Source organism: Eucyclogobius newberryi, unplaced genomic scaffold (assembly GCF_026437365.1).
Source record: "Eucyclogobius newberryi isolate DKJ021-1_F unplaced genomic scaffold, fEucNew1.0.hap1 SCAF_18, whole genome shotgun sequence".
Classification (NCBI taxonomy): domain Eukaryota; kingdom Metazoa; phylum Chordata; class Actinopteri; order Gobiiformes; family Gobiidae; genus Eucyclogobius; species Eucyclogobius newberryi.
Window position 1 is genome coordinate 19113187 of NW_027315812.1, and position 65476 is coordinate 19178662.

A 65476-nucleotide genomic window follows, 5' to 3' on the forward strand; every position below is an offset into this window, starting at 1 on the left:
ACAAGTCACGTTTAACATTACAATACCGCGGCTGTCAAAAGCTGGCACTGTTGTCTTTAAATAGCTTTAATAGGAAACTTAAATATAGCTTTACTCAATCCATGCACAATTTGTTTAATATATTGCAATAAGAAAAAAAAATCAAATATAGCACCAATATGATTGTTCTAAGCCCTGTGTGTCCTCGTGTCTCAGTACATCAGACGTGTCTTTTTGAACAGACTAGTCACTAATCACCAGTTAAAATGGAAATAGAAGAGCAATAAAGTAGAATGTGTTTGCGCAATCACCATAAAACACAGTTATTGGCAGTTCAGTGTCTGCGGAATCAAACCCTGGCTGAACCTGGGCGACACTTGCTGCTGTTTCCTGTGTGTGTTTCTCAACAGGAGTGAGCCGTGTCTGCCCGACTGACCAGCTGTCAAAGATAAGATCTGGACGCCGCTCGCTGCTCCGCGGTGCCGAGCGGCGCCTCCCGTCCCTCTAAAGACCTCTCTGCTTCTTCTGCCCGTGGCCGCCTGCCAAGTCACCTCATAGCAGGCGGCGGGAAAACAAAACAGGCCCTCTTTTTTTCCACGCCATTTTAAGATCTTTTTGAAGTTTCCATCAGCATCAGCAAAAAAAAGAAAGAAAGGGACACGGGAACGAGCGCTGGACGGGAAACCCCACCTTCCTCTCCGTCGCCCAGTTCTCACTGATTTCTTGATTTGGTTTGGCCTTTTCCAGCCCTCGGTTCGAACGCACTGACGTCATGCATTCCATTTGGGAACTGCAGCAGACGCACTCGAGCAGTGTGAGCGTGATGTCAACCCGGGTAATTATCTGCTATCGACATTAAGCCTCACACACTGTTCCTGGTTGAAATGTGGAAAATCATCGCACACGTAAAAGAAAAGGCAAATCTAATCTTGAAATACTTGGAGAAGGTCAGTTCTATATCTATCTCTGGTGCATTTCTTCAGTAAATATGAGTGTTTTGTCTAAGGAAACAGTAGATTTAACCCACAACCTGAACCAACATACTCCAACTGACATGCTGCGCTTTTCAGGGACTAAAGTCTGTATCTCTTTGACTTAAAACACTTCATAATCATTGTTCCATTTCGCACACTCGTAACAACATACATGTAAACGCAAAACATATTTTTCGTGAAATATTCCCCGCTTTTCTTCATGCATCTTGAGCGCTCGCAGTCCCACGACTTTGAAATCGCAGCTGAAATAGCCAGACTAATGCCGGCAATAACTTGGGGAAGATTTAAAGGATAACGGTGGGAAAGCGTCTGCTGCCAGAGGGAGAGCGCCTCACAATAACAGAGCTCGGATCGAGGAGGAAATATGTGGCGCGCTCACTCATTGTCAGTTCAGCTCACGGAAAGTAATCAAAATATTTCACGACGAGGAAGTTATAACAGAAAACTGAAGGAGGAGCTTTAATTTTGTTTATTCCACAGGGACGACGGTGTTATTATTACTTTTATTAGGGAACATGTTGTATTTTTGACATGAAACCAATCCCCAGCTTACTTTTGAAATACTATGTTCTGCTGTGACATATTAAAGAAGAAAGAAAATGAAATCCGTTAGTCATTATGTATTACTTCATTTAACACCATTGAATGTACAAAGTGTTATAAAATGACTCCTTTGTGTCTTTCCCCTTTTCAATAATCTCATAATTACAAGAGGTTTCGTTTTCTATTTTACTTAAAAACTATAAAAGGTTTACAACTAAAGCAATAAAACAAGCAGCAACAATAACTTTATTATTATTTGTAAGAGATTGGCTCCACAAACTTGCAATAAAATCTTTAAAAGTCCTTTTAACTGAAGATAATCCTGTCCTTTGGGTGGAATAATGGCACCACTTTCTGCAGCTATTGTAAATTTGTATTGTATTTACTGTATGATAACAAAGAAGATGTTGAACTTTGTGCCTGTTTTGTTTCATGTGGAAACAGTAATTACAGAGATATGAACCATAAACCAAAGTCTGCCACGCGACACATGGATGCTAACTACCGCTATTTGCATTACAATATGTCGCTGAAGGTAATGAAGCATTTTAAAGTGGGTAAAAACAACAACATGAACAGTATTTGTGTTCAAACTGAGCCGCTCTGTTGTGAACTGACCTGTTGTGTGTGTGAGGAAACACCATGATTCACATTTGAAATTCAAATGAACCACAGAGAAACTCCGTCACTCTCTGGGGCTTTTCCTCCAGCCGGTTGTTTCAAATGTAAATCTTTCTTCTACTTCCTGGTTTCAGAGTTTACTTTCTGCCCCGTCACTTAATGTGGGTTTGGTGTGTTTGAGTATAACCCTCGTGTGCTTCTGCTCAGCACAGGGGGATTTCTGCCACTCTCAACCTGCAGCTGGAACACGTTATGTCAAGTCAAGAGCCAGGTGCTTTTTACAGGGAAATGTACGACAGGATCTGATGAAACACATGAGAATAAAGCACCGAAACGTCCAACAAATCACATGGAATAGGAACATTTTATAAAAGCAATGGAGCATAGACTTTGGCAGTGTTTAGGGTAAATGTATGTTATAATCAACCACCAAAATAAAGCAACAAATAGTTATTTTCAAATGTTAAACTTGACCAAACCACAGAACTGTAATGTTACTGCTGCTCACTACCTGCTTCTTTCCATCGCTTTGCCTGGAATGTTCTGCAAAAAGGCATTAAACGTGACACCACTCACAGCAAAGAACGAGTTTTTTTTATGGTATTTTGTCTTTCAATAAATCATCTTTATTCATGAATAAATGCACTTGTTTAATGACGTACTGTGACACATTCTAAAGCAAATGGCATCTCCATGGAAACAAGAAGGAGGTTAAAGGTCACACAGGGCACCTTTAACTGTATTACTATCTTTCTTTTGCATTACGTCAAAACATCTTCGTTGTTACTGAAATTGAGCAAATATGAACAGACTTCTTTCCATATTTTTACTAAAACTTGATTAAAATTGTCACAAAATTGTAAATCTATTTATTTCTTTTGCATCATCTACAGTAAAACTCGAATTCTTTTGTTCGGAGGAGTTTATTTGTTTCTTCTTGCGCACAGCGGTTTGTTGCCAGCAGCGTCTGTGGGAGTGGAGCTCGTGTCACTTGTGCCATTAATCGTTAATAAGCCAGTTTAAAATAACATCCAGCGCTGAAAAGCCCAATTAAAATGCACAGGGCTGTTGTAAATCGATCAGGCTAATCACAGACGCGCTCTTACACTCCTCCTGCCATGACGACCAGCTCTGTGCCTCCTCCACTGGCACCTGTGGGAGCCAGATTATCGCCCGAACCACAGACCGGAACCACGGACCGGAACTACGGACCGGAACTACAGACCGGAACCACGGACCGGAACCACTGACCGGAACCACAGACTGGAACCACGGACCGGAACCTCGGACCGGAACCACAGACTGGAACCACGGACCGGAACCTCGGACCGGAACTACAGACCGGAACTACAGACCGGAACCACAGACCGGAACCACAGACCGGAACCACGGACCGGAACCTCGGACCGGAACTACAGACCGGAACTACAGACCGGAACCACAGACCGGAACCACGGACCGGAACCACGGACCGGAACTACAGACCGGAACCACGGACCGGAACCACGGACCGGAACTACAGACCGGAACCACAGACTAGAACCACGGACCGGAACCACTGACCGGAACCACAGACTGGAACCACGGACCGGAACCTCGGACCGGAACTACAGACCGGAACTACAGACCGGAACCACAGACCGGAACCACGGACCGGAACCACGGACCGGAACCTCGGACCGGAACTACAGACCGGAACTACAGACCGGAACCACAGACCGGAACCACGGACCGGAACCACGGACCGGAACTACAGACCGGAACCACGGACCGGAACCACGGACCGGAACTACAGACCGGAACCACGGACCGGAACCACGGACCGGAACCACGGACCGGAACCTCGGACCGGAACTACAGACCGGAATTACAGACCGGAACCACGGACCGGAACCACAGACCGGAACCACGGACCGGAACTACAGACCGGAACCACGGACCGGAACCACGGACCGGAACTACAGACCGGAACCACAGACCGGAACCACAGACTAGAACCACGGACCGGAACCACGGACCGGAACTACAGACCGGAACTACAGACCGGAACCACGGACCGGAACCACGGACCGGAACCACGGACCGGAACCTCGGACCGGAACTACAGACCGGAACTACAGACCGGAACCACAGACCGGAACCACGGACCGGAACCACGGACCGGAACCACGGACCGGAACTACGGACCAAAACCACGGACCGGAACCACGGACCGGAACTACAGACCGGAACTACAGACCGGAACCACGGACCGGAACCACAGACCGGAACCACGGACCGGAACTACAGACCGGAACCACGGACCGGAACCACGGACCGGAACTACAGACCGGAACCACAGACCGGAACCACAGACTAGAACCACGGACCGGAACCACGGACCGGAACTACAGACCGGAACTACAGACCGGAACCACGGACCGGAACCACGGACCGGAACCACGGACCGGAACCACGGACCGGAACTACAGACCGGAACCACGGACCGGAACCACGGACCGGAACTACAGACCGGAACCACAGACCGGAACCACAGACTAGAACCACGGACCGGAACCACGGACCGGAACTACAGAGCGGAACTACAGACCGGAACCACGGACCGGAACCACGGACCGGAACCACGGACCGGAACCACAGACCGGAACCACGGACCGGAACCACAGACTGGAACCACGGACCGGAACCACAGACCGGAACCACAGACCGGAACCACAGACCGGAACCAAAGACTGGAACCACAGACTGGAACTACGGCCCAGAACCAAAGACTGGAACCACAGACTTGAACCACAGACTGGAACTACGGACCAGAACCACAGACCGGAACTACTGACTGGAACCACAGACTAAAACCACTGACTGGAATCACAGACTGGAACCACTTCCCTCTCCCCCTCCTCTCTCCCTCCTCTCTCCCTCCTCTCCCTCCTCTCCTCTCTCTCCCTCCTCTCTCTCGCCTCTCCCTCCTCTCCTCTCTCTCCCTCCTCTCCCCCTCTCTCTCGCCTCTCCCTCCTCTCCCTCCTCTCCCCTCCCTCCCTCCTCTCCCTCCTCTCTCTCCCTCTCTCTCCCCTCTCTCCCTCCTCTCCCCTCTCTCCCTCCTCTCTCCCCTCTCTCCTCCTCTCCCTCCTCTCCCTCCTCTCCCCTCTCTCTCCCCTCTCTCCCTCCTCTCTCCCTCCTCTCTCCCTCCTCTCCCTCCCCTCTCCCTCCTCTCTCCCCTCTCTCTCCCCTCTCTCCCCTCTCTCTCCCCTCTCCCTCCTCTCTCCCTCCTCTCTCCCCTCTCTCCCCCTCTCCCTCCTCTCCCCCTCTCTCCCCTCTCCCCTCCCTCCCTCCTCTCCCCCCTCTCTCTCGCCTCTCCCTCCCCTCCCTCCCTCCTCTCTCCCCTCTCTCTCCCCTCTCTCCCTCCTCTCCCCTCTCTCCCTCTCTCCCTCCTCTCTCCCCTCTCTCTCCCCTCTCTCCTCCTCTCCCTCCTCTCTCCCTCCTCTCTCCCCCTCTCTCCCTCCTCTCCCTCCTCTCCCTCCTCTCTCTCCTCTCCTCTCTCTCCCTCCTCTCCCCCTCTCTCTCGCCTCTCCCTCCTCTCCCCTCTCTCCCTCCTCTCTCCCTCCTCTCCCTCCTCTCCTCTCTCTCCCTCCTCTCCCCCTCTCTCTCGCCTCTCCCTCCTCTCCCCTCCCTCCCTCCTCTCTCCCCTCTCTCTCCCTCTCTCTCCCCTCTCTCCCTCCTCTCCCCTCTCTCCCTCCTCTCCCCTCTCTCCCTCTCTCTCCCCTCTCTCCCTCCTCTCTCCCCTCTCTCTCCCCTCTCTCCTCCTCTCCCTCCTCTCTCTCCTCTCTCTCTCCTCTCTCCCTCCTCTCTCCCCTCTCTCCCTCCTCTCTCTCCCCTCTCTCCCCTCTCTCCCCCTCTCCCTCCTCTCTCTCCTCTCTCCCCCTCTCTCCCTCCTCTCCCCTCTCTCTCCCCTCTCCCTCCTCTCTCCCCTCTCTCCCTCCTCTCTCTCCCCCCTCTCCCCTCTCTCTCCCCTCTCTCCCCCTCTCCCTCCTCTCCCCCCTCTCTCCCCCTCTCCCTCCTCTCCCCCTCTCCCTCCTCTCCCCTCCCTCCTCTCCCCCTCTCTCTCGCCTCTCCCTCCCCTCCCTCCCTCCTCTCTCCCCTCTCTCTCCCTTCTCTCCCCTCTCTCCCTCTCTCCCCTCTCTCTCCCCTCTCTCCTCCTCTCCCTCCTCTCTCCCTCCTCTCTCCCCTCTCTCTCCCTCCTCTCTCCCTCCTCTCCCCTCTCTCTCCCCTCTCTCCATCCTCTCTCCCCCTCTCTCCCTCCTCTCCCTCCTCTCTCTCCTCCCTCCTCTCTCCCTCCTCTCCCCTCTCTCTCCTCCCTCCCTCCTCTCCCTCCTCTCTCCCCTCTCTCCCTCCTCTCTCTCCTCTCCCCCTCCTCTCCCTCCTCTCTCCCCTCTCTCCCCTCTCTCTCCCCTCTCTCCCCCTCTCCCTCCTCTCTCCCCTCTCTCTCTCTCCCTCCTCTCCCCTCTCTCCCCTCTCTTTCCCCTCTCTCCCTCCTCTCTCCCCTCTCTCCCTCCTCTCTCCCCCTCTCTCCCTCCTCTCCCTCCTCTCTCTCCTCTCCCCTCTCTCTCTCCTCTCTCCCCCTCTCTCCCTCCTCTCCCTCCTCTCTCTCCTCTCCCCTCTCTCCCTCCTCTCCCCTCTCTCTCCCTCCTCTCTCCCTCCTCTCCCCTCTCTCTCTCCTCTCTCCCTCCTCTCTCCCTCCTCTCCCTCCTCTCTCTCCTCTCTCTCTCCTCTCTCCCTCCTCTCTCTCCTCTCTCTCTCCTCTCTCCCTCCTCTCTCCCCTCTCTCCCTCCTCTCTCTCCCCTCTCTCCCCTCTCTCCCCCTCTCCCTCCTCTCTCCCTCCTCTCTCCCCTCTCTCTCTCTCCTCTCTCCCCCTCTCTCCCTCCTCTCCCCTCTCTCTCCCCTCACCCTCCTCTCTCCCCTCTCTCCCTCCTCTCTCTCCCCCCTCTCCCCTCTCTCTCCCCTCTCTCCCCCTCTCCCTCCTCTCTCCCCTCTCTCCCCCTCTCCCTCCTCTCCCCCTCTCTCCCCTCTCCCTCCTCTCCCCTCCCTCCCTCCTCTCCCCCTCTCTCTCGCCTCTCCCTCCCCTCCCTCCCTCCTCTCTCCCCTCTCTCTCCCCTCTCTCCCTCCTCTCCCCTCTCTCCCTCTCTCCCTCCTCTCTCCCCTCTCTCCTCCTCTCCCTCCTCTCTCCCCTCTCTCTCCCTCCTCTCCCCTCTCTCTCCCCTCTCTCCCTCCTCTCTCCCCCTCTCCCCCTCCTCTCCCTCCTCTCTCTCCTCTCTCCTCTCTCCCTCCTCTCTCCCTCCTCTCCCCTCTCTCTCTCCTCTCTCCCTCCTCCCTCCCTCCTCTCTCCCCTCTCTCTCCCCTCTCTCCCCCTCTCCCTCCTCTCTCCCCTCTCTATCTCTCCTCTCTCCCTCCTCTCCCCTCTCTCCCTCCTCTCTCCCCTCTCTTTCCCCTCTCTCCTCCTCTCTCCCTCCTCTCTCCCCTCTCTCTCCCCTCTCTCCCTCCTCTCCCCTCTCTCCCTCCTCTCTCCCCCTCTCTCCCTCCTCTCCCTCCTCTCTCTCCTCTCCCCTCTCTCCCTCCTCTCCCCTCTCTCTCCCTCCTCTCCCCTCTCTCTCTCCTCTCCCTCCTCTCTCCCCTCTCTCCTCTCCCCTCTCTCCCTCCTCTCCCCTCTCTCTCCCTCCTCTCCCCTCTCTCTCTCCTCTCCCTCCTCTCTCCCCTCTCTCCCTCCTCTCTCCCTCCTCTCTCCCCCTCTCTCTCCCCTCTCTCCCTCCTCTCTCCCCCTCTCTCTCCCCTCTCTCTCCCTCCTCTCTCCCTCCTCTCTCCCCCTCTCTCCCCCCTCTCTCTCCCTCCTCTCTGTCTGATGCAGACCACATGCTGAGAGCCTCTTGTACGACGGCGTTGGTTTTACATTCAGTCTGTTCACACTTCCAGACCTTCAGTGATGATCAAATGTGTCTGGAAACATTCCTGCACTGCTTCAAATGGAGGGACGTCTGGTTTTGTCCTGGTTTTGCAATGTCCACGTGTAGATTATGTGTATATATATGTTATCACTCAAGGAGAATACAGTGTAGTGTATAAGTGTATAAAATAAGGCGAGTACTCTTCAACGTAATATATTCACGGTCGATGTTGTCTTTGTGTTGGCCCCCGAGCCAAATGGAGACGTTTGCATAAAAAAAGAGAAAAACGTATCTTGCACTATGTGTATGCTGGAACAAAGAAGTAGCAATTACTATTTCAATGTAAAGAGGTATTGTCGTTATAAGTTAGTCTACTTCGATTGTGTTGTTAAGAGAGATTAAGGCGATTCTGTTGAAAAGGTCGAATGGCAAAAGGAGGGATGAAAAACATTTTTACAGTGGCTTTTTAAACAAATTGTAAAACCCCCTCGAACCTATATTTTAGATTTCCCGTGACACATTAATCAGCAGTGGCGGCAGTGTTGTCCGGCACTGCCTCAAAGTAATAATGTCAGTGTGTGTGACGATCTGAGAGAGAGAATATAAAAGCAGCGGACGCCAAAACAAGCCCATCGTGTCTATAGAAGCCGGGAGCATTAGCATAGCGGCTAGACAGGTCCACATTCAATCCCCCTTCAGAGGATCCGTCATGTGCACACGGCCGCCCCGCGACGCCCGCCTCGCAAGGACTGGCAAAAAAAATAATATTCAAAGTGATGGCGCTGCTCAATAAAGATATTTACCCTGCAGAGCTCGTGGCGCCGTAGCCTGTAATTGGGGTGTGACCTAAATATGTGACGCGCGGTGCTCTTGAGCGAGTCGGCAGCCTTATTGACCTACATATGAGGAACATCGCAGAGGCTTTGTCGCGATCAATACGAGCGCCGCCGCGTCCCCGTTCCAGGCCGATAACTCAGGTTTCTTTCCCCCCGTTACGATATCATCAGGCCGCTCGTAACTGCCAGATGTTCAAAAGTTGTCACAATGTGTAAAATGTCAAAGATAATGACTATATTTCATTTCCGATAGATGCGAGACCAGCTATTTTACTGTTATTTCAGCGATCGCTCGATTAGAACCAATGCACCCGTTATGTAATCTAATATTTTACACACAGAAAGGAAGAATTATGCAAGCGTCATAAATTGATTGACATTTTGCTGCCAGTTTCGACAGTTCACTCTGTAACGTGTGATTAAAAAGTCGTTTTACTCCCAATATTTTCAGCAATCGTACAAACTCATTTCTTTTTCTCAGAATCAGAAAGGGTCTATTGCCTTTGTCAATGAACAGAATTCACAAACTCGTCTTGGTGATTCGGTGAAACAATGAACAATGAACAAGTCAAAAGAGAAACAATTTAAAATGAGGTGTTTTACTCTATTTTCCTCGACGCGAAGACAAGTCTTTTGATGTCAGAGAAATCCAGCTCGCAGCCACCTTTCCCCACACTCTCCTCCCTCCGACACTTGAGTTACCGCATGCTCATTGTCCTCCAGGTGCGTAGGCCACACTATCATTCAAAAAAAGAAGAGGAGCAGCGCGTTTGAGATCGGCTTCAACAAACCTCTCAAGTTCAAGTTTGACCTACTTCAGCCGGCGCAGCGGACACCTGTTTTCTCACTAAACTCTTTCACGTTTCCCGCCTTGGGGAGTTTTTACAGCGAGACGAGCCTTCGCAAAAGAGGCCGCGAAGATGAGATATGAGATAACATCTAACACGTCTTTACGCAGATGGCAACTGACAACAAAACGCTGAGTGAGCGGCTAATGGGGCGGCGGCGGCGGCCTAGCGGAATGCTAATTTGGTTTTATGTGAGGTTTTTAATTCGTTTTGACAGAATTTGACAAAACAGGAAAAGCCTTTAATGGTTCGACTTTGCATGATGTCGCAGTTTATCACTATTGCTCAATAACTCGTGCTTAAATTAAAATGCGTCATTGCGTGGCCTGGAATGTTCCGCAGTATGGCATTCAAGTTGTATATCTTTGCAAAGGTGACGCCACAATATACCAAGTTACAGTTATAGTATAGGGTATTTTTTAATTGTGAAACTACATAATGATATAAACTTTTTCCCACATTGCACTTGCTAAGTAGCTAATCTTCCAGGCTAAACGTTTGCTAGCATCTCCACATCTAAACGTTGTATTTTTGTCTTGTCAAATGCAGTAGTAAAACTCTTTATTGGCTCAAACGTAATGAAATGAAAACAGTGCGATACAAAAGCTGCTGTGGAAATTCATTAGGCCAATTCCCCGCGGTTTTATAATTGATCCAGACAGATCCATCTCCTGTTGATGACAACCTCTTCCCCCGCAGCGAGGCCTCCGCCAGTGGGATTGATTTAGGACTTCCTCCCCGCTCCGCTCCTCGGCTCATCCGCACAGCCTTGGCAACAACAATAAACGCAGATCTGATGCTCCGCCGGCCCCCGGGGGTAAAGCCAGGGCCAGCTTTGCGTTACACGAGCCCTGTAATTAGCAGCTTCCTCTCGGCCCGTGACTGTCCGAACGCTCGGCGGAGACGGGCAGCGACACTCGGAGACGCCGGAGGAAGACACGCCGGTTTTACAGTGCGCGCTGGACTCTCAGGTTGTTAATTAAAGAGCTCCGAACTTGCGTTGTATTATGTATGACAATGAATGTGGATGGCTAATTGTGGATGCGGCACCTCCCGGGTCTAAGGTTAGCTCTGTGTTTGGTGTAAACGCTGTAAACATGGGTCACAAAGGCCGTTCATGTCAGCGGGAACAGACACATGTAACCTGCAGCTTTACATCTACGTTAAATGCACCTTTTGATATATTTTTCACTACATGTTTTCCGTGGGATCAAAGTGCTCTCATCACAAACCCTCTGTGTGGTAACTGTATTTATAGATATAAAGCTAGTGTATGCTTCTGCTTGTATCTTGCATAATTAAGTTAGTTCACATAGTTCTTTTCCCTTAAGTGAGCTTTTAACCTTGTTACAACAGTGTTTCCTCATCACTAGTTTACTCAGAATGTATTTTGATTGAGTTATTGATTGGAGTGCTCAGAAAGTTCCTGTATTCATCTACCCCGTATCCCCGCCCACATCGATGTACTTAGTTTTGCTATTATTTGAAAAAACAAGATTCTGAGTGATACGTGTAGGTTCTAAAATGTCACAAAAGCACTTTTCAAAAATATGAACATCTAAATGAAAATCTGTTGCTTGTTACAGTGAAATGTCACTATGAAGAACTTTACTTCTGCAGGTTTAAACAGGAAGTCAGTGGACTCATTTTTATTGCTAAGCTGTTTTAGAATACACACATCTTAATTTTTTTTTATCTATTTATGTAAAATAAAACAAAAATAACAAAACAAAAAGCATAATATGTCTTCAAATTTAGTCTAAGATACTTATTTATTTGTACCTATTTTGGCTGGATTCTGTTTAATCCTGATGTAGACTAGAACTGATGTAGCACAGTTCTAGTCCTGGTCTAGTCCTGGTCTAGTCCTGGTCTAGTCCTGGTCTAGTCCTGGTCTGGTCCTGGTCTAGTCCTGGTCTGGTCCTGGTCTAGTCCTGGTCTAGTCCTGGTCTAGTCCTGGTCTAGTCCTGGTCTGGTCCTGGTCTAGTCCTGGTCTAGTCCTGGTCTAGTCTTGGTCTAGTCCTGGTCTAGTCCTGGTCTAGTCTTGGTTTAGTTCTGGTCTAGTCCTGGTCTAGTCCTGGTCTAGTCCTGGTCTGGTCCTGGTCTAGTCCTGGTCTGGTCCTGGTCTGGTCCTGGTCTAGTCCTGGTCTAGTCTTGGTCTAGTCCTGGTCTGGTCCTGGTCTAGTCTTGGTCTAGTCCTGGTCTAGTCCTGGTCTAGTCTTGGTCTAGTCCTGGTCTGGTCCTGGTCTAGTCTTGGTCTAGTCCTGGTCTAGTCCTGGTCTAGTCCTGATCTAGTCCTGGTCTGGTCCTGGTCTAGTCTTGGTCTAGTCCTGGTCTAGTCTTGGTCTAGTCCTGGTCTGGTCCTGGTCTAGTCTTGGTTTAGTTCTGGTCTGGTCCTGGTCTAGTCTTGGTCTATTCCTGGTCTAATCCTGGTCTAGTCCTGGTCTAGTTCAAGTTTAGTTCAAGTTTAGTTCTGGATTTATCCCCAGTTCCCAGTTCCCAGCACCCATAATGACTTCTTTGCACTATCTCCACTTTATATTTTAATTTCATCGAAAATTGTCCTCCATTTGATTTCAATCTTCTAGTTTTATGTTCCCCTGCTGCAGATCTGAACCAAACATGTTTAATGTTTCATCTGTATCACAGTTGTAGTAATGCTGGAACTGTTTTTACGGCACTTATTCATATATTTATAGAGCTTGTAAAATATTAACCGGGAGGCCATTTATGTTGTACATGAACCTGTTCATCTAATTGGCAAAAACTCCCTCAGTCTTTTCCGTTCAGCTCTGATAGATCCTCTCTTTAACGTCTCTGTGTTGCTTTTGGGAATTCTTGTTATTGATTGCGTATGGATCATATAATGCAGTGTAGATCAATAACTGACTTAAGGCTTTTTTCTCATTTCTAAGCCACATGTAACGCTATTAGCAACAATACGCAGTCATTTGTTTGCAATGGACAGTAGCACGTCTCATTTGGTGTAATTGAAATTAATCAGCCAGTGTTGCTAATTGTTTCATTGCCTTTTCCGGCTCATCCCTCGCTCTCTCTCTCCCTTTTTCCCTCCACTCTTGCGTAACACATCCTCTCCCTCATGTAGGCGGCGCGATTGTTTACACGTGATTGTCCGGAGCCCATTCACCGTTCGGAAGTGGCTCGTTCCCTGAGCCGCAGCCAGCGTCCCGGGCAGGAAATTGAGAGCAGAGCGGCTGCCAGAGGGTGTGTGCGTTTGGGGTGTTTTGTGGACTTGGATTTTTGTGGATTTGTCCCCTGCCCGGCGCCATCAAGGGGCCCACGCACAGGAAGCTCCCCCCCCCCCCCCCCCCCCCCCCCCCCCCCCCCCCCGCCAAATACACACACACACACACACACACACACCCTCATGTCAGTCCCGTTCTCCTGCCTCGAGCTGCTGCACAGAAAAAACTTGGGAGAAGAACTTTTACTGTAAATGTATATATTTGAATAGATGTGTTCCAAAGTACAGTATGTTACGTTGGCATGTTAATTGGATCTTTTAATAGAAGTCGTTGTAGGAGTTGGAGTAAGAGTACTGATAAAAACGCAAACACTTTTAATTAGTATAATGAAGTAGTAGCTGTGCCAATCTATGTAAATAAAGATACTGCATTGTTTTACCTGACTTACTTTCTTATCCATGTATTTATTTATGTTTATCTATACATACAGTATATAATACCTGGGTCATTGGAATGACTTTAAGGACTTTAAGTTAATTGTACTTAAACATGTAGTATTAGTACCTCATTTCCTAAGACTACTTTCAAATAGGTTTGTCAAAAGTATCGACAATCAGATACTAATCGATACTAAAACTAGTATAGAAATGAGATTCATTTGAACCAGTATCGATACAATGAATAAATACCACATAAACAGGACATTCTTACATTTCCTTCGTAGTTTTAGAAGGATCTTGAGCTTCATCAGATGTATTTACAAAACCACACAAAGAAACTAAATTGTGTTGAAAATTACATGATATTGTCTAAAAAAAAAGTCATTATTGTCTTAAAATTAGCATTAGTATTGAACCTATTTCTATCCTTATTGTTAAAATCAAGATCGAAACGTTATTATTGGGACAACACTACTTTCAAATGCATTTTTTAACATTTATACTTTTTTTAAATCATATTTTTGTCTGCTTTAGTAATACCAGTACACCGTTTTATAGTGCCACAACACTCCACCTGTGACGAGCGGTGAAAGTGTTGCAGTGCTAATCCACAGCACTAATATGTTGATTAGAGCGGGCCGCCCTCCCTGTAATGAGCGTCCCTCTGTGTGCAAGGGCCGCTTATAAACGTCATGACCGGGGCCTGACCTCCCCCTCACTGTTCAATAATCACACAGACACGTCCCAGGACCCTCTGACCCTCTGTGGCATTAACCCTGTAAAGACCTCCACTCTCTTTATAGGTGCCCTCCCCTCTCATGCGCCGCCGCACAGCTTTCCCCTGCCTGTCCAGATCACTAGCACGACCGGCTAATCAGCTCTTAGCGGCGCCGGGATCAAGACTGCATGGAGGAGGTGAAATGAATCCCCGGGCATATTTCCTCAGCAACACCTTGGTTAATAATATCAGATCACAGTTGGTGATTCTTTTCATTTTAGCAGCAGAGCAGACTGGGGAAGTATGGTAATCTCCACACGCTGCTGTCGAACTGGCTGCATGTCAATCTCCCTTTGCCTTTGGATCGATGAGAAAACGGAGCGTCAGCAGCGAGCAGCCACCGAGTCGTTTGGTGCTGTGAAATCCTGGATTAAGTGCTGGACAAATTCTCACAAATATGTGCCATACTTAATTACAGATAATGAATATCCAGCTGTAACCAAAGTGATTGATTGGTTTTTGATTAATTTATTCTGTGTTATATCAAATGTAGGACTAATATTTACAAAGATGCCGTGTTGACTTCCAAAATCATTTATTATTTTGGAGTTTGAAAAAAAAGTCCATTTTAGGTCCATTGCCCTGTGTTGTGAGATTGTATGAGTCTGTTAGCCAAAATGCCATCATAGCTTTCATTTCCAGCATTCAAACAAATATCAAAATAGCCACATTAAGGCATCAGTGTTGAGCAAACGAGCCGGCACTGGAGACACACTTGACCTCTCTTTTAAGGTGCAGCACATTACACCGGCCCAACAGGAAGTGTGGGATGCAAATTAGAGGGAGATCGATGCCTGAGGGGAGAGAAGAGAGAAAGGAAATGGTAAAATGTGATGACAAAGCACTGCAAACTGAGAGAAGAGAGGACTATCTGATTGATGGTCCACTTGGTTATCCATACGTCTCGAGCTAATGGGAAATAAGTTAGCGATGCACTGGTCTGAGACGAGGCGCTCAGGGAGAGTTTGCTCATTGAACTCAGCCACAAGGAGTTTGTTTTAATGTGATTAGTGCTGTTCTGAGCCGGGGGACGGAGACGCACGGCACTTGTGAAGCCTCCTCGACAACGGGACCAGGTGGTATTAGAACAAGCATGTTTAGAAGTAAGGTTCAAATTCTAGGATTGATTAATGACAAGGGATTACACAGCTATAATCCACAGATGTTTCACTTATAAGTATGTCTGTATGTTTGAATGATGCCGCTTTTATTACAGTGAAAATAAAATGTCACCTTAGTTCATTGATGCTTGCTGTGCATAGATGTTTTACTCAGTTTTTGTTTCATGTGGATAATGTACAGAGATATTATACATAACTAGGTCAAAACATAAGCATTTTGTCTGATGAATTCCCACAAATTTGACCAAATAATCTACCGCTCTGTTTTAAACCATGGGCTGTTTAGAATGTTGTGATGTCGAATTTTTTGTTAGTAGTAGTTTTGTTATAAAAATGCCTTTCTGTCTGAGTAAAATACATACATTTTATAGGTGACCTTCTAGTCTTTATGGCCAAACCTCATGTGGACAGACCCCCACTGACATGCTTTATTTCATACACACAATAACGTGTTCAGATGTAAGAACTCTAATGTGATAGAAGTCCTAATACAATATCGATTTGGCCTATTACATACAATTTGATCCCGTAAAGTACGATATATTTAATCATAAGCTGCTGCTCAGAGCTGAAAGACGTCCTCAGTAATTGGTGCATTGAGTGAATTTCCCAGTGGGCTTTGGGCGTAATTGACCAGTTCACCGCAGCCGAGCATTGATAACCAAACAGGGCCAGCGCGGGCTCAGCTGGTTGTTAAGGTGCAGCAGTGTGTATTAATGGGGCTTTGGAGTGCTCCTGAGCTGTGCAGACTCCTTATCCTCATCACTGTTGTGTAAAGAGAGGAGGTCTAATCCTATCTGGCCAACAAATCCTCCTCTGGGGCCCGGGCGGTGAGGAGACAGCCGAGCGCTGAGCTGGTTCCTGTGTGTCTCCTGTACACACTCGGCACAGTCACAGGTGAGCGCCTCGGTTTACACGCAACAAAGGGAGGGCGCGGAGAAGAGTTTCCTGGTCATGATCGCAGTTGTTCTAGAAAGAGTTTATCAGTCACAGCAGATGGAAGTAAGGAAATGAACGATGGGTTTTAATGTCAGCTTGTAGGAGCCATTGTGATGTCCTGCCACAAAACATTTACAATGAGCTTCAAAGTATGTAAAGGACTATTTCAAAGTCCAAAGTTCCCCTGAAGTTATTCTAAATTCCCTGGTTAAAGAAAGGCTAGTAAATGAAAGTAATCGAACACTAAATATCTCACAAATTAGGTCCACAAACTTAAAGTGCCTATGTCAGGTTTTTACGATTTGCAAATTTTGACATTATTTGGTGTATTTATACCTGTTGTACAGATAATGTATTGTTTTACACCATTCGAGTTGGTATTTGTGGAGAAAAGTCAAAAAATCTGTAGAAAAAGACAGGAAGTGACATCACACTAGGACCACTCACTCAAGTCAAAGTTTATGCATAATTTACACAAAGAAACACGTTTTTTTACCCTCTAAACATTAATTCAACAAAATTTAGTTGCTCTCATTTATATATGAGTTTATGAGTTTTTGCCCAGTGTTTGCTGGGTAATTTCCTAGTGTGATGACATCAATCCTGAACAGGAAGTGCAATTATAAGCCTCCAAAATGTGCTATTTTGTGATAACATTTTTATGATTCTTAGCCAAATTATATGATCATATGTATAATCACTGACAATTGTATAGATGTATTTTTCTAGTTTATTTATGCTAGCAGGATCATAAAATGTTTTACAATCCATTGGTTTTACTGGTTAATGTCCACAAACTCGTCACATTAAAGTTTTGGTTTATTGTAATTTCAACTGGCAACCATCAAGCCTTTAATAATTGAATGTCACTGCGTTTTGAAGTTAAGAAGACAAAAAACTGACAGAGAATACATAGAACTTTGTGGCAGTTGTTATTTCACATGGATAGCCCCAGGAATACAGAGATAAGACCATAAACCAGGTCAAAACGTTCCTTATAAACTGTTGTGACGTCCTGTGAACACAAACACATCCTTTGTACTGTATAAAGTTGGAGATAACGTCTGTCAATGCTTTGGCTCTAAAACTGCTGGGATTATTGCTGAGCGGTCTGAGAAAAACTTGACCAAAGGAAAACAGTCACCTCCCCTCGCATCGCACTCCCCGACCACAGAGAACAGCTCTTTTATTGTTGCCGTGCCTCTTGCCTCTGCTCCCCCCTCTGCCATATACAGCTACATTATCCCTCAACGACAAGCACTCTGTTATTTTGAGCCATCCAGCCGCCATCATGAGACTGTGCATGAAAACAGACACAAATGATAGTCTGCCATGTCAGATACACAAATCACTCACTAGAAATAAGCACTCTGTGTCCATGTGTTGAGTCTAAATTGTCCCCACATTTAACAAATAGAAGGTGAAATTTGATGGAAAATCGCAGGCTGTAATGCGGGGACTGTGTATTCAGCTGGTTCCTCTTTTTAAAGGTGACTCATGGACTTGGAGCATGATTTCTTTGGTAGCAGATGTTCCTGGTTACTTCAAATAGCCGAGCTCAAATAGAGCATGTAACTGTATAATCCACCGTTTATTAATAAAAGTTGTTACATTTCTGTACTGATGGTCCTGTTGACTTTTAGATAAGATAAGATAAGATAAGATATGCCTTTATTGTCCACACATGGGGAAATTTTGGTGTTACAACGCAGTAGATACAGGGGGAAGGACAGATAACTTATAGGACGTTTAAAAAAACACTCTTAATAGAAGAACTCTTATAAACAAAACAAAAACTCTTATCAACAAAACTTCTGAAAACAGGTACTCTCATATCTTAATAGGGAATGGAGGGAAGAAAATAAAATAAATAAAATAAATAAAATAAATAAAATAAATAAAATAAATAAAATAAATAAAATAAATAAAATAAATAAAATAAATAAAATAAATAAAATAAATAAAATAAATAAAATAAATAAAATAAATAAAATAAATAAAATAAATAAAATAAATAAAATAATAATAATAAAAATAGCTGGCATAAGACAAATAATAATAATAATAATAATGGTAAAGTAAACACTCTTATTACATCAGTTATATGCACATGAATATGACATTAATTGTGTGTGAGTACGACAGTAATTTTTTGAAAGGGCTTCTTCAGTGTGAAGCTTGACCCAAAGTTATGTGTATGCCTTTCTGGAGCTAGCATCATGTCAGTTTACTTACAGTGAGAATGCTACACAATGTTTTAGCTGGAAAAAGAACCAAGAGACAGTGTCAGCGTCGGAGGGAACGCCCACTTACAGACCTCCTTGGGGAAGCAATCCACTCATTTTAATGTAGAACAGCAGCTCTATCACCCACTGTTCAACAACTACAAGAGCAAACGTCAAGTTGAGGAGTTATATCGTGCCAAATACAAACACAAAGACAAGGAGAAGCATTAAATGGTCAAACAGCCCAAATTTGTACAGTTCATCAAGAATGCTGCGGGCTAAATGCTATGGTGATGCCAGCGCCGTCTGCTGTATTTTAGATCAATAATGTTCAATACAGATGGAGGGGCAACTGCAAATACTGACCCTTGTATTATAGTGAGTTCTATGGTTCAGTCACTAATGGAAATGATCTGGTTAAAAATGTGTCAATCACTTTATGGCAAAGTACAATGCAATCAATAGGAAAATATGGGAGTATGACATCTCTACATTCTAGACTCTGAAAGCAATCAATGGGTTTCAGAATGTTAAAAATGAGCATTGTTACCGTAGCAATTAACAATTTTAACAATATATAACAATATATTCATTGTAAATCACAATATTCTTCTAAAATGGGTAGTAATAGAAACAGCTGCATTGTCTTCATATTCAAAAAACTGATTCTGTGACTTCATAGTGACGTTTCACCCCAACAAGCAGTGGATTGTCATCTACATGTTTTTATTTTTGACATTTTAGAACTTTACATGTATTTTCAAATAATCATGTTTGGGTCGTTCAACCCAATACATGTTATCCAAATTCAGATTTACTGTTGGATTTGAATCAGCCAATCACAGCGCAGCATTCAGTCACATGCCATCAGCCACGCTGATCATTCCTTCACGTCTTCATACATTTGCATTTCTATCGTTGACCTGATTTCAGTGCGATTAGCTGCTTTCTTCTTCCCCAGTCGATCTATCTCAGCTTCACAGAGCACATAAATTGCGGCTAAGAGGTTAGACAAATAAAGTGGTGTGGGAATCAGCCATTTTAATCCTTTTTGTCATTATCAGGATGGGCCCACTACCAGACTTTGTCAATGCCGTTTCAGTGAATTCTTTGGTTAATGGGTAAGCAACACACGGGAGCCCGTCATTCAGGCCCTAAACTTCATTAGAGTTTGGGGTTACGCTTAACAACAGTGGCCAGGCCCAGTCGCTGGTACAGTTTAATCTCTGGGCGGTTAAACAACAGTAGACCATCCGACTCCTGCAAAACGAACAGAGAATATGACTTCCTGTGCCCCGTCTCGGTCGCTGTGCTAGACTGATGAGTCAGGGAACATTACTCACGCAACAAAAATAAATAAATGAAGGAATAAATAGACGAAAAACAGACAAAATCGATTGAAAATATGGCAAAGAAACTGAAGGAAACCGTAAAAACACTAAATAACACTAAATATCCGCACAATTTTAATCTCACAAATTATGTCCACAAACTTAAAGTGCCTATGACAGGTTTTTACGATTTGCAAATTTTGACATTATTTGGTGTATTTATACCTGCTGTACAGATAAATTATTGTTTTACACCAATCGAGTTGGTAATTGCGGAGAAAAGTCGAAAATTCAGTTGTAAATGACAGGAAGTGACATCACAATCACTCCAGTCAAAGTTTATGCATAATTTACACAAAGAAACACATTTTTTGACCCTCTAAAACATTAACTTAACAAATTTAAGTCGCTCTCATATATATAAAAAAAACTCATCGTCGGTGTTTAACGGAGCAGGATTAGCCGGGAAATACAGTTGTTGTCGAGATATACACCAAAGCAAACCGCAAAAACAAAAGTGGAAAAACATTGCGTGTTTCTTCAAAAGGACCACTGGAAAGGCAATGTGGCAAACGGAGAAAAACAGAGCCAGTGGAAAGGATACTAATCTAGACCTAATCCCCGCAGCATCTGTCACCAATGCATTAATCAGACAGAAGGGAAACATGTTATTGGGACCGTCCCTCTCTTATCTGCCGCCCTGGTGATGAATTCTGCACCGGACATAGGTCACCGGTGTCGCAGCTTGGCCCCCTTTTTTTTTGACAAACAGCTTGCAAATGCTTTCAGAGCACGACAGAAGAGTGGACATTTTCACGGATTAAAGTTGCCGAGATCTGGTTAGCGACTCGCACAAATGAAGAGCTAAATGTAAAAGTGGATTTCTGAAATTCTGAAAATTAATGTTAAAGGTTTATGTGTTTATAATCCCGGTGTTAGACTTGTGCTTCAATTTGCAAAGTGTGCAGACAGAGCGCTGCGTTTAGATTTAAGTGTGGTCTCGAACGAAAAATGGATGATCTCGGCAAATATTAGTGAGGGATTTTCGTGTGATCCCGTAACAGCATCTGGATTAAGGAAGGTTTAAGACAGAAAGGCAAATAACATGTTTGGTTTGGAATATTGGGCTTGTTTCTATGAAGTAATGCACCGTTTTTGCATTTTGAAGCTAAATAATAGAATCTGTTACTTCACATAAAAAAGACAAGGCCGCTGCCTTGTTGAGGGTCTGTGTTCGTAATTTGATTAACGTTTATTAAATATTGGTGCCTTGAGACCAGACGCTTTGTCACCAAACACATCCTCGTCAATACAGTTTATTCAGGCTGACTGGCTGTGGACTGACATGGAGCATTGTTTAAAAGATTAACAACACGTGACGGTGTTTTGCCATTTTTATTACCATCAGCCACCCGCTGTCCAGCACCAGTGAAAGAGGCTCATGTTCAGCTTTGCCACGCAACAAAAGGTGCTGTGTCTTATTTTTAACTTGACTAAAAAACAAGAAAAACAGAACTAGTTTAAACGGTTTGTTGCAGCGTTTAACCAGTTTAAAAAGAACATTTAGATCTAAACCTCTTTTACAAGAGCGACCTGGGCCAAGTGGTAAACTTGCAGCACACAGTTTAAGAAAGGAGTGTCCAAACTAAGGCCCGGGGGCCCAATGCGGCCCCCCAGAACATTTGTTTTGGCCCTCAAGCCTCTTGCTAAATTTGCCCAAACAACAAAAAGTTGCACTTTTTACTATAAAATTGGGAATAATTCAGATAAGATGAGATAAGATATGCCTTTATTTGTCCACACAATGGGGAAATGTCGGTGTTGCAACGCAAGTAGATACAGGAGTAAAAGAAAATCAAACATAATTCAAACATATTGGTGTTATACCAAATTAATATTAACTTAAGTCTTATTAAAGGTGTGAAGATGCATCGAAACTATGTCAAATGCAAAATGTTGAATGTTTCACTTCCTTGTCATGTTGTGTGTGGCCCTCTGCTCTGAAGAAAGGCCACGCCCGGTTTAAGACATGAAGCTACATTTAAAAGCACAGAAAATGTTTGTTTTTCAAAATAGAGTGAAAACCCTTCAACAAACCAGCTCACACTCAGTTCAGACTGGAGCATGCCAACAGCGTCCTGTTTTTTGAAGAATTAAATGCTCTATAACTAGATGCAGAACGCACTCAGTGGTCTCATTTTGACCCTAAGAATCTGTTTTACTGGTGCAAATAAAAACTACATGTAAAATACACATATTAACTCCTGCCCACAATCATTGCTGTAGGTTAATTGCTTTTCTATTATCATTAGAAATAGAAAAAAAAATCTTGAAAAATATCTTGATATATTCAGAATGTCGATACATGAAACCATCCCCGACATCGATACCGATACTAGCCTCTACATATGGCACCTCCCGACGCTAAACGTACCAGGCTTCTCTGTGATGCGATGTTAGCACAGCAGCCATGGAATCCTTTGTAATCTCATCATACATCACTATTACCACAGCGTTCAGCCCCGCTCTGCTCTGATTGGCCGCTTGTGTTTGTAATCTATAACACAAAGGATAAGACAAGGTATTTACCATCTTGATTAACTGACAGTGGCTGGCTGTTTGTTTGCATTTATCACGGCGCGCACTGGATTTGAGACAAAAACTAATCTGTTTCATCACAATAAACACATTGATTATGCAATAAGGTATAATTAGGATAATGATTTCGGCCGCTCACATGACGGGCAGCGGCTGCAGAAGAAGGAACAAATGTCCCTTTCAATGCCTGCCACTTTATCTTCATCTCTGCTCATCTATATTAGTCTCATTCGAACAGATCCATCTCATAAAACAGAATGGCTCAATACAATACACACTTTCTTTTTGCTTTGATAACCAGTATTTCATTCATACTGGGAGCTCCCGGTGATATTATTATTATGCAGTATCGACTGAGCGGTGTGATGAGCAGCGCACAATCGTCTGCCTCATATTTGAGTCTTTGTACATTTGGTGAATGTCTGTCGCTGCTCTTTCTATTGAACTGCGCTTACTGAAAATATTTTTTTTGCAATATTCCACCTGAAGAAAACCAGTTCCAAAAGTAGATTCACATCCAGTTTATTGCTTTGGAGCACCAAGTTTAGCATTTACAATATACACTAAACTTGGAGATCAACCAGACTGTCCGTCATAAGTCATATTATTTCAATAAATCTTGAAGCTGTTTTGCATTTGACCTATAGAATTAAAGTGAAAGGTTATGTATGTGTTGCACCAAAGGGCATTTGTGCATGTACCAGTAGTTGTTACTATGGCTGCGCATTAAATCACAATCGAATCGAAAGCTCACTTTGAGTTGTTGCAATTACCAAATGGCGAAGGCTGCTATTATTCTGGTAATAGATTGTTCTCTGCAAGGAACAAAATATCCTGACACGACTTTTAATGGAAAGATCTTGTTGTACCTGTGGTTTAGATTTCTACAAACATGTGCTGAAACTCACTGGAATTATTTTTCTAAATCATTCAGGTGTAATTTTTACTTAATAATTAGAACCAACAAAGCGCGAGGGAGGTCACAATGTCACATTTTAGTGTTACAAGAAACATCTCAATGATTATTCATGATTGTGACACCAAACAATAGCAAAACACTTCATTTAATCTCATTTAAGTTGTCAAACGGATCACAATTCTAATATAGTACGTGACCATCTTTATGAAATCAAACTTTTTTAATGATAAAGTAAAGTTAATCACTTAATAATACACTAAAAATAGTATGTACATTATCAAAAACAGCCAGATCAAGACCTGTTTAGAGTAGATTAAATTGAAATATTGTAATTTTTGCTGTGACCTGAATAATCACTTAACCGTATAACCCTGACATCAATAGTGTAATATCCAAAATCAAGCTGGATGTCATTATCGTACATGAAGCTGGTTTGAATGTGATTTGTTTGCTCTGCGTCCTCAACAACCTCCAGTGTAATTCTATACATACACTTCTGTGCCTTGGCGTCCCCGTTCATCGCACCTCGACGACCTTCACTCGCGTTCACAAATATTGCTCATTACGTGGGGGTTTATTGGCTCCATACGGCCACTGACCCTCCGCCCGCCTCCCGCCTCATGTCTCCCCTCATCTCTTACCCTTCTCTCAGCCTAGTTACTACTGGGGCTGTAAATTACACTCCTCCCGCTCGGGATTAGGCCGTAGAGGGGCTGTCGTCACGCGGCGCTGCAGTCAGATGATTGTCTCTGCATGTACTTCAACACTTTACTGTCCTTCCCCCTGTTTCTCTGGCACATCAATCAAACCCAATTTCCAGTTTTGATGCGTGCAGAGACAGAGAGGAACATGCGACACTTCGGATCGAATCAATCAGGTGCATCAGGTTGCTTTAAAACAACAGACGTATATTTTAATGAGCGGCAAAAGAAAACATTTGTTCTTCCTATCACTGAATGTATTATACCTTCATCGTTTCTATTTTTATCAGATACTGTGTCAATATTTAAAGTGTCTGTTGCTATTATGTGTGCAGCTAAGCATTATTTTAGGAGTGGATTAGTCAGTGATTAATGTTTTGATTAGTCGGCCAGTAAAACGAGTATTTCTTATTTGTATTGTACATCTTTCAACCAAATAAAGGTTGATATTTGGTGACTGAAGGCTTTTAGATAGAGAATATTTACATATTAAGTGTATTATTCGTGACATTCAGAAATAAACTATTCTTTTTTTGACGTTTAGATTTAATAATTCCCCTATCTTTGCCATAAAAGGTCTTTTCACATGTGTTTTATTGACCGATTAGTCCAGATATCGCTAAAAAAATATGATTACGATTATTTGTAATAGTCACAATTGGTTGATTTATTGTTACAGCCCTTCTCCAAAATCATTATTTGACTTCCAGTTCACAATACATTTACGGTGGAGTAATGAGAAGATAAAAGGCTGCGTTGTTTACCCAGCATCGTAGAACTATTCTCTCAGTCATGTAACAATAGTAATGATTTAACAGATTCTCGCTAAAAACACGGTGGTCTCACATGCATCACGTATCAGCATTTGGGGAATTTAAATTGTCCACTTGCCATGGTCAATATTGGCCGTGCATGTTGTGATGTTGGGGGTGAGAGGAGCCCGTGAGTCCTAATATAGTCCATGACCTCAGCGACGTCCTCTCCTCAGCTCCTACTATAGACGGGCTGTGCACACATGGACCCGTGCTCAAGGCGCCCGATAGAAATAGAATTGCTGCAGGGATTTCTCCAGCAAATGACCTGGAAAACATTGCCTGCTTGAATTGTGGGGGTAATATGTGTATCTCCTGCATGTCTTAGCACTGATCTCTAATTGCACTGGACAACAAAGTCCACTTTCACTGTGCGAGGCTCGGCTAATACAGTCTGATCCTTCTTTACAGTCAAGATGAGAAATGCATTGTGTACAAGTGTGTCAAGACTTTTCACAATGGAATCGTTGACTATTTTAGAAGCAAAAATTAAGTGTTTTTCAGTTCAGTTTGTACGCTTTAATGCACAGTGCTTCATTCTGGCTGTTTACATCATAATACATATACTTTTGTGTTTAGATTTAGCTTGATTTCACAAAACTGGTCATAAAACTATTGGAAAAGCAGTGTATTAGAATGAAAGAAAATAAAGGATTTCACTTTGGCTTTGTTATGTGTCAATAGTCGTGAATAATTGTTATATCGGGATGTTTCTTCTCACATCTCTAAAATCCAATATTGTGACGATAACAACTAAATTTCTGTTTTGAAGATATTTGAAATTTAAGCAAATATTATGTCTAAAAATATTGGTTAAAAAAACACAAAGATAAACATAAATCAAAGTGAGATTAGTTCATTACAGTGGTTAAATTCAGTCTTTAGCTTATAAATGTCTTATTGTGTAATGTAGTCTGATTATCATTAGTCGCTATTACAAAATGAACATAAAATCTGATTTATTTTTGTCCACACCACCCGTACAGTCAAGAATGCAACGTTGAATATATTTTTAAGGAATATATAAGGAAGAAAGTTGGCGCGTCTCCAACTGGCATTCCTTTCCCCGCCTCTGCAAACCACTGCCAAAACATTTAAGAAATAATTATGGGTAACTTTTATGAATCCGCTTGGCTGTGCATGTGTTGCGTCGGAGGCGGCGTGTGAGGTCTTTGTGCCGGGCCAGTGCGGGGACCTGCTTCAGTGATTAATGGGGTCCCTGCGAGGCGCCGCACACAAGCGCGGGCCAGACTGCAGCACTGCCAGGCTTGTCCTTCACATGAGAACAAGAGGAAGGCGGGAAGGAGGGCGAGGGCGGGAGGGCGGGAGGGCGGGGGAGGGTCAGAGGGGGAATGTGGTCGGGCTGTCCGCTCTGTAACCATCCCCACTTTCACTCATTTCAACACAAAGTCCCATGACATGCCAAATGTACTTAAAACATGCAGGAGGAATAACAGTGCTCATCTGGACTGCAATTCACAATCAAATTTTAGACAAATGAGAATAGATTAAATGGGTTCTTTTTGCTGCTAGAATGCTCATGCTTTTATCATTTTACCTTCTTGTAACTATATTGTAACCTAAATAATCCTTTCCATTGACGCATCGAATAATCTTGACCTATATAATAATCCTGTATGAAAATAAAGAATACTTCTACTTTACTTAATGCTGTATTGAAGTTGTATATTATTGATCAACTTGATTTTAGACGAATGAGAATAGATTAAATGGGAATTACTTCTTTTTGCTTCTAAAATGCTCATGTTTTTTTGTCATTTTAGCTTCTTGTGACTATATTGTAACCTAAATAATAATTTCCATTGATGCACCGAATAATCTTGGACTATATAAAAATCCTGTATGAAAATAAAGAATACTTCTACTTTACTTAATGCTGTATTGAAGTTATATATTATTGATAATTTTATAAACAGTGAATTTAATTGTATACAGTACAAAGTGATAGTACAAAGTCACATGACATTTGACACAGTGACATGAGTGAATAAGATGGAGTTTTACATTTGAAGACACTTTTTACTACTTTGTTGCGTCCGATCTGATACTTGACAGTTTTGAGACCAGTGCAACTCTTTTCCCCTTTCAGTCATCCAACCAAAGCACAGACGTGTTATTAGTCAACCGAGATGTTCATCATTCAGCTGCAGCCCTGCGAACTCGATGCAATGATACCATTTGATCTGACATTATGTACTGTTCTCAAACTGTGGTACACGGGCTCCTTTCTCTGCATATCAAATATTTGCTGAAGATAAAGTCAATAATCCACATGTTTGTCCTCTTATGAATTTGTCATTGCTAAACACTAGAAAAGTACTTGTTCAGTCCTATGTTGGACCTCTTTTAGCCTCTGTTTATTCACTTATTGTCCTGTTTTAGACCCGTTTTAGATCCGGTGCAACGTGATATTTTTTTAGTTGTTGTACTTGGTGTGAAAAGTTTGAGAATCACTGTACGAGATACTTGTTATGACTTTTACAACTTGACCTATGTAGTGATAATTACTGCTGTAAGGTGAACTACGCAACTTTTCTGGTGAAAGGTCCGCCCCCTGCTTGTCTCCATGGAGATGCTGCTTTTTCTGGAATGTTCCAAATTGCATTCAACCTCTTTTTCCATGTAGACAAGCAGTTGACGCCATCGGGCACCGAGATACTGTAACTGTCCACAAAATGCTTGATAGATTTGATAGATACGTTAAATGCCTATAAAACTGCGGCAAAGGAGTGACATAACCATGAAGACAAGCAGGTGGCGGACCCTGCACCAGCAACATATTCAGCAATACTAACACCAAAAAACTCACAATATTCGCAGAAACATTGACTAAACCTGTGCTTGTGTAACATTCTGACAAAGCCTTTACTCCCTGTCCTCAGTTGAACTCTGTGTTTTGTGTACAGGGAGCGTCAGATAAAACCTGGCGCTCTGTCCACAGATTAGTGAAGTGTATATGCACAACACTCTGCAGCTTTGAAGCCCAAACTGTGGCGGAAGGTAGAGAGCCTGCTGTGCGGCCCCAGCCCCCTCCTCGAGTCCCTGCCGCCGACGTCGTGGCCCCTGTTCGCGGTGTTAAACAGGACTTTTAAAGGGGGTTCTTGTGGAAGCAGATGTGTGGTGCCACATTCAGAGGCCACTCTAACTCTTGGGCTTTTACTTTGGGGGTTTTGTGTGTTTGCAAATTGACATGAGAAAATGTCAGTTTGTGAAATGAGGGTGATTGTGTGCAAAGCTTGGCCAGCACAGCATGTTTTTGTAATAGTCAAATCTCTTAAAGGTACAGTCGCTACGTGATGTTCTATTTGTTCTGGGCAGAGCAGCATTATCTCTGCTTTGTTAAACAGAGCGTGTCAGAATATACTTCCTGCTCTTCAGGCAGTTGGTGAGGCAAGCCATCTAATTCACAAACTATATAATTTCCAATATATTTTTCTTTTTGTGTGTAATTTTCTTTCTTTTTTTTTCAGTTTAAAAAAATAAATGAAACGTAGAACAGATAAATGCAAAAAAGAACATAAGACAACCACAGAGAGCAGGAAAACCAAAGGAAAATAAGGCACATTATAATTTGTGGTCCCATTTGGTCCAAAGTCGTTCATATTTTTCCCGTTTTGAATTAAGTCAGAATGTGATCCTTTCAATTATTTGAATTTCAGTCTCAATGTCAGTCCAGTCCTTGAGTCTCAACCACAGTGTCTCCTGCAGCCAACACTTCCCCGTGCAGAGTGTGCACTTTGACATGGCATCATATTTGCATCTGTTTTTGTGCTTCTCCATTGAGTTATAGTGAGTTATATATATACTTTCCCATTCTTCCTCCGTCAAAACAAAATGACCTGTTCTTTCTCACTTATTTTTTTTTTTTATATATATTTAGTAGACTGACTGTCATAAAGTTTAGATATTTGATATGCCTCAATAAATATTTCCCGTCAGAGTGTTATAGTGGTCAGCATTGCTTTAATTTCTTGGTCGTAGTAACTCCTGATTTGTAAGTACCAATAAAAGTCCTGCCGAGTCTGAGGATTCAGTCAATATATCAAAGCTTTTCATTTGATTTTCTTTTACAATCTGGTCAAAAATCTTTACACCTTTTGTTATCCAGACCTTAAATCTCTGGTCGGGGCCATTTGGAGAATGAATGTGTATTTCTCTCTGTGCCCTGTTTTCACCCTGTCATTATCAAGGCTTGGGACTGGCACAAAGACACTTGAACTCACCTTAAAGTCTGAAAATATTAGTGTCAGCTTTTTGTGCTCAACTTTTCTGGTGGAGGGTTCTGGAATGTTCCACAATTTGACATTAAACGTACATATCCTGCACTTATTTAAAGGCACAGTACATTACTGTTTGGCAATACAAACTGTTGCTGTTGTTTTTTTCATTATAGATCATTTTATTGCACAAAAAAATATAATAATGCTTGTCTTTACTATGAGCAAGTTTGCATCTCCACAAACCTGACTTTTACTTGGCCTGGAGGAGACTTTTGCTTGTTTCTATGGAAATATTGTTTCTTTAGTTCAAATATTCCACAGTATGGCATAAAACTTCATGTTCAGAGGTTTTAACATGGAATTATGCCAGTGACTTTCCACCTCCAGGAAGGTACGTTCTCTTCTGCCTTTAAGTTATTGCTACCAAAAACGCCTCCACCAGAAACGTTGATCGCAGCAGCCAGATCAACATTCAATTAACACCACCTTTTTAAACGTGTGACCGTGTGATTGACCACGAGACTAAAGCAGATGGAATCAGTGTATAAATAACTGCCCTCTCGCCTTCTGACAAGCAGAGGCAACTCATAAGACACACAATTTGACAATCATCTCAAAAGGCTATCAAGAGGTCTCCGCCCGGTCCCACCCAGCCTATCGTGGCCTCTATTAGCCACTATTAGCCACTATTAGCTCTGAGTCCATGTGCTCTTATTTGGTTAACCCGCGTCACTCTCAGGGTGGCTGTCATTATCTCCTCTCTCCCAGGGTTTTCTAATTGGGCCTCACTGTTGTCGGGCCTGGCACCTGCAGTTGGCCTTAGTGTCACTGTAGCCGTGGTAACAGCAGCTCCTCCCCCCCCTCTCCCCCCCCCCCCCCCCCCCCCCCCCCCCCCCCCTGCCGGTCTCTCTGTTTGGCCGCTGCGTATTGTCCCACTTCCCCTCGGTGAAAAATGCCACTCATTATGGCTGTTATGTCGCCGGCCTCTGAGATTTAGTTACGTGAAAGTACTGTTGCTTTGATTGACGGTTTGCTCTCATGACTGGAGCTGATATTTACATAAACAAGCCGACTGCATTACATAAGCCGAATAAGTTAATTTGATGCTTTGACATGGTTCACACAGACCGGCTCTTGTCTCGCAGCCCGACTTCAATGGGGCGTTTGTTAATGTTGTAGTCTACGTTAATTTACATTCATTTGGAACAGGAAGACGCACATTCACAGCTTTTTGAAAAGACACCGAGCACTCCGTATTGAGTTTATTAGCCTCGACCAAAGCAAAAGTGTCCTGTTATGGTGGTGTTGTTAGCAAGAGGGCAAAAACAACAGCGATTACAACAGTATATTCACTCTTATTTGCTATTAGGGAAATTAGGACTGTGTTGCCTTTGTGGGTTGGATCCACAGGTTGACCATAATAACGTGATATTATGTTAGTAGTACATATGCAGTTGCCAGGAGTAACCAAGTGGAAGCCCAAACTGTACATTAAACCCACATTTAGGAGAACAATGAAACGCTTCTGTGTTTCTATTTTTGGTGTTGAGCCTGGATTTGAATCGATGTTCAAGCATGATACAATTTAAGAACAAAGAATGGATATTGATGAATTATGAAAAGAATGACACATGCTAATTCATCTTAAAATATTTATCTTTTAGTTTGTGAGATTAGTTGTTGACATGTCATGAAAAAACAAGAAGAGAAAAGATTATGTTTGTTTCTTCCAAGTCATTTTTTGACTATGTACAGTAACTCTTGTGACTGCGTTTGCAATATTATTATTTCTACATGATTAATACAATGGATTAATGTTAGTGAATAAATTACTTTAACATAGATTTAATTCCAATACAATGGATTTACATTTGACCATGGAAGCACGGTGGCAGAGTGGTTAGCACTAAACCTCTCTGTGTCTGGAGATGGTCCCTGGGCGACCTCTGTTCATGAGGAGATGCATCAGTGGCATTGAAGGATGGGTCAAATGCAGAGGAAAATAAAGTGCACTTTAACTTTGAATTGATAAACTGATATTTATTCAGCTTTATTTTTCACTACACTTGACACATTTCCTTCCTCATTAAGTGGAATGTAACACAAAAAACAACCTGTAATACAAACCTGTAATATGTAACTACATGGTGGTTTGGTTAGCGGCTCATGTATATGTTATGGTGACATATATTTGAAAAAGCTGGTACATTCACGCTTACTTAGATTAGTACAACCAGGCATTTAGATGTCCTACAATGATAAGAATAAAGACATCTGGCTCGTCTTTAGTACGTAACTTCTCTGTGTGACGACTAACTCTTATCTATGATCAGTTTTCCACCAGTTGTAGGCAGAGTCTTGTTTCCTCTCATATCAGCGTTTGTTGACGCCATAATACATTGTACACTTTGAGCTTGTGAAGCAGACAGTAACGACACAAAGGAGGAAGTGCCTGTTCTGGGAGGGGAAACGTGGCTGCATGTGATTTCCGTCTGCTCGTGTCGGTGAGAGCGTGACGTCGGGCCGGGACGTCCATGACATTAGAAGGAGTGGCAATGCTGTTGTTTGGTAACGAGCGGTAAATACCATCACTTTCATTTATCTAGGTCTGGAAGACTTCGAGTAACTTACGTGGAAACAGGGCGAGGCCTTTCTAATAAACAAATGTCTTCAAATGACAACACCTAGAGCTAGTTTGCAATAGAAGAATGATTTATTATCAATGGAAAGCAAATACTCCAGTAAAGAGACACCTTTTGTCTGACTTTCTTGTGTACAATTGTGCTTTTGTTGAATTGATGAAGCTTGGTTTAACTACTGCTACAATTTAAGCACTCTTTGTGGATATCTCTGTTTTATCAGATTTCCGTGGGTGTCAGCGGAGTCCATCGCAGCCGTGTTTCCTGTGCTCTCTTCTTCTATGAAAGCACGTGTATCGCATGTAAACACTCGAGTCAGGAAGTGCTGCAGTCGGGGGGAAAATGAGCTGATCAGGCCTTTTGTCTTTTTGCTGTCTGGCTCTAAAACACGGCTAACATCCCCGTGTTCTCTGCTCCACAACATCGTTTTCCCACTGTTATGTCGCCGTAAAGCACGCCTTCGCCAGGTATTGATTTCCGAGCGATGCGGGGAGCCATCAGTAGCAGTAAATTCCTGGCGGAGCTTTCCCCAGTAGCACCTCTGCCTATGTGCTGACAGGCGCTTCACGGCTATCGAGGGGTGCGACGGCAGCTCAGAGACGCACGGTGGTCCGTCTGGGTGAGCAGCGATGAAGTGACCCGTTCGAGGAGTTATTTGGGTTATTAATATGGGCTTTTACGTTCCCGCGTTGCTCGCCATTAACCCCGCGAGTAACCGATTTCACTTTGGGTCCGATGACGTCCGTGAGCATCACAGAGGCAGACGCACACGGGAGAGAGCGAGAGAGACGGAGCCCAAATCACTCCCGTAAAAGATTCAGCCTATTAATATTCTGAGGTGCCGCTGCCATCTGTCTCCTGTCAGGCGCTCACAACCTGGACTCACTAAATATGTCACACTTTCGCTCGCATTTTTCTACTAAACATACACATTAAAAACTAACAATGGAGTGTTGAGTCATTCTGTCCCATTATTTTGATTGGAGACACAGCAACAGCCCGGCTTTTGCTAAAATGGCTGGAAAAAGGTGCAAGATTTATAAGAAGAGTTCCAATATTACCACCGTGAATACTATGAATACATTTGACTTTGGCTTTGTGTGTCCGCCGATCCCAGAGATAAAGCGATGAACAAGAGATGGAACATAATTTAAAACACAAATGACTTAACGTAAAGGTTCACTATGTAACTTTTAAACATATATGTCACAGTTTGAGACAAGCAGTGAGAGTTGATCCCACTACATCATTTTCAAGGCAATAAAACGCTTGCAATTGAAAAAACAAAAGATAAGTTTACATTACAGGCAAAGCAATAACGTCATTTTATTTTGCTAACTTAAGTTGAGTTAAATGTTTGTTGTATATTGCTATAATGTGCTGCACTTTGGAAACAATCTCGTTCATAAAATGTGCCATATGTATATAAAGTTGAGAAGTTGGATTGAGTGGCGACCCTCCACTGTGTAATTAAATGACCCCGCTGTTACCCAACACTAGTGATATTGGCGCACGCAGGCCTTTTTCTTAAATGTAATGTATCTAAGTCTAATAAGTGAGTAAGAATGCTCAGATTTGACTAAATGAACAAAACTCCCATAGCTATAAAACGGAATGAGTGTCTGGCCGGGCCCGTTATGAGAGCCCCATAAACCATAACGACCCAACTACTGACCGCATATCAATTATATTATCCGGTATAACTTCATCAAATCTCTGCCAAACACACCAATATGCCCATCTTAAAATAATCAAAAAAACTGAATTTGACACGAAATGCTCAAAAACACAACAATAACTAAACCGTATTGATCTCATATTAAAGCGATTGGCTGCCGTTAAAGGACACGATTATACCACGAGCTACAAGGCTATTTTTACATTTAGACTTCTTCTTCTTCTTCTTCTTCTTCTTCTTCTTCTTCTTCTTCTTCTTCTTCTTCTTCTTCTTCTTCTTCAGTGCGCTCCAACCTTCTAATAGTCTATCAAGTAATCAATAATATTATGTCAGAGGGAAGTCTATAACACATCAGACCAATGAATAAAACATAGCACAAAAGTCCTGGGAGAGACGATCCAGAATGCATTACTCAGACAGCTGTGGGACGTTGCCAAGTAAACAAAGCATGAACTGGCAGCTCCTCTTCCCCCCAAAGCCAAAGACACAGAAGCGAGTCGCACAACTGTTTACTGTACAGACACACACCACTGAAGTACAGAGCCTGTGTGTTGCGGCGAATACTTAGCACTGAAGATTCATTGTCAACAAAGAAAACGCAAGTTGTGGCAGTGGCGTGGAAAAAAAAACACGTTTTCATAAAGAATTAACAGAACGTAGCATCGTCTTTTAAAAGCTTAAAGGGGAAATTGTATGGAAAAAAGGGGGGTAAAGGTGACCTCTCCCGCAATGGCCAGCTGATGATGTCATATCACTACACACAGATTCTTTAGTCTCCAAGTAAACCAGCGAGTCTGCGTGCTGATTGGCCGCTGCTCGGATGGGGGAGGTGTGCGTGCCTGTTTTTTCTTCTTCTTCTTTTCCCTCCTGCTTCTCTGGATTAATCCCTGTGCCCAGTGAGCTCATCTCAGCCTTGTCTCTTTCATTTGCTTATTGTCCAAACAGTAATTATACTCCGCGCTGGCAAATGTGCAGTGTTTGGTGGACGCCGTAAACTGTGTTGTTTGAAAAAAGGTGTGAAGCAACGCAAGCTTTTCTTAAGTCATATGTTTGTAGTGTTGAGGGATAATGAGGTGAGGTGATTCACTGTCAACAAGTTCTATGCAGTCTTAAACTGTTGTACCAATCTACAGACTACAGAGAGAAATGACTAAGTGCTGTAAAAATAAATACAGTTTGATCTAGCTCAGATTCCAACAGCAATTAGCTTTTGTGTTCATGATTGTTACGTTTAGTTCTAGTTTAATCCTGATGGGTGTTGGCACGATGCTCAATTATGATACACACTTTTACATTTACCACGTCAAAACTAAAACTAAATTAGAACAACATCCAAAACTAAGCCTGGACTAGACCGAGACTAAACATGGACTAGAACAAGACCAAAACAAGTCCAAGTCTGAACTAAAATGGGCTCAATTTAGGACCGAATAATGAATCTCTGCGTAAAATAATGTAATTTTAAACACAAAATAATGTAATTTTAATCACAAAATAATGTCATTTTAAACACAAAATAAGAGTACTTTTTTATGATACCATGTAGTCTTATACTAGTTCTGAGATCATTCTAAAAGTATTCAGGAAAAGTCAAATATTGCACTGCTTCTGTTTTTTTTTTTTTTTTATTGATACTTTCTGAGATTAGATCCTAGATTCAATATCAGTCAATATCTGATTACTTTACTACTCTGATCCTTTTGAAAAGCCTAGTTCTGGCGCCGTGATTGCAGGAGAATAAACGTCCCTCAAACATTAATGAGTCACAACAGCTTTGAGTGAGTAATTCTGATTAGAACCCACATGTAGTTCTGAAGTACATATCATAGTGTTATAATAATGTCAACTCTCGCTTTACAAACAAAGACATTGCTCCAGTCATTCCTCTGCACTTATGTCCATAAATGATCTCTCGTGACCCATTTCAGGTGGTGTCTGCGCCTCTTGCCCTGTGATGAAGTGTGCATTGCACTGGTTGCCCTCTGCAGTGAAACACAATGCCATGTCTGGGGCTACAGGTGACCAGCTGTCTGCCTGTGTTCCTCTCCTCTGGGACAGCTGCAGCCATCAATCACGCCCCCCCAAAGCCCTGGTGTGTCCGCGCTCCTGTGTCTGCGCTGGTGTGTGCGTCGAGGCCGGCTTTGACCACAACAACTCTCCCCCCGACTCCTCCGGGGGACACTTCCACTTCCAGTAACATGAACATTTCTCTTTGGGACTTTATTTCTGGCCCCCTTGAGAAGCCTATTAAATCTCACGCCGGCGCTTTGACACGGCGAATGCGCCTTTAAATCATGGATGCTTATTTATGGAGTCGTTGGATTTGTCAACACTGGTCACCTTTAGCTGGTTATTCTGAGTTGTAGTTTTTTAGGGCCAAACTATAAAGACTGCAGAATTGTTGCTTCGTTTGGTTTTGGCTAAACTAGCAACAGCGTTTAGATTAGAACTGCTTTTGCATCTTAACCAAATTCAGAGGAAAAACAGTATGTATTTCCTGTACTTTACCAAATACAGCATCTAATTCCATACGCATGCATTCTCAACCGTTTTAGATTTAATGCGATAAAAATACGGTGACGGATTTCGTTTTTGCATGGATGAAACAACAACTACACATAAGAGAAAACCCGATGTTCCTGTTGCTCCTTTAGTCACAGTTGGTTTTATGATATTGATGATGGCTATAAATTGATACATTGTTGGGCCACTCCAGCGCCGCACGTGCAGTCACAGGCCTTTTCTCTCTCGCCGCAGATGGAACGCATTGAAGGCCATTATTGTGCTCTTGGAGGGGCGTCTTCCACCGTGAACTCTTTGGCACACTTTTAAAGAGAGTGGCCCTAATGTATTCAGGCCCGATTCAGCTGTGGCTTGGGTGCCACCATCCCCCCCTCCTCCTCCCGTCCTAAACTCTCACTCCAAACTACAATTCTTAAAAGTCAGATTGAACAAGTGTGGTGGAGCTTGTCTCTTGTTTAGTAGAAAAAGGAACTGACGCCTCAAAATATGGCAATAAAAAGTCGCAAAGCCAAGATATGTCCTGTTTATTTCCAAAAAGAGTTTGTTTAGAGTTCTTCTTGCACCCAATTTCTGTTAAAGAGGAAGTTACTTGCAAACTGTCAACTCATTCCTAACTTCTAATTCCTAAGAACAACTTTCAGCTCGTTTTCAATCAATCAGATGTTCACAGTACATCTGATTCTACAGTATACATTTAGGGGCCAAAACAAACCTTAAAGAGCCCTTAAAGACTCCTTTCACTACCAGATTTCTCCTCTTGCATAATTTCAGAGGGACCTGCACATGGTTTGATGTTCTGTTTGCCAACACATCCACTATAATTAGATTCTGAAGCTCAAACCGCAGCAGCAGCAGCAGCAGCAGAAGTCGGGGCAGCGCTGTCTCCGGGCTCTTGTGGAACTTGTCAAACAGGGGCCTAATTGTTCATGTGGGGGGATTGTTACGTGTGTCGCCGTAGTGAAGAGAAGCAGAATTCCTGTGTAATAGCTGTGACCGGGGCTTGTCATGTGACTTTCAGTGGAGGATGGTTCATTGTTGTTTAAAGAAAAGACAGGAAAGTTGCAGGCAGGCAACAGGGAAGCTGAGCGGGTGGAGTTTGTCTGGACACTGTGGCTCTGCGGAGGCATTAGCACTGCGCACCACTTGTGGATTACACACCTTGTAAACACAAACTATCACCTACGTATGCAGCCGTGTAACGCTGATAAAACTGCTACTGAGCGTGTGTTAAATCTACCTTTAAATACACGTATTCTGTGGCTTCTAAAAGTATTTATTCAGTCATTCAATGTTCATTTTATGTTTAATGTTGCAAAGATGTAAGGTGAATTTGATCAAGGACTTTCATGAATTGCCTTTTTATTTGGTTTCGCAACTTAAATTACTATTTGAAATTGTGCAAATGCTTGTGTCAGTCAGTATTAAACTATATTACAAAGCAGCAGTCTAATCATTTGTTTAAGCGGGGTTAAGAATGTTAAAGGTGCACTGTTCAACTTCTCTGAGGCAACCAGAATCATCGCTGTGCTTGTAATGACATTAAACCTCTCTATCTCTACGGCGACAAGCAGGTAATTCCAAGTTACAGGTCAGCTCTGTGAGGCGACCCCAGTAAAACACCTATCATTGTAATTAAATGCAATGAAAAACGTTTAAAATACATGCTGATTTACCACTGACATTACACTTGAACCCGTCTTACACAACTCTAGTATTTGCTTATGTGGATTATTAGCCCGTTTGTGTTTTGTTGCTTCCTATTTAGAGATTAATTACACTTTTAATACATTTTTGATCCATCTTCCAAGCGATTACAACTACATTGACAGTTGGATGATGTATTGTGGACAGTGAAATGGTTGTTCTGGTCATGAGGCGCTGTAATGAGGCTGAGTGCAGTCATCTATCTCGCTGTGCTTGTATTGGCGCGGTCTTAAATGGGGCCCTCAGGCTTAACAGTGTTGAGAAAGACCCCCACTCTCAGCGCGGGACAATTAGCACGGCAACGCGTACTCAGCTTTGGAGACCCCTCCCCAAATATGCGAGACAAGCACCTGTATTGACGTTAGCGGTGCCGGGGGTCCGGGTCCAGCTGGTAAACACAGGCGAGGGTGTGACTCTGCCATTATGTCACGCACGCATTCCATCAGTAACACGCTTCTGTGTAATGTTACCTTTAAACTGAAGTCCACGCACTGCAGACATGGAAACGTGACTTTGTGCAGCAGACCGTGCACGTTTATCTGGTCGAAAATCTCAGTTTTATTATGAAGCGATGTTACAAGTCATTGACCCCAAATAAGACCAGAATCAGAATAATCATGACTTGTTGAAATAATTGTACTTTAATGATTGTTAAAGTTTGCATGACTTTTTACAATTTTCAAATTTTGACTTTATTCTGTGTATTTATACGTGTTGTACATATCATTTTACACAAAGTGAGAAGGTATTTGTGGAGAAAACATACTGATCTCTTTGTAGAAACTGACAGGAAGTGACATCACACGAGGGACACTCATTCCAGTCAAAGTTAATGCATCATTTAGACAAAGAAAACAACTATATTTACTCTCTAAACATTGATTCAACAAAATAAAGTTGCTCTCATATATTTTTATTTGTCTAATAAAAAAATAAATTGTGATTGAGTTTTTGCCCAGTGTTTTCTGCGTAATTACCCAGTGTGATGTCATCCATTACAAACAGGAAGTGAAATTACAAACCTAAAAAATGTGCCATTCTGTGATAACATTTAACAAATATATTTATCTTAACTACATTTTCGTTTAATGAGTCATCCAACCTGTCAGAGGCACTTTAAGCTTTATTAATATGAAGTAAACAGACAGTTTGAACAGGTATAATCACAGACTGCATCGTTATTATATATATTTCATGATTTTAACAGCATGTTTTAGCTTTGACTGGTTAAATGTGGTTTTGATACCTGGTGTAAAGGTCCTTTAATGCTATTTTGGGTTATGTAGTACAAGTATGTTTAGGTTCTTTAGTACAGTACAGTACAGTATAGTACAGTACAGTACAGTACAGTACAGTATAGTATAGTATAGTATAGTATAGTATAGTATAGTAAAAGTCATTGTATGAAGCACCATCTGAGACAAAACCAAGGTCTTAAACTTGTGAGGAAGATGCATGTCTGAGAATCCTCACAACCTGTTATTAAAACATTTGGCCTCATTATGTTGTTGTTGCACTGATGTCCTTCACCTTAGTAACCACAAGTCTTCCACCACAGAGAAACATCCTGATATCTAGTGAGCACTGGCAGGTTTCAGTCCAGATCTGACTAGACCAGACCGGTCTATTTGCTGAGCTTTCTCTTTGGGGCGAGATAAAGGGATGAGATACCAGATTCTTTTTTTCCCTTTCTCATTGTTGCCAAGAAGAGAAACTGAAAAGGAGCACTTTATAAGACGGCCATTGAATACATCTTATTCTAAATACATCACTTAGATTTAATGGGATTAGATAGCTGCTTGATTAGTGGTAATTTAGCGAGTAGCCTGAATTAACGGGGACAATAGCTGCTTTAACATGAATAATGCCTCATCATTATAGTCTTCAATTAGCACCTTCTCAAAAACAGATTATTATTGTAAATTCATTTTGAAAAGGCAAACCCAGATTAGGAAATTAGACTGTTGGGAAATATCATCACATTTCCGTAAACCTCACTCTCGCCTTTCTAGTGAATTGAAGTCATCTATTTGTCTGCTTATTGCGCCCCCTGAATCCGGTGAAGTGACTCATGAGCGAGCTTTAGTCAGTGTTTTCTTCAACTGGAAATAAGCCTCATGCTGCCTACAGTAGCAGTGTTACATCACAGACACTTGTTGGGCCACACTTATGATATTATCAGAGGCAGAGGTTATAGTACTCACTCACATTGAATCAGGTTTTTTCATTCAAATTGTACTTTTTGAAGCGTACGTTTACCTTTAGTTGAGCAATATTTAGTTTGAAGTAGCGATACTACTTACTTGAGCAAAGGTTTTGGTTACTCCTCCCACTGTCAGTGAGTTGATGTGATTAGTCGATCTTGTTTTGAAGTACCAGATTTTAAGCATTTTTTAATTTAACATTTTGTCCTTCCAATTCACTTCAACCAGATGTTAGTCACCCTCACAGTTACTCTTACTAATAGTTTCTAGTACTTCTACTTGAATGATATTTTTTAAGTAATTACTCTTACTACTCTACACACCTTTGAATATTTGTATTTATTGGACAACTCATTGAACTAAAATCCATAATAAATAATAAATAAATAAATGTATTTCGAATTTTGTTAAAAGTTATGAAAATTACATGACTCAGCAAACATGGGGCAAAAACTCATCTAATTTAACATTTATTTTAATTTGACAAATAAAAAGACATGAAAGCGACTTTATCATGTTAAATTAATGTTTAGAGAGTCAAACAATTTGTTTCTTTGAGTAAATTCTGCATAAACTGACAGGAACGAGTATCGCTAGTGTGATGTCACTTCCTGTCATTTTCTAGTTTCTATTTTTCAACGTTTTCTCCACAAAAACTACTCGATTGGTGTAAAACTATAATTTATATGAGCAACAGATACAAACACACAAAATAAAGTAAACATTTGAAAATCATAGATACGAACTATAACCATTATGAGCTGAATAGATACCATATATTGTTATTAGTGTTTTTAATTCGGGTCTTTTGTTGTCAAAGTGTAAAACTATTCTTTATATGTACAACAGATATAAAAACAGATATAAAAACACAAAATAAAGTAAAGTAAAAAAAAACTGTCATACAAACTATAGCCTTTATGAGCTGAATAGATATTGTTATGAGTGTTTTTTTCAGGGTCTTTTGTCGTTAAAGTATAAAACTATTGTCTACTCGCGTAAAACCAAGCTCCCTCTCTGATTGGCTGAACGTCAGACCAAATTCCAACAGTGACCGCCAGCGCTATAATAAACCCAGATTGCGTCGCGTTATGATAATCACTCCTGTTCATAATAACCCGATAACGCGGCAGGAGGAGGAGGAGGAGGAGCAGGAGGAGGAGGAGGAGGAGGAGGAGGAGGAGGAGGAGGAGGACGGGGGAGGACGGGGCAGGAAGCGGCGTGGGCAGTCTCCGTGTGTCACCGCCTGCGTCAGACACAGACACGGGCGGCGCAGGAGGGACTTTTCCACTGACGATAGAGGCTGCGCTTCTCGGCAGACCCGCTACAGACGAGGGACGCGCTTCAGCCGGCCCGGAGCTCCTGCGCGCCGCACACACACACAGAGACACACAGGGACAGGGAGACAGGGACACAGGGACACAGGGACTCAGACAATAGCGGACGAGTCGTGGATGCGGCCGGGGGGACAAAAACACGCGCTGCAGCCGCTCGATCGTGGATTAGGAGCCCCCCCGTTTTGCGCCCGTCGGACAAGAGTCGGTGACTAAATGGTGAACGGAGACTTCGTTTGGTGGTGAGTACTACAAACACAACCGGGGAGAGAGTTCTTCTGTGTAATGCTGGAGCTTATGAGCAAAGAGTTTGTTTGGGGACATTTAAACGCGCCGGTTGCGTTGGTTTATTGCGTGGGGCATTTAACACTTTACTTTCAGGGGAGAGAGATTCCTGATCACGCGTTTGATTGATTGATCGGTTTCGTGGTTGTCCGTGGGCAATGTGTGTGTGTGTGTGTGTGTGTGTGTGTGTGTGTGTGTGTGTGTGTGTGTGTGTGTGTGTGTGGCGTGTTTTGGGGGGTGAACTTTCTTTCCTCTGAGATTCTAAATGAAAAGTGTTGGTGTCTTTGTGCTGCCGGTGGAGGAGCTCCGTGTGTGGAGTTGTTCACCTCCGCGGAGCTGGTGCGCCTCTTGTAACTCGAGCGACTCCTGAAGGCACTACATCTGAGTACATCTGAGCACAGCTGAGGGCACGAGCTGTCACCGCAATTAGCATTAATCACGAGGAATGATCGGGTCAACGGAGGGACACCTGAGCGCGTGCCGCCGCCGCGAGTTTTACGCCTGATTTATTGTTTACTTGGCGCTCGTGGGGATTTCGCCCGGTGCTTCTGTGAGTTAAAGTGGATTGTTCATTGTCTTGTCTCTCTATCATCTGTTGATCGTGCCCCGTGTGTCCGGTGCCACGCGTGATCACAGAAGTTGCGTCGATAGTGAGCAGAGGCTGTCACTTGTGCGTGTGGCTCGTGCGTGTGGCTCGTGCGTGTCACTTGTGCGCTCCTGTCTGCTGCAGGTGTATTACACAAGCTCAATGAAAGCGTCTCTAGCGCGACCTCATCCGGATCATTTCTGGAACTATGTTTTGTGGAATGAGGCTACAGAGCTGATCCTTTGTTCACGCGCGCGGCTCTTCCAGCTGCAGCCGGTGCACTTCTCAGAAGATGCGCGCGCCTCCGGGCTGCTAATGGGCTTCTCTTTAAGGGGGGATTATTTACAGATTTTTGGGATCAAGTGCAAGATTGTACATTTCTTATCCCGGACTGTCACTACGAGTCCTGACGTACCTTTTGGAACGGAGGCGAATAGAGAGTGGTGTAAATGCCCTTTGAGTCTTTTAGAGCCTGTCACGTGTTTTTGTCCAGAGCTAACCTTGTGGTGCCTTCAGCTGTCACAAGAGGGATCCATAATCTGGATGGCCGCTTCCTGCTCTCTTTCTTTCTCTCTCTCATATGCTCTTTTTCTATCTCACATGTTCTTTCTCTCTCATATGCTCTTTCTCTATCTCACATGTTCTCTCTCTCTCTCATATGCTCTTTCTCTATCTCACATGTTCTTTCTCTCTTATATGCTCTTTCTCTATCTCACATGTTCTTTCTCTCTCATATGCTCTTTCTCTATCTCACATGTTCTTTCTCTCTTATATGCTCTTTCTCTATCTCACATGTTCTTTCTCTCTCATATGCTCTTTCTCTATCTCACATGTTCTCTCTCTCTCTCATATGCTCTTTCTCTATCTCACATGTTCTTTCTCTCTCTCATATGCTCTTTCTCTATCTCACATGTTCTTTCTCTCTCTCATATGCTCTTTCTCTATCTCACATGTTCTTTCTCTCTCATATGCTCTTTCTCTATCTCACATGTTCTTTCTCTCTCTCATATGCTCTTTCTCTATCTCACATGTTCTTTCTCTCTCTCATATGCTCTTTCTCTATCTCACATGTTCTCTCTCTCTCTCATATGCTCTTTCTCTATCTCACATGTTCTTTCTCTCTCATATGCTCTTTCTCTATCTCACATGCACTCTTTTCTCTCTTTCTTTCTCTCATGTGCTCTCTCTCTTTCTCCCTCACATGTTTTCTCTCTCTCCTGCTCTTTCTCTCTCATATGCTCTTTCTCTATCTCACATGTTCTTTCTCTCTCTCATATGCTCTTTCTCTATCTCACATGTTCTCTCTCTCTCTCATATGCTCTTTCTCTATCTCACATGTTCTTTCTCTCTCATATGCTCTTTCTCTATCTCACATGCACTCTTTTCTCTCTTTCTTTCTCTCATGTGCTCTCTCTCTTTCTCCCTCACATGTTTTCTCTCTCTCCTGCTCTTTCTCTCTCATGTGCTCTCTCTCTCTCTCTACCCCCTCTCTCTCTCTCTTGTCTCTCCCTCTTTTCCCTCTCTTTTCCTAAGCTCCTACTCTCTCGCTCTCTCTAGTCTGTGCTCTCTTCCCTTTTTTTTTCTTTCTCTCTCATGTGCTCTCTCTCTCCCTCCTCCTGCTCTCGTCTCTCCCTCTTCCCTCTCTTTCTCTATGCTCCTTCTCTCTCGCTCTTTGTCTGTGCACTCTTCCTTTTTTCTCTCTTCCTCCCTCTCTGTGTCACTCTCTCACACACACATTCTCAAACATGAGTTCGTGTGTCCTCAGCTGGGGCGACCGGATGGGTTCAAGCGAGGTGCTCCCTTATATTTCAGTCACGCAAAAACGGATGGCCCCATCACTTTCGTGCTGGAGGGAAGTAAAGTCCACACAGGCTCGTTTGGAGAGCTATACCACCATCTGTTTTGTCCTCTCCCAGAATGCTGTGCAGCAAGTCTCCCAGACTGGAGCATGACCCTTGAACTTGCTGCAACCTACGCCCTTCCTCCACCGTGGACAGGAGTGCATTTGTGGCTGCAGGAATGAAATTCAAGCCTTAAGATGTTATTCTACAGTCTGTACAAAGATGAACCGACAGCAGTGAGAAAGAGTCTTGATGTCTTAATATGCACATCAGCGTCTATGGACCATTGAGGTTTGTTGTGCATAGTGAGTGACAGCAGAGGGCATCTGGGGTGCTCTCCAGCTAATACTTTGTCAGGTGTGGCTTGGAGAGGCAGCCTTTGCTTGCTTTGGGCAGCCTAATGGGACTAGGACTTTCCAGTGGTTAGCAGCAGAAAACACATCTGGGTTAGATAGAGCCTGTGTTCTTCTCCCACTATTCCAGCCTCGGAGCCGCTGCCAAGAAAAAAATTCCTGCGGCCTGGAGACATGACATTATTTATTTGTTTTGTACGATCATCCTGCTCCTTCCCACTACCTCTGCTTTTTGAAATCAGGAACAGAATGTTTTTGTGGCACAGTGGCAGCGAGCTCCAGTGGTGAGAACAACAGGCAGACACACACAGAGGCACTGGCAGCGTTAGACCAGCAGGTGGAGCTCTACAGGGAACAGCTGACTCCACATTACTCCTCAGCTGGACTTAGGCCCCCTTTGCCCTCTCCCTGATCCGTGACGTTGTGTGGAGGAGATACTTTTGATACCTTTTGGGACTCCGGTGGAGCAGGTCACGCGCACGCTCACTCAGACACGCTTGTGCTCGATCTCAGGAACTCCCAAGCTCGTCATTATCACATTTTATGGGCACTAGACTCCAGTGGCTCTGAGCGTAGGACTTTGTCACCGTGCCATGTAAATGCTCCCAGCCGGCCGAGATTAGTGCAACTTGTGGTTCCCTCGCACGCCCGTTATCAGACGCAAGGGGGGGGGGGGGGGGGGGCTAGACGGAGAGGGCCAAGGGACAAAGTGTAAGTGGTGACTTGGCAGGTCAGAGTGTGGAGCGGTCAGAAGCACTTTGAACTCGCTCTGCCAATCTACATTATGTTAAAGTGAAGTGGCATTTTCACCAGTGTAAAAGCATCAGGTCATGTGGGTTTTATATAGAAAGATCTTGCATTATTCACTTACTCACAAACAACATTCATACTTAAGATGTTGCTATGTCCTTTTTATAACACTTTTGGTCAACTATTTTTAAACCACTTAAAGCTGACACGCCAACTTTGGCAACTTGTCACCTAAGAAGTATAACATGTGTCTATGAATTTGCATAATCCATAGAAGCAAATCTGTCTAGTATCAAAGAACGTGGCTCGCATTACCACTAAACCAAAAGTAATACAAATGGCGCTTCTTGGACTAAATGTGCAGTCAATGATGAGACTTTCCAAACTACAATAAGACTTTATTATAGTTTGAAGCGGTTGCCTCGCTACTTTTGGACGACACTCAATCTGATGGTTTAATGAGGACTTGAAGAGCTGTCTGTGATCAAATACAAATTAATCGAGACAGTGCAGTCACATTAGCGGCCAGTAGCCGCGCGTATCAACTTAATCTGATTCCAATGACATAGTTGCACATCTGACTTGATCCGAGCGGTACTTGTGGTGACAAATCTCCTCGTCAGCGATCCGTCTCCCCCGACTCAGTGACAACTGGCTGGGGAGCACCTCTGTGGATGTGTCCTTTTATCAACCCGCCTGTGTGCGCTTGACGGAATGACAGTGATGCATAATTTAGTGTGCGTTAAAAACATGCCGTGCCTCTCCGACCGGGCTGTCTGCACCCATCCTCCGTGCTGTGCTTCTGTTCTTCTACTCCCACTTTCATCTCCTTGTCCTTCTCCACCCTTTTGTAAATGAGTAATTGTTGAATTGTCTCCGTTCTCCTCGGCCCTTGTTGCTCCGTGCTGCTGCTGCTGCTTCTCCCCGGGCCCCTGTTCTGTGGGGAGGCAGCGACTGAGCACCTCCAGATTGACTACAAGCCGTCCCCATGCCAGGATTAACCTCTCGCCATTATTTCTGCCCGTTGAACAGGATTAACAAATCAATGTGTCAGGTAGACTGCAGTCAGGAGACAATGACCCACTTCTGACACCGCTGCCACCCCCTTCTCTACCCACTGTCCTCTTCCCCCCATTCTCCCTCACTGCAGCTTTTAATTAAAAATACTTTGCTTAGCTGGCTCTATGTATGTACTCCCCGAGGAAGGCTCACCGCTTTGTTTTCAGTTTTACGCTGAATTAAAGGCTGGGGGGGGGGGGATGCATTCTGCTACATGCCACTGCGCTTTAAAACACACATGTTTGCAATACAACAGATGCCGCGCCTGGACCAGGTGTTCCTCAAAAGGCACAACAAGATAATCCGGATGTGTAAAAAGCAATTTGGAGATTATTTGCTGCTCCAGTGACTGCGGAATCTGCTTTGGCTCGATGTAAGGTGGAGGATGCTGGTCTAGCTCTACGCTTGTTGCTATGATGCTGCTTGACCTATTGCAAGGTGATTCATTCATCATACAGTATCTCCACCGGGGGGGACAACAATATCTGAGTGCAGCAGGAACAAGGAACAATAACCTCCTGTATGCTGCCCCTGCCCTTGAATCTTTATCCTTGTCAGTTAGAGAACTTGTTTCTTTGCATAATTGCCCTCTCTTGCATGTAGGAAATGACCCTATCCCACGTCCCCCTGCCCCTCTCGTCCCTCTCTAACTTCTCCTGACTTTGCATAACCTGCTGATAAGACAAAAGCTTGCATATAAATCTTGTAAGTTCCTCGGCCTCCTTCAGTTTGTGTTTGGGTGTCTGTGCTGTGTTTTTACTCCTAACAAGTTCATTTTAGTCAGTACCAAAGCGCTCTCTAATTAGCCAGCCTTAAAAGGGAGAATACAAGATTGTTTCAACTGTTAGCGGCTGCCTTATCATTTCATAGGTGTCGACCAAGCAAATATTTGGACAAACACCGCTAAAAATACTCTGGGAAATATAGCACGCGATGCCCACGCCGCTGCAGCTGCAAGTGATTTTGGAGGCGAATGTGCCGGGCGTAAACAGTCTGATGGTGAAATGATCTCTTTATGGGCAAAGTAAAAGCTGCACTACACATCATTGTAGGGAGTGTCTGAGCTGGACCCGGGCCCAGTAATGCCGTCCATCCTCTCTTTCTCAGACCACCACCTTCTCAAAGGAAAACGCTGTCTGCTTTCTGTTAACGTATTGACAACTTCTCTTTCTCTGCAGTGTTTTGTGCTTTTATTTCCTGAAACACGCCCGTTTGATTGGTTTTGGGGGAATAATTCATGGGCCATAACCAGGTTTAAAGATATGAGCTGGGCTTTAAATGGTGATTGTCTCCTTTCTTCCTGTCTCCTTGTGTCTGCCGCTCAAAGGATTGATTGTTCATATCGCTGAAGCAGCAGCAGCCGGCTCTCGTGGGAGCTCTGGCAGAATGTGTGTACAGAGGCTGCATAGGAAAGCATCTCAGCTATGCACAGCTCTTGAACATATATTTACTACCGGGGTGTTAAAAGGGACACGCACTACGCTAATGGTGCTATAGGTTGAAGCTGGTGTGTTTTCTAATCAATGCCTTTGCTGAGCTGATGGGATTCGCAGAAGGGCGGGTCCGGTAATTGTTGACTTATGCGAATAGGGGTTGATTGATTGCTTCCTGTGCCGTGGTTAGCCGCCTCTGAGTGCAGATGGATGTATGATGCTGGATGTAAATGACTTTTGGTATAAAACGAGGAACGTTGGATTTTGCACATTTTTAACTTATTGACCTTATTCCGCTCCGCCCACTTTTTCCTTTTTTGGCCACGGATCAGCACTTCCGTTTGCACTGGCACTTTTGGTCCAGCAGGAACTCTATTGGTTTAAATGATGAATGTAGAGAAACGTCTCGCAGCTAAAATATGATATAAAGTAGATTGATTTGTGTAAAATGTCCAATGTTGCACCACGTGCACCAACAAGTCAACACTGCACTGATTCCCTGGGCGGCTCGAAAACGGCTTTTTAGTCTGTGTAGAACTTATTAATACAACCAGAAGAAGGATTACGTCGTAGGGCGGCGCTTCCGGAATAAAGTTCTGTCAATGGAATTGTTAAAATAATCCTTTAATATCCACACAAGGGGAGATTTCGTTGTTACAACGCAGTAGAGCAGGAGGAAAGGACAGATTCTAGGAAGTTTAAAAAAAAAACACACTCTTAATAGAACTCTTGGGAAATAAAATAAAATGGATAAATAAAAAATAAAAAGATGAAGATAAAAATAAGAATAATAAAATAATGATAATAGAATAAAATAAAGTAAAAATAGCTAGCACAAGACTAGGTAATACTATTAGCAGGTAAGTACACCGGATAAAAACAAAATGGAAAATTCTTATTTACAGGTATTGCACATTCAGTAAATCAATGGACGTAGCAATACTTGCGTGGCCATATTCTCAGTGTTGTACCTGAACGCGTTCATTGAACTAAAGTTCATGAACGCGTTCATAATTTTGGTGAACGTGAACTGAACGAACGGTATTACTGCTGACGAACGAAACTGTGAACGCGTTCATTCTGGTGTCTGTGAACGGCAAAATTCGTTCTTTTTATTATCGTTCAAGTGTCAGATTTCTAGAGACTTCCAGGCGAAAAACACACCGTTAAGTTGCCCAAAAAGAGCCTGTGTCTGGCAAGTGTGAGCGCTCCAGTTGTAGAGGCGATACATGAATTCTCACTTCCGGCAAATTAACGGTACATCCGGGAACTTGTATCCGCCGCCATTTTGACTGGTTGACGATTGCAACAGCTGGACAGTACGTCATTGTATACGTCATCGCGGAGACAGATTTGAAGTGTCGCACCGCACTGCGCATGCGCATCAAAACAAACCGGCATTCTCAAACACAAACAGAATTGACGCGACAGCAACGTGTGGTCACGAGAACAGCAACGATTCCCCCTGCTACGACCAGTTAGGTGAGTTTTATGATAAGGTCGGCGAGGATGGGAACAATCTAACATTTCTGTGCATACTTTGCTCAGCAAGTTTTCCCTCATGTTTTTGAGAATATACTGTGGGGCTGAAAGCCGTTACTGTTACTAGTGTGGGCTGAATGGACAGCAACACATGAGGGAAGTCTGTCCCTTTTTAATGTGAATGTAAATCCTGGTTGTGTAAGGATTAAAAATTGGATATGAAGATGAAATCTGACACATATTTTCAGCATTAAACTAATACAATAATTGTTGCCTGTGGTTGTATATGGGCTGTGGAAATAATTTGGAACAATTATTGCATAATATTGAAAAAAAAAAACTGAACTAGTTCATTTTTTGGAGCTGTGAACTTAGTTTAAAATTCAGAATTTTGAACTATGAACTGAACTAGTTCATTTTAAAGTATGAACTATGAACTGAACTAGTTCATGTAGAAAGTGAACTTTCCCAACACTGACCTTATTAATACAACCGGAAGAAGGATTACGTTGTAGGGCGGTGCTTAGACTGGCTTCCGGAATAAAGTTATTTCAATGGAATAGTTCAGTAAATCAATGGACGTAGCGATGCTTACGTGGCCATATTCTGTACAGTTGCCATGACAATGTCACTGACGATGACATCACATAGTGCCAACATTCCGCGACATCACAACAGTCCGAGAGGTAGGAAAAATCGAAGAAGCCATAAAACAACAACAACAAAGTCTATAGAAGTATGAAGTCTGAAAAATAAAGTCTGAAAAATAAAGTCTGAAAAATAAAGTCTGACAAATAAAGTCAGACAAATAAAGTCTAAAGTCGATGGCGGTAAATGCACCTTTTTTATTTGGCTGTCAACCGCCATTAAAAGCAACACAACAACAACAACGCAACTTTGACGAGGGATAAAACAACAAAAAACTTTTTGGACAAGGAAATTTGGACTAGCGATGTGACCTCTGAAACTGGCCAAAAATGGGGGAAAACCAAGAAGAAAACACAAGATCTAACAATGACTGTGTATTAAAGCCCAGCGCTTTGAAGCCTCGTGCTTTATTACGCAGTCACTCAATAACACCAAAGAAGAAGAAGATATTAGAGCATGCTAGTTTAACTGTTGTTACATATTTAAGCGAGTCCTTTACCAGCGCTGCGTCAAATCTGAACAAGCTTCTTGTGAGTGATAAACTATTAATTCTAAAAACATTTGTCCAGTTGACCTTTTGACATAAACCTTACCTGGACTACTGAATGATTACACAGACATGATTTTACGTGTAGCAGAAATATCATTGAGCTCACAAACTAACCTTTAATGAGGACTAAAATTTGTAAGAGGTCATATTTGATAAGGATCTGATGTGGGGAAAAGGTTCTGGAGGTCTAACGAGGGCTATAATTTTATTTGCTAATATAATACATTTTGAGCAAAAGATTTGCTGCCCCAATTATTCTGAACAAATGAATGTTTAGTTTAATTGCATGTAATTACGCACATTTCATTTGCCAATTGTCCCTTTGTCACGCAGATTCGCTACACCGTCGCCATGAGTGGGCTTCTCAAGAGGAAGTTCGAGGAGGTGGACGAAGACCCGTGCTACTCGTCTGCGTCGCCCTCCTCTCTCTCCTCCGCCTACTCGGCCTGGGACTCGGAGGGGGAGAGCTGCTACTCAGACACCCTGGATTCCACTCCCAGCAACCCCAGCTCCCCAGCAACCCATTTCAACAGTAAGTCCACCACCCCCCCACCTTCCTGCATCCACAATTGATCACACACAGGGCCTTTTAGCGGGCTTCACCCTCATCACCCCTGTCTTTACTGCTCCGCGGAGGCTTCGATAACAAACTTATAATGAATATGGGAGAGAGATTAAGGAATTTAGGAAGCTGGCAGCTCATCAAGTACTTCACAGAAATGATTTCAGACTACTGCAATGAATACCCCCTTTGATGTCATGCCCCAAAGCTGCTAAGTGGCTAATTGTATTATACAACAGCTGCTCACCTAGCCTCTTGGTTCCTTACTTCCTTCTCAGGCAAACTTCCTATTTCCCAATATCCGGCCGCATTGACTTCCAGTTTGTGTTTCTGTTGGTCTGTAGGGGACAGTCAGGTGAAAGGGTCTGATCATAAGGGAGTAGGGTAAACACTGTGCTGAGTCTTCCAGGACGGCGGGGCTCTCAGCCAGAGGGAGAGGAAGTGTGGCACTGGGCCAAAGCTGGGAACACAACAGCGCCTTGTTTGGAGCCCGGGCTCGCACCCAACACAGGTGCCGAATGAGGCTGAGTAGGACAATCAAGAAAAGGAGGCGTCTCTGATTTTGTGCGCCATTATAATCCGCTGCTTGTGTTGGACAGAGAGCGCTTTGGCATTGTTCGGTAAAGAGGAAAAACAGCCAGTAAATCCTTTCTTATCCCATTTGGAAGCAGCCAGGCAGGTATCATTTGTCTCCTGCGCCTGTCATTAGCCTCACTGGATTTGATTGATGTTTGCTGAAGGTGGCAGTTTGTGAAGTATTAGATTTAGTGCAGACAGGAAAACACAGGCAGGCTTTTGTGTCAGGCTCTCTGCTGTATTAAAACTAAAAGCATGTTGAAATTAATTCAGAAAGGAGACCATTTTGTGTGTGTCTAAACTGATCAAATTAGGAAACACGAATGATAAATGCAATGTCCAACACACGCTAGAGATTAGGCATTATTTCTGTTTTCATAAAAGCCTTGTGGCAAATTAGGTACAGGGAAAAAACGGGCTCATCCGCCGGGGCTAAAGTGCTGATGAATATTCTCGTGCTTGGAAATAGAATTTATATTAAAGTGAGTATTTGCAGGGCTGGTTTCTGCACACGTTCTCTTGTATTCCCACATGCTTTTATTGTGCACTTCTGGGTACAGTGAGATGGATTATTACAGTGAGCTGAATGATTTTTACCAGATAATAGACTTTTTGACTTCCTCGTTGGGACTTTAGAGGGGATTTTCTGCAGCCGTGAGACCAGCGTGGGCACTTTCTCATCCCTGTCCTGGGACACCCCTGCCCTCAGCCTTTCCGTAAGCTCTGACAGTTTACACACTAGTTTGTGATCCTGACAGCTCTACTTCCTTCTCTGGGCCGGCCACTCAGGGGAAATTCCTGGGCTGGGTGCTTTGTGCTGCACAGTAGGCCCAGTAACGAGCTGAAAAGGCTCCTAGGTTGGGTTTCATTTTACAGGATGTAAGTGTGTTGTACTTCTGGTAGCAGTGGTTTTAATTGGGTACATGATAAGGTTTGGACCAGGACTAGGGCAATGAATCAGAGGGGTGTCCATTTACAGTCCGCTCAGCAGGCTTGAACATACCAGACAGAGCACAGCTCACTAGTGGTGCAACAGAAGAACTGCAACTTTCAAGTTTTTGTAAACTGTACCACAACTAATGTGCGCTCTTTCCTCTCCAGCAACATCCATCCTAAAGAAAACAAAGAGAGTGCGACGAGCCAATGTGACCTTTGACCAGGTCACAGTCTTCTTCTTCCCTCGATGCCAAGGCTTCACCAGCGTTCCCAGCCGAGGAGGATGCACTCTGGGAATGACTCCTCGGCACAGTGCACACCGCACGTACACGCTGGCCGAGTTTGCTGTGGAGCAGAAGCTGCTGCGGCGCGAGAAACTTCTCAACAGGCTCAAAGAGGAGAAACTAGAGGTTCTCAAGCAAAAAGTGAGCTATAACCCAATAATTAAAATGTGACATTTATTCAAACACTAAAGTATAATCAATAACAACATGTTTTTGCTCCTTCTAGCTCACTAAAAATGGGACTCAGGAGAGTGAGGAAGCAGAGATGCTAACTGTGGACGATATCCCTGAGCAGGATCTTGACCTGAATGGTGTCAACCTGGAGGAGGGCTCCTTTCTGCAGCCATACACATCCAGACTGCGCTATGCTCTACTTAAAGCAGCTGGAGTAAAGAAGATTGAGAAGGAGGAGAAGAGGCAGCTGCACGAGCTCCGACTCTCCAGGGAAAACTGTGGCTGTGACTGTCAAGGCTTCTGTGAACCAGAGACCTGTGGCTGCAGCTTGGCAGGCATCAAATGTCAGGTGAGGATCCAGGGGGTAATAATGCTTAATGTGTGGAGTGTTACAGTGGGGATATGTGCTGTGTACATGGCATTCAAAACAACCCGACTAAACAACTTGATGTATTTTTAGATGGACCATTCCTCCTTCCCTTGTGGCTGTACTAAAGATGGCTGTGGAAACACAGAGGGGCGCATTGAGTTCAACTCCACCAGGGTCCAGACGCACTACATCCACACAATCATGAAACTGGAGCTGGAAAAGAGGCTGGAGGAGCAGTCCAGCTCCGACGAGGAGAGCAGGCGGCCTCAGTTGACCTCGCTACACAGCAACCCGCCCAGCCTCACACGCAAACCCCTGGCAACTTTATCCATGGCCCCCTCGTTCACGTTTGGGTCGGAGCTGTCCGCGGTGGAGGAGAACAGCTGTAGCAGTGACATGACAGACTTATCAGACGCATCAGGGCAGAGCGAGTACTCTGAGGCGGGGGAGCAGCAGTGTGAACGTTGCTCACAAATGGACACAGATGAGAGGGGCTTGAGTCGAGTCCCGAGTCTCAGTGACACACAGACCTGCTCCAAATGCAAGAGCACAGAGCGAGTGCAGGAGCAGCAGCCCTCCACTGAGGCCTTTGGTAGCTTTAGCATAGCAGACTTTGCAGACGAAAATGACAACATAGACTCTGCTTTGTTGGACTCTGAACAGACTGACAATCGAGCTACAGCCATTTCAGAACTCATAGATGAGAACGCCAACCAGGGAAACGCTCTGTTCCACAACGGCATCATCCCCCGCACCCCCTCGCCCACCGTGGACCGCTCGGCCAGCTACAACATGGACCTGAGCCTGTCCTCCGAGTCTGACCTGGAGTTCTTTGACGGCTTCCCTTGTCTTGGGCCCAGCTCGCTCTACAACTCTCTGAAGGAGTACGAACACATGGACAACTTTTTTCACTTCCAGCTGCCTAGTTACCCCAGCCTCCCAGCGCCCTCTGACCCCGGGACATGCCTCCTCGAGTCGCTCATTGGCCTTTCCGAGTCCGTCCCTGAGCCCCCTGCCACTTTTACAGACAATCAGCTGTTGGAGGAAGCCATGACGTTGTCTGTGATGGAATCTGTGAAAGTTTAAATAAAACAAGCAAGAAAAAATAACTTTTGTAGGGGATGAACTATACATGCACATAGTAGGATTACTGATGTCTAAGAAGTGGTTTGTGGAGGAAGCTGTGATTCCCTTTTGCCTAAAAATGTTCAAATTGCCTCCAAATGTTAGCAAAGCGTGTGGGAGTATTGCTGTGTGAGATGGCAGCTAGTGGTAAAAATGTATAATTTGACATGGTCCTTGAAAACCAATGATGGCTAACAATTCCTAAGAAAGCTCTTTAAACCAAACTATATGCTACAAGAGTCGACCTTTATAGCGGGGCCATGACAGTAATCGGACACAGCTGAATGTGCACCTCAGGGATATTTTTCTAGCTTTCTAGCTTTTGGAGGCAATGTACGGTGAGCATTGGCTGTGTTCAAATGGGCCGTTCTCCTCACACTGTCCAAATCATAGGTTTTGTATGGTACAGAAGTCCCTCAGAAAGCTCCTCAATCAGCACTTTATCTGTGAACAGACTTATGTATCAATAGGCATTGTTTTGGTCGCATGAGGTGGATTCAGCAGTTCACCGCTAAATGATTTGTGAGCTGGGTAACTAGAAATAACACTCATACCATAGAAGCTGTAGCTGTTTTGTCTTTAATACCCTTGAATTAAATTATTTTCTTTATGATTTAATTTTTATTTATTTCAGCTAAAGCCTACTTTCATTCACCAAGCACTGTGGTTTAATATTCACCTCTAAGTGCAATCCTTCTTTCCTTTTCCGCAGTACATCAATGCATTGTTATGGGAAATGGGACCACAAGTCCATCAAAGTATTTAATATCTATTCTCGTATTCATTTAACATTTTTATAACTTATTATTTCATTATTTCAGTAGTTATTTAATTTATACCTTTGGGCAATAAGATAGGCTGTAGTGAAGTTTACTGGACGTGCCTGTATCAGGGAGCCACGCCTGCCACGGGCCTGTGCACAGGGCTTCCACTCAAGCTTTGGGACTGAAAACTGTGGAATCTCCCTAATCACAAACAAAAGTTTGGGTCTGTTGTTAAATGGCTGCCTATATTGTAACCATAGAAAAGACACTAATATTTTGTAACTAATTTTATGTAGATTGACAAAAAATCTAAACACTGACAAATGTAATATTTTATTAAGAGACTAATGAATCATTTTCAATTTGGGACAACCTTTGTAATATATGAATTATAGAGACATTTATGTATGAAGGTTATAGGTCTAGCTTTCTGAAGTATTTTCATAGGCAGACTTGGATATGTTAAAATGCCATTAAAAATGAATCATTTGCAAAGATCAGTTTGATTGTATTCTGAAGTTTTGGAAGTCTGTGACTTGGGTTACAATGTTATAAATTAAAAGTTTTTTGTGGGTAAAAATTGCATATATTATACAATTTTTATCATATACAAAAGCTTGACCATGAAAGCGTTGCCTGATTCTTGAGAGGGCGTGAAGTGTTGAGTAGATGTACATATCTCACTTACAGCTGTTCTACAGCCGGTGGACCCTTTAGACTTATGCATGCAGGTCCTGTTTCTTCAAACTTGTTCTGATTCATTGTATAATTTGAAAAGTGCAGCGTGCACAATGGAAATGTATTATTCGCTTTTTTTTGCCTTTTTGATTACTTTTTAAATCCTTGTGTTTTGCCATAAAATGGGCACAGACTTTTGCAACAATTCATTTATCTTGTACAAAACATAATTTAACATGAAGAACATGGCAACAGTGAGTGTTATCAATGTAATGTATTACAGTTCAGCTGTTTCATTTTCAAACAATGTGTCTTATTTTGATGCCTTTTGTGTTGTACATATTTCTGCTTGAATGGTTCTGCAGAGCAAACAAAGCTGCTTTATTTTTTACATATTCACACATTAACCTGCTGTTCAAAGCAATTTCTTTCATTTAAGCCATTTTGACAGCCTGTCCCTCCAAATAAAAAAAGTTTTTTGTAAAAATACTTGTTGGTTTGTCCATATTTGCACAGACTTTGGAATATAGTATGTCTGTGTAGAAATATTGCCCTTATGTACTGCACATGTAGCCTGGTAATGGTCCTCAGGTCAACATGATTAAAAGTAAAAGCTTGTGGAGAGCAAAAAGTCACACTTTGCCTCTTGAGGCCTGATGACTACAATAAAGAACAGTAAAGAAGTTTGCATTGTAGGTATTTGTCATGTTTTAAAGTTGTCAGGTCAGTTCAGGGTCAAAGTTCATGACAGGAATTGCTCCACGTCTGTGGCGTTCACCTTGTGACCCTCAAAGCAAATCATCTGAACTGACAGCAACCAAACTACCTTAACCTACTTTTGTCAGAAATGAGCTTCAGGATAACTTACTTTGCTTTTTTATTTGACAGTTTTTAAAGGACACTGACGCCATCTGGTGACTGAAATTAGAACTACATTATATATAGTGTACGCCGATGCAAAGAGAGTATAATTCACATAATATTATGCAGCAGTGCTTTTAGAAATGACCCAAACCACATTCAACTAGTTTATTCTACATTCTTTTACATTCTCTAGTTTCTAGAGCTGTGGTGCATAAGAAAGACTCGTAAAAAGCTGATTTAAAGTTTTATTGATGGGTTCAAAATGATTGACTTAACTACGCTTCACCTGAAATACAAAATAAAATGTTAAAAACAAGACACATTTGCATGTTTAATGTGTGATTTTGGCACATACCGCGTCTATCCAGTCAATGAAAGAAGACACTCTGGTGAAGACCGTGGGCTTTCTCAGCTGGTTGCACATGCCGGCTGGACCATAGCTGACCACACCGTGGACCCTCCAGGTCCCGCCAGTGAAACAGCTCAGGGGCCCCCCAGAGTCACCCTGGGACACAGCGGGACGGGCAGAACAATCAACAGTGATGGAAGTGTAACAGAAGTAACAAAGTACTAAGGTATCTGTACTTTATGTATGTTTTATGAATAACACTTATGGGACAGTTCACACCCACCTGACATCCTGAAATGATCCCGTCTCCTCCTGCACACACCATGTTCTCCAGAGCAATGCTGCCCCACCAGTCCGGCTGGGAGCACACAGAGTGCTGCACCACGCGGATGGGCGCCTCCTGCAGGATGGCAGGGACACTGCCATAAACTGAAAACATCCATTATTTAAACATATGATACAGCTCCATAATTTGCATGGTTTTGAACTGATCGACTCACAGTCTATGAGACCCCAGCCAGTGACAAAACACTCAGTGTCATGAGGCAATGTCTCTCCGGGAGAAGCCAGGTTGGCAATAGCAACATAACCATTGTCGTACACCGGTTGAGCCAGTCTCAAAATAGCAATGTCGTTTCTATAATGACACAAAAACGTGTCATTTTTATTACAAACAGATGTGGTTAGTACCAAATTACACTTACTTGAGAAACTTTTTAAAATAAATTTTACTTTTTATTTTGATTATTGTTGAGTAATATGTATGAAGTAACTGTTGTTACTTGAGTACACTGATGGAAAAGTGTTTTACTTAAGTAAAGGAGCAGCTAATGGGGCAAAAAAGGTAAAGGTAAATGTTAAAGGTGTCACTTAACAAAAGTTACCAGTACTAAGTTACCATTTCAAAATATACTTTTAATGTATTTCACACGATTTTAGAACTATTAAAGTGTCAAATATAGTGAGCTTCATAAAGAATTGAGTTGATTTTAAAGAACTGAATTAATATTGTTTTGTTTCCTCAAAACCTCTGGGCAGGATGTGACCATGAAAAAAATAAAATTACTTGGCCATTTCAGGTGGTTTCAAACCTTAAAGAACAATTAAAGCCCATTATTGAAAAATGTCGTGGAGAAAAAAAGTATCTGATGTACCAAAGTAAAGTAAAAGTATGATGATACTGGAACAGAAGTGACTTAGTTCTTCTCATTTTTGTGGTTTGTCTTTTGAAAATTCCAAATTTTGTGCTTCTGAGTTTGTCCTTATGATTAAATTAACTTAAAATGATAAACCAGATGTTATGTCCACAGTTTATCTTTAAGTTACCCTTACTTGAGAAGTAGTTTCCCCAAAAAAGTTTCCCTCTTACTTGAGTAATTGTTTTAAATGTAACGTCTTTTACCCAAGGCCAAGCTGTCCGTTCCAGTACGGATGCACAAAAATCCTTTCCACACTCTGAAACTGCTCACTGCCATCATACTGGTCCAGATTATACTCCCCCACCACGGTTCTGTACTGCTGAGCGTTCGAGCTGGGAAAACCACAACATGTCATCTCAACAAAGGTCATCTGTCGACATGCAACTCTTTAAGTTTTCAGAGCCAACCTGAGGATACAGTGAGCCGCTGTCATAACGTGGAACGAGTCTATGAGGCTTCCACCGCAGATGTGATAGAACGAGCCGTCGTTGTGAGAATCCATCTGCAGAGACACCTGAGGAAACAAAGGGAAGAAGAAAAGCACTGGTATAACTCCAGGTTTAAGATCTGGAGAGCAAGTGTTTGCACAAAACCCCTGCAATGGGAACAATAGATGGATATCTTTGGAATTTTCTTTTGACAACAGCAAAAAAGTCTGTCACGAGAGGAGCCAACTGTCAAAGACTGGGCCAACATAATAAAATACATTTAAAAAGCAAGAAAAACTAAAATAATAATGATACTTTTGCCACCCATCAAATAAAAATTGACCAGTTTGATTTGTATAAATGGGAGGGATATGCCAGACGACATGCCGTATTTATAGCGACACTTGTTTTATTTAATTTCGTTTGAATCTGACATATTTTGTTGTTGTTTATATTTTCTGTTGGATTCAGTAATAAAAAGCCTACCTGCCACTTCCAGTCATTTGGTTTAGCGTCATGGCCCCCGATCACCCTGTCATTGTGCACCCTGTGGTTAAAGGGAGTCTCCGCATGCACCAGCCCTGAAAAAAGACATTTATAAAAGAAAATAATGATGACTTTTTCTTTTTTTCAAATGAGTAATCATTAAAAAAGAAAGCTTAGTCACCCACACAGAATATGAAAGCCACAAGCCAAGTCATTGTGAAGATTGGAGGACAAACTTGTTCTGAACTAGTCCTTTTTATACCAGTTTATACAGAGTGTTCTGTCAACATCAGCTACACGTGGATGAAAGCCAAAGACATGCTACAAAATGAGGACATATGATAAGCCACAAATGTATTACTAATAACACTACTGTATGTAATATGATTAAATGTGTCAGGTGGAGGCGAGTGAAATGCTCACTTTTATATCTAAAAACTCTTCATTTTTTTGTAAATAGAACATATTTTAATTCGATTTTATTTTCTTGTATCAACGATGGGAAAAAGGCAGATGCTCTTACGTCCGTCCAAAGCCAACAAAGCCACATGTGTGCAGGAAAAACCTTCCCTAAACTCACATGAAACACCAGCAAATAATGATCTGTATCTGTGCGTATGAGGACAGGCAATATCACTGTGTTGTTGAGAATATTAAGGTTTTTGTCCATTTTGTCCATTGTTTTTAAAATGTAAATATTTTCAAGTTGAGTCTATAAGTTATTTTTCACATTGTGCATATGTTTGTTGTGAAATGAGTTCAGTCCTAAACGTTGGAGCGGTTTGAGTCGTCCGTTTTCTCTGTGAGGCCCTTCATCAGCTGTCAGGAGTATGTTCCAAAGTATGTTCCAAATATGTCCATCCCCTGTGTCCATGGAGGGGGTTCTGAGGCCCAAACACATTATTCCAGTTTTTCAAGTTTTTAAGGTCCCAGTTAAAAGTTGACAAAAGCTTTATACCTCTGAGGTGATCCCGTCACTCTCTGGATATTTATTGTTTTAAAGTTTTTTGATTGTGCTTTGAATTTCAGTGTCAGTTTTTTCATTTTTTGTTTTGCTCTTCGGCCGTGGCAGGTCATTTGAGAGTCTGTTTCCGGATATTTTGGTGAATTTATTTGGTAAAATGATTCAAGCTATTTGTATTTGGTCTTTTGAGGTTTAAATTACGTGATTCTGGTTGACTGGTATTTTAAAAATTGTTCTTTCTGCATGTTGTTTTTTAAGCTTCCAAGATAGTAATTTAGAGACTTTTGAACCACTTTCTTAATATCTTTGTTATGTGAAGAGTAGTTTTAAAATTATTTCTTGTGAAGCCAGGTCATTGATTTAAACTCTTATCTTTTTAATTTCCTGTAGCGTTTTAGGGTTCCTGTTTTCTGTATGTTTAGCTTACAATACAATTGTTCTGTTAATTGTTTCTTTTGTTTCTTTTTAGCTGAGGCAAAATAAATGACCTTACCCCTCAGAACTGCCTTGGCTGCATCCAATTATTCAGGTCTTAGATCCTGCTTTTGACAGCGACTTTCTCCTTCTGGTGCTGCTTGTAGCCATAAAAACTGCACACTACCAGTGATGGCTGCTGCACAATAGCAGGCCTCACTGGTAGTGTGCAGTGATGCATCCACACTAGTGTGTACTAACAGTGTAGGACCATGGGGCTCTCACAAAGCTCGTTTTTGCTGGACCCAGGGACAAAAAGTGGCTACGATGTCCATGGGGTAAGTAAATGCGGTCAGTGTGTAAGTTTGAAGCAGGTCAAGATAATAATGTCCGCACCAGGATCATGCGTAACATTGATTACACAACATCTATTATAACCCTTTTTTTTTTAAATAAAAACATGTGATTTGAAATGGAATAATGTGTCTATTGTCATGACTATCATATCAAAACCAGTGTGGAAGAGAAGACAAACAAACTTCCAAACAAAGAGTTGGAACATACAGTGAAGAAAGCAATTGTTTGAGCATCCTGCGATTTTGCAAGTTCTCCCACTTAGAAACGATGAAGAAGTCTGAAATGTTCATCGCAGGTGCAGTTCCACTGTGAGAGACAGAATCTAGAAAAAAACAAAAACGGAAATCACATTGTATGATTTTTAATTAATTTATTTCTATGATATTGCTGCAAATAAGTATTTGAACATCTGCCAATAAGCAAGAATTCTGTCTCTAAAAGACCTGTTAGTCTGCCTTGAAAAAGTCCACCTCCTCCACTTCCATCTACATTAGTGGCACCTGTTTGAGCTCATTCGCTGCATGAAGACCCCTGTTCACCCCACAACAGACTCACACTACTGGCATGGGCAAGGAAGACACCAGAGACTACATTGTAGACCTCCACAAGGCTGGAAAGGGCTACAGGCAAGTGGCAAGAAGTTTGGTGGAAAAAGATCAACTGAGGACTCGGACTGGGACAGGTTACTATTTTGTAATACACTGCGTCCTCATAGAAAATCATGCAACACACACTCATGCTTAAAGGTGCCATAACATGCTTTTTTTCACGTTTCGTAGTCTATCCTAAGTGTATATTTGATCATAATAAGGGTTGTGCAACACCCTTAACATAATAGTTAAGAAATATCACCCAGACCTTGGACCCCCTCACCAACCCGGAAATGCAGACGGCTTGGTTTGATATTCGCCCCATGGATGTATTATAAAAAGGCAGTTGCTCTTGTCTGTCCCAAAGCCAACAAAGCCACATGTGTGCAGACAAAACCTTCCCTAAACTCACATAAAACACCAGCAAATAATGATCTGCATCTGTGCGTATAATGACAGACAATATCACTGTATTATTGCCCTGGATCTATTACATTATCCACTGTTTCCCTGTGTTCTCCCCTGATCGCTCACGATGATCGATGTCCTCTTGCTCGACACTCGACACACATGTGCTTTAAAGGAGTTCGATGTTTCTGGCATCTTTATTTATTACTCAGGTCTTAGATTCTGCTTTTGACAGCGACTTTCTCCTTGTGGCGCTACGTGGAGTCACAAAAGCCGCACACACCAGTGATGCCTGCTGCAAAACACTACCTCGGACACGTCTCGCTGCTTCTGTTGTAACAGTGTAGGACCATGGGGCTCTCACAAAGCTCGTTTCTGCTGGACTCGGGGTCAAACTGCGGCTACCACGTCCACGGGGTGAGTTTGATAAGGTCAGGATGAGAACGTCCGCACCCGGATCGTGCGTAACGTCCCGTGGTCGTGTTCATGGGCGTTTTTACAGCGTAACAACCGGTGCAGTGCTGTCGTATTAGACGCACTTCATGTCGTGTTAATAATAATAAGACCTTGCAACATTTAAACATATTCAAATGCGTGGAATTCCTGCTCTCTTGTAACAAAATTCGACATGTGATGAGGTGGCATTTGGCGTTTTCACTGTTAAAACCGCGCGTCGCTTGGATGTATCATGCTTTATAGTTGGGAAACAAGTTTTATGCTCATTGTTATGTAATGTTGTTGAAACTGTTTATGTATTAACACAAAGGAAGAGCGCAGAGCAGGATACAGACTCAAGGATCCGGGTTCTGTGTGTAATTCCGTGTTTGACCGCAGAGGGGCGACATTGTTCATATTCCCCGCTCCTGATCCAAACAAACCTGTTTTTGAAGTGGATCATGTTCTTCCAGGTGCAACAGGATTCCCCTGCTCTTAAGGCTGGTCTGGAGCCTTTCTTTGACTTCATTCTTTCCATTGGCAACACTAGACTGGTGAGTGGGATGGAGGAATCTAACCTTTTATCATATAACACCATAGGCCTATAGGCAGTATTCTATCACCCAGTATCTGATATAATAGGCCGAAGGTAATCAAATCAGTAGGCAAAAGGAGGACACAATTTCCTGTCTCAGATGTGCTAATACTGTATACAAGTGTAATTATTTAACTGCTATATATATTCAATAACATTGTCACACAACACTAGTCCTCATAATTAAGGTGTATTAAACTAAAATTAAAAATGTACATAGTCTTAGAAAATGCTCAATATTGTAATGCAATGTTGATAGTGTTCAAAAGTGCAAGTACTATTGTAGTATGATACTCTGCCTGTCCAAAAAAAAAAAGTTGCCACAGTAAGAAAGGGGCACATGGTAGGACCAGATTACCCTTGATTACAGCAAACATTCTCTGTGGCATAGTTTCAATAAGCTTCTGCAATATTAAAACATTTAATTCCATCCAGTGTTGCATTATTTTTCACCAGTTGATCTTGTATTGATGATGTGAGAGTGACCACTGCACAAAGCCTTCTCCAGCTCGTCCCAAACACTGTCACTGGGGTTCAGATCTGCAGTACATTAGTTTCTGCTTCTCCTCAGATGTTTTCTCTGCTCGATGCCAATGACTTGACCCTTCTCAAACATATCAACATCTTTTCTATGACCACGGGATTTATCTTTCCACATGTTTCAGAAATGAGAAGCTGCTCACTGCATCAGTTGGGTTTAAATACCGTGTCGCAGCTGAAAGATCATCGCCCATGCAGCTGTTATCCAGTAGGAGGCTCCACCTACAACTTGCTTAGTTGAATCTGAGTAGTCACTTTTTTTGGACAGCTGTGTACTCTCTTTCCTTATGCTGACTGACTAACTTTAAGACTTTGTGCATTATTCATTCTGAGCTCCACCATCACACACATTTGCACACAAACACACACCCCACATTCACATTAGGCGAGGTGGGTGACAGTCTGCACCAGAGCCACTGCCGCTCCACAGTTCAATCCATGTGTTTGCTATTCACTGCCATTGTTCTCTTTTTTAGAACAAAGAAAGCGATTTATTTAAAGATCTACTAAGGGCCAACGTGGAAAGAGCCGTCAAATTCGAAGTGTACAACTCCAAAACGCAGCGTGTGAGAGAGCTGGAGGTGACGCCCAGCAACATGTGGGGCGGGCAGGGTCTGCTGGGCGCCAGCGTCCGCTTCTGCTGCTTCGAAGGGGCCAACGAGAACGTGTGGCATGTCCTGGTAAGACGTCCAAACACATTTACACACATTTACATTTATTCTGCACAATCTACCCATGGAGACAAATGGTGACATACGTTTGCAGGATGTGGAAGATAATTCACCTGCTGCCTTGGCTGGCCTTGTTGCCTTTGACGACTATATTGTGGGAGCGGACCAGGTGCTGCAAGAGGTTAGCTTCTTCATCTCATTTTTGTTCATTAAAAAATGCATCAAAAACAGTGTTAATTACGCTTACAGTCCGAGGACTTCTACTCTTTGATCGAAGCGAGTGAAGGAAAACCTCTGAAACTGCTTATATACAACGTTCAGAGTGAGCAGTGCAGAGAAGTAGTGGTGACGCCAAACGGTGCGTGGGGAGGAGAGGGCAGGTATGCATTTATGTCAATTACAATATTCATCCCGCCACAATACTGACAGTACATTTGTATCTAATCACGTGTCATATCTACTAGCTTAGGTTGTGGTATTGGCTATGGCTATTTGCACCGGATCCCAACTCAGCCAGTTCTACCAAAGCCGGAGGAGGAAGAGCACCTTCTGCAGAAGTCTGTCACAGAGGATCCAGAGCCTGTTTCTCACCATCACAAACCTGCAGTGAGTATGATCCCATCTTTTACAAACATCAGCCGCTATCGGAGGTAAGAAGGATGCGTTAACTATCATTGCAGGTGCCTTCTGATGTCAGCGAAATGGATCTGAACCAGATTAAAGAAGACCTGAATCTACCTCTTCCAACGAATCCAAACACAACTTCTGGTGAGATAAACATTGTGGCTTTTGCTTGAAGGTCATAAAGAGTAAATATAGATAGGTACTGAGATCTGATATGGATATTACTCTGCTGATAATGATATTTGTTGTGCTGTGGTGGTTCACAAATAAACGATTTCCTATTGTAAAGAAATATACAGATAATGTATTTGATGAGATATAATATAATTTGATCGTCTCTTTAGCTGTATTGATCTTCTATTTTTATTAGATATAAGAAAAAGAACTGTCGAGTATCAGTGTTAATGATACAGTTAAGAGATGGGCAATATATAGAATGTATTGAATAGAATAAAATGTGTTTGAAGATATGCAAAAAATTTGAATATTGAATAAAATGTTTGATTGAAAAAAAAAGCTACAAAAACAAACTAAAAATTAAAAAGAAATGTCGTAAACTTTAAAGGTATAAGGTGACATTTCTGTACTGTTGTGATTCATTTTACAGACATTTCACATGTGTCTGATAATCAAACCTCAACTAACACTTTGAAAGACATATTTTCAAATTCCTGTTGGATTGACATCATATTGTCTGACTATTGTTTTCGGGATACACCCAAAAAGTTGTGTGATTTTCATTTTTGTGAGTATTCCTCGCTCAAAACACAGATATATAAAGCCATTCTCCTGATATATCACTGATACAAATATTAGCACTGGTACATCACTCACTTCTAAAAGAAAACTGAAGAGGACGTGTTTCAAAAATAGAAAAGAAGAAAGAAAGAAAACCGTCCTGGACAATGTGAAAATCAGTCATTCAAGAGAAATGTTTTGTCCTTC

The 65476-nt window shown here is 43.0% G+C and overlaps 3 protein-coding genes across 4 annotated transcripts in view; 2 read left to right on the forward strand and 1 right to left on the reverse strand.

Annotated features, from left to right (window-relative positions):
• The first annotated feature begins 41283 nt into the window (after nt 1-41283).
• On the forward strand, nt 41284-56094 carry csrnp1b (cysteine-serine-rich nuclear protein 1b). Its single transcript, XM_072450895.1, has 5 exons — nt 41284-41393; nt 50472-50670; nt 52378-52637; nt 52723-53019; nt 53131-56094. The coding sequence occupies exons 2-5, from the start codon at nt 50490-50492 to the stop codon at nt 54124-54126; spliced, it is 1734 nt and encodes a 577-aa protein (XP_072306996.1). The 5' UTR covers nt 41284-41393; nt 50472-50489; the 3' UTR covers nt 54127-56094.
• Nucleotides 56095-56709: 615 nt separating this feature from the next.
• LOC140364644 (chymotrypsin-like elastase family member 1) lies at nt 56710-59211 on the reverse strand. Of its 2 annotated transcripts, XM_072450899.1 has the most exons (8): nt 59115-59211; nt 58934-59028; nt 58427-58533; nt 58223-58351; nt 57321-57457; nt 57104-57249; nt 56827-56976; nt 56710-56757 (listed from the first exon to the last, which is right to left on the reverse strand). In XM_072450899.1, exons 1-8 carry the CDS (start codon nt 59146-59148, stop codon nt 56743-56745), a joined length of 813 nt encoding a protein of 270 aa, XP_072307000.1. In that variant the 5' UTR covers nt 59149-59211; the 3' UTR covers nt 56710-56742. The 2 variants fall into 2 exon arrangements, with proteins under 2 accessions (XP_072307000.1, XP_072306999.1); XM_072450898.1 differs by having other exon boundaries at nt 56710-56976.
• Nucleotides 59212-61873: 2662 nt separating this feature from the next.
• The window catches only part of LOC140364643 (Golgi reassembly-stacking protein 1-like), a 5092-nt gene continuing 1489 nt past the window's right edge, over nt 61874-65476 (forward strand). Inside the window, exons 1-7 of the mRNA XM_072450896.1 lie at nt 61874-62083; nt 62575-62655; nt 63713-63916; nt 64002-64088; nt 64157-64287; nt 64372-64513; nt 64588-64675. Of these exons, the coding sequence (XP_072306997.1) occupies nt 62018-62083; nt 62575-62655; nt 63713-63916; nt 64002-64088; nt 64157-64287; nt 64372-64513; nt 64588-64675 (799 nt within the window). The 5' untranslated portion in view covers nt 61874-62017. The remainder of the gene's footprint in view (nt 62084-62574; nt 62656-63712; nt 63917-64001; nt 64089-64156; nt 64288-64371; nt 64514-64587; nt 64676-65476) is intronic.

What these genes read in the sequence shown, in the direction of transcription:
- csrnp1b (XM_072450895.1), top strand. Translation starts at nt 50,490, where the DNA reads ATGAGTGGGCTTCTCAAGAGGAAGTTCGAGGAGGTGGACGAAGACCCG. An exon ending in CCCAGCAACCCATTTCAACA is followed by an intron (nt 50,671 to 52,377) that starts GTAAGTCCACCA and finishes TTTCCTCTCCAG; the next exon opens with CAACATCCATCCTAAAGAAA. An exon ending in TAGAGGTTCTCAAGCAAAAA is followed by an intron (nt 52,638 to 52,722) that starts GTGAGCTATAAC and finishes TGCTCCTTCTAG; the next exon opens with CTCACTAAAAATGGGACTCA.
- LOC140364644 (XM_072450898.1), bottom strand. Translation starts at nt 59,148, where the DNA reads ATGACTTGGCTTGTGGCTTTCATATTCTGTGTGG. An exon ending in CAAATGACTGGAAGTGGCAG is followed by an intron (nt 58,534 to 58,933) that starts GTAGGCTTTTTA and finishes TTGTTTCCTCAG; the next exon opens with GTGTCTCTGCAGATGGATTC. An exon ending in AACGGACAGCTTGGCCTTGG is followed by an intron (nt 57,458 to 58,222) that starts GTAAAAGACGTT and finishes GTGTCATTATAG; the next exon opens with AAACGACATTGCTATTTTGA.